Source organism: Manihot esculenta, chromosome 9 (genome assembly GCF_001659605.2).
Source record: "Manihot esculenta cultivar AM560-2 chromosome 9, M.esculenta_v8, whole genome shotgun sequence".
Lineage (NCBI taxonomy): Eukaryota > Viridiplantae > Streptophyta > Magnoliopsida > Malpighiales > Euphorbiaceae > Manihot > Manihot esculenta.
Genome location: NC_035169.2, coordinates 27,930,184 through 28,002,272, shown reverse-complemented (window position 1 = coordinate 28,002,272; position 72,089 = coordinate 27,930,184). Strand labels below are relative to the sequence as shown.

Below are 72,089 nucleotides of genomic sequence, written 5' to 3'. Positions count from 1 at the left end.
GATTCAATAGATTACAATTATATTTCAAGTATTTAAAGTATTTAACGGGCAAATATGAAACGGATATAAGTTCAATTAAGTCTTATACTTTTACTCGAGAACCAAATAAGTAAAATTTAAAATTTTAGGTCAATTGAGCCTCTGTACTATTATTCAAGGATCACATAAGCCATCATTTAATATAATATTATTTTTTAATAACAAAATATTTTTTTAATAATAATATTTTTTATACGATAAAACTTCATTTTTTTTAATTTTAAAACTTATTTATTATGTTTTAATATTTTTTAAATTTTATGGTAATTAAAAAAAGTAAGTTTAATATTTTTTAAATTATAAAAAAAATATTTTATTATTAAAACATAATATTATATTATATTGTTAGGACTTATTTGGCCCGCAACAAAAATACAAGGACTTAATTGGTCTTAAATTTTGAATTGCGCTTATTTGGTCTTGAGGAAAAGTATATGTAATACCCGGCTAGATTCAAGCATCGGAATTCCTACCGTGCGATGGATTCTCGAATGTCGGAGCTTTCTAGAAGGGTAAAACAAAGGTTTTCAAAATGTTTTTACATGTTTTGATGATTTTAAATGGAAAGAAATTGAGTTTTGAAGAGAAAAGACCAAGGAGGCTTTTGCCAGGTTCGGCCGCCGAAAGTGAAGTTCGGCCGCCGAACGTTGCATGGTTTTGCTGCCTCCGAACCCCATGTTCGGCTTCCGAAAGTGGGGAAGGTTTGCATGCAGCTTTGGCCGCCGAAGAAGAGGCGGTTGGCCACCTATAAAAGCCCCTTTGACCAGAAATGGAGGGTGTTTGAGCTCTATTTTGGGTCAAAGGTAGGTTTAGTTCTCCTTGGGATGTTTTCATGCTTTCTCTTCAAATCTTTCAAGGTTTTCATAAGCTTTATCCTTGTTTTGAAGAGTTTTGAGGTTTGAGCAAAGTTTTAGAGCTTGGAGACTTTTGGAGCTTGGATCCTCCATATCTTCAAGTTGGGGTCACACCAACTCTCGTTCTTCAAGAGGTAAGTGTAGATCCTCATCTTTTATGGTGTTTTAAGTAAGTTTTATGAAGGGTTATGGGGGTTTTGATGCATGAGTTGCATGGTTGTGCATGTGAGGGTTTATGGACCCTTTGAGCCTATGTATGCTTTATGTTGTTGTTTGTTGGGGTTTTAAGTTAGTTTTGGACCCCTTTGTGCATGTACTTGAGTATATGCTTGTTTTTGAGTTATTGGAGGCATGTTTTGGGTGTATGAGAGAGTTAGGAGGCTTGTATGCATGAGAGGCTGAGTTCTGGATGAACTCAGATTCGGCCGCCGAAGGTATGTTCGGCCGCCGAACCTCTTGAGGAGGTGGTTTCGGCTGCCTAAACCCACCCTCGAAAGTTTGGACTTTCGGCTTTGGAGGGAGGGTTTAGCCACCGAAAGTGCCACCGAAGGTTGAGACTTTCGTCTTTGGAAGAGACTTTCGGCCGCCGCAGGTGCCGCCGAAAGTAGCTGAGTTTCGGCTCTGGAGAGGACTTTCAGCCGCCGAACCTGCCACCGATAGTGCCCTGTCCAGCCTTCCTTTGCATGATTTTTAAGATTGTTCTAGGATGTTTTAGGGGGTTTTTGGAGAGTTGTTTAGAGTGTGTTTGGCACCTCATCCGAGTCCACCTGTGTAGGATCGGACCCGAGGGACCGAGGAGGCCATCAGTGTTAGCTGTTGCAGAGTCAGTCCAATGTAACGACCCCAAAATGGACCGTCACCGGCGCTAGGATTCAGGTCGGCTTAAGGCCACCAGAACTCGTAGCAAGCCTGCTATACTCTCTGTGTACCTGTAAAATCTCATACATGATCATATATTTTCTGTGAAAATAAAAACTTTCTTTCTCTGAACCATGGCTCAACCTGTGCATGCACAATCTATGTACTCTGTACTCTGTACCCCTAACTAGAGCTTGCCCTAGATGGGTTAACTCATACCTGTTAAGCCTGGTTTATCACATACTCTATAAAACAGTTACATAAACAGATCATGTATATAAAAGATTTACAATACGACTATATCAAGCACAATTCTAATTTTAAACAACTTTTACATCTCTTTATATTATTACATGTCCACACTATACTATTACGAAACTCTTTACTCTTTCTGTACTCTGCTGGACTTTCCCTGTACACTGGATCTGCAAAAATGGGATTAAGGGAGTGGGATGAGCTCTATAGCCTAGTGAGTAGAACAGTAAAATAGGTCATTAAAACATGATCTTATGAAATGCATCATATCACAGACAAGCCACATCAATCTAGGTGAACATGTCACCAAATAGTCCCAGTATACTATCCGTGCCAAGGCGTAGAATGGGCACCTGGTCTTCCTGCTATGTATATCTATATGTGTATATAACACCTGTACTTACCATGTAATACCCGGCTAGACTCCGGTATCGGAATTCCTACCGTCCGGTGGAATCTCGAATGTCGGAGACCTCTAGAAGGGTAGAATCATGTTTTATAAAAATGTTTTAACATGTTTTATGATTTTAGCATGAAAGAAAATGAGTTTTTGCATGAAAATAGCATTGGAGGAAAACCCAGGTTTGGCTGCCGAAAGTCAAGTTCGGCCGCCGAACATGTAACGACCCCAAAAAGGACCGTCACCGGCGCTAGGATTCAGGTCGGCTTAAGGCCGCCAGAACCCGTAGCAAGCCTGCTATACTCTCTGTGTACCTGTAAATCTCATACATGATCATACATTTTCTGTGAAAATAAAACTCTTTTCTGAACCAAGGCTTAACCTGTGCATGCACTATCTCTGTACTCTGTACTCATGTACTCTGTACTCTGTATCCCTGACTAGAGCTTGCTCTAGATGGGTTAACTCATACTTGTTAAGCCTGGTTTTCACATACAGGAAAACATATATACATATACAGATCATGTACAACACATACATCACTAGGTCAAGCAACAACTATTACATCTCGTTAATATTACATGTCCATTCTAAGCTATTACAGATCTCTTTACTTTTCTTGTACTCTGCTGGACTGTCCCTGTACACTGTACACTGAATACTGAACCTGCAAAACTGGGGTTAAGGGAGTGGGATGAGCTCTATAGCCCAGTGAGTAGAACAGTAAAACATCTCAGTAAAATATGATCTCATGGAATGCACCATATCACAGACAAGCCACATCAAGAGTAAACCTGTCACCACATAGTCCCAGTAACTCTGTGCCAGGGCGTAGAATCGAGCACCTGGTCTTCCTGTCATATATGTATATGTGTATATAACACCTGTGAACTTACCATTGCCAGGGCGTAGTCAAAGGCTCCTGGACTTTGCTATATACCTGCCAGGGCGTAGTCAAAGGCTCCTGGTCTTTGCTATACGTGCCAGGGCGTAGTCAAAGGCTCCTGGTCTTCCTGTCTGTGACTATTGGATCATTCAGCATTTACTCACATCATCAAATAACAATGCAATGCAACATATTCGTGAATACTAATGCACTCAACCTATGGCATAAACATGATGCATGAGATATGCTAAAAGCAGTTTGTGATTCAATTAAAAGTCATAAGTTTAGTTCCACTCACCTCTGGCTATCTGGACTGACTGACTCTGCAGGCTCACCTCTGGAGCAGTACTCACTGCTGCTCTCTCTGGTTCCTCTGGTCTGTACCTATACAGATGGACTCAAATGAGGGACCAAACTAACTTATCAATACCTCTATTAAACTTCCCAAGAATCCCCTGAAACTCACTTAACTAATCATGCAAAGCATGCAAAAGAAAAGCTGGACAGAACACTTTCGGCGGCAGGTTCGGCGGCCGAATGTCCTCTCCAGAGACGAAACTCAAGCACCTTCGGCGGCACCTTCGGCGGCCGAATCCCCCAAACAGAGCCGAACATGCAAAAACACTCGGGAGCAAGCTGTGGCAGCCTAAGCTACCATGCAAGAGGTTCGGCGGCCGAATGAACTTTCGGCTGCCGAACCTGAGTTCATCCAGAACTCAGTTTCAACGGCAAACCATCTCCTTCTTTCCTTCAACTTCTCAACCCATGCAAACTTCACCTCTTCAACATACATATACTCATGTATATGCTCACAGGGGTCCAAGACTAGCTAATAACCCCAAACAACAAAACAAACATAACATATACACATGTATACATGCATAACTCAACAAAACTATCATTAAGAACCTAAACATGCATCTCCTTCCACAAATCCCCCTAAAACCTTTAGAAAACATATTCAAGAACATCACTTACCTCTTGTAGTAAGAAGCTACACACTCTGAACAAGGGAAAACGGATCACCTCCTCTCCCACTCTCAAACTCTCTCAAACTCACTTTTTGCTTCAAACCCTTCAAAACTTGGTGAATGAGCAAACTCCTGCATGAGCTGCTCAAACTCAGCAAAGAAACCAAGGGAGACGTGGCCAAACTTCTGGCAACAAAGGGGACATAACACCTGTCCAAAATGCTGACTAAGGATGTCCAAAAGCTGGCTGGCCAACTCAATGTCGGCTGCCCAATCGCATGCAACACCATGCAACATTCGGGGGCCGAACTTCCCTTCGGAAGCCAAACACTTTCGGCGGCCGAACTTACTTTCGGCGGCCGAACTTGGCTCAACTGCCTTAGGTCATTTCAACTCAAAACTCACTTCCCTTAACCTTCAAACATTTAAACACATCATAACAGCTAGTAAAACATAAATCCTACCCTTTTTAGAATTCCGACACCCCGGATTCCACCAGACAACAGGAATTCCGGTGCCGGATTCTAGCCGGGTATTACATTCTCCCCTCCTTAAGAACATTCGTCCTCGGATGTTCCTAAAACACAAAACAAAACACAAGGAGGAAACTAACCTCAAAACAAATAGGGATACTGCTGGAGCATCGACTCTCGCGTCTCCCAGGTGCACTCTTCTAGATTATGGTGGTTCCATAAAACTTTCACCATCGGAATCTCCTTGTTCCTTAGCTGTCTGATCTGCGTGTCAAGAATCCGCACTGGCTGCTCTATATAGGTGAGATCTGTATGAATCTCCACTTCAGGCTCACTCAGAACCTGATTCGGATCTGACACAAACTGTCGGAGCATAGAAACATGAAATACCGGGTGAATTCTCTCCATAGAAGCAGGTAAATCCAGCTTATACGACACATTTCCGATCCTCTGCAACACCTCAAAGGGTCCAATGTACCGTGGAGCTAATTTACCTTTCTTCCCAAAACGAACCACTCCTTTCATTGGAGACACTTTCAGCAATACCCAATTACCCTCCTGGAACTCTAACTGTTTTCTGCGAACGTCTGCATAACTTTTCTGTCTACTCTGAGCTGTTCTGATTCTCTCTCTGATCATGGGCACCATTCTACTGGTAATGTCTACTAACTCTGGCCCTGCAAGAGCCTTCTCTCCTACCTCTTCCCAGCAAACAGGTGATCTGCACTTCCTCCCATATAATGCTTCATAAGGAGCCATCCCAATGCTAGCATGATGACTGTTATTGTAGGCAAACTCCACCAAAGGTAGATGCTGCCTCCAAGAACCGCCAAAGTCTAACACACATAGTCGAAGCATATCCTCTATGGTCTGGATGGTCCTTTCTGACTGTCCATCAGTCTGTGGGTGGAAAGCAGTACTAAATTCTAATCTCGTGCCCATCGCACTTTGCAGACTCCGCCAAAAGCGAGAAGTAAACTGAGGTCCTCTGTCTGACACTATAGACACTGGAACTCCATGTAATCTCACTATCTCATCCAGATAGACCTGTGCCAACTTATCCACAGAATAGTTACTCCGTACTGGAAGAAAATGAGCAGATTTCGTGAGTCTGTCCACAATCACCCATATCGAGTCTATCCTGTTGGACACTACTGGTAAACCCACTACAAAATCCATGGCTATGTTCTCCCATTTCCACTCTGGAATCGGTAATGGGTTAAGCATTCCTGCTGGTTTCTGATGCTCTAATTTCACCCTCTGACAAACCTCACAGGCTGTCACGAACTGCGCCACTTCTTTCTTCATGGCTGGCCACCAATAGACCCTTTTCAGATCCTGATACATCTTGGTGGTTCCTGGGTGAACACTATACCTCGCATTATGAGCTTCCCTCATAATGTCTTCCTTCACACTGCCCCTATCTGGTACACAAAGTCGACTCCCATAGCGAAGGATCCCTTTACTGTCAAATCTGAACTCTGCACTATTGCCTGACTGAACAGTCCTGGCAATTTTCATCAACTCAGGGTCCTCATGCTGTCTCTGAGCTATCTGCTCTAGAAACACAGGTGTCACTCTCATCTGTGCTATCAATGCACCTGTACCAGACAACTCTAACTGTAATCCCTCGTCAAAGAGCTTATAAAGCTCCATCACAACTGGTCTCCGCTCTGCTGCTATATGGGATAAACTGCCTAGTGATTTCCGGCTTAGGGCGTCTGCGACAACATTCGCCTTACCCGGATGATACTGGATTTTACAATCATAATCACTGAGCAATTCGACCCATCTTCTCTGCCGCAAATTCAGCTCTCTCTGACTTAAGATGTACTGTAAACTCTTGTGATCAGTGAAGATCTCGCATTTAACCCCGTAAAGGTAATGCCGCCACATCTTAAGTGCAAAGATAACTGCTGCCATCTCTAGGTCATGGGTAGGGTAATTCAACTCGTGCTTCTTCAACTGTCTAGAAGCATAAGCTATTACTCTATCACTCTGCATCAATACACAACCCAATCCCACTCGAGATGCATCACAGAACACTGTGAAGTCCTCATTACTCACAGGCAGAGCTAACACTGGTGCTGTGGTCAATCTCCTCTTGAGCTCCTCAAAGCTCTCTTCACACTGGTCTGACCAGATAAACTTCTGGTTCTTCTGAGTCAATTTGGTCATAGGAGCTGCTATCTTTGAGAAGTTCTGAACGAACCTCCTGTAGTAACCTGCCAGTCCCAGAAAGCTTTTAATCTCAGTCACTGTCGTGGGTCTGGGCCAGTTAGCTACAGCCTCTATCTTCTTGGGGTCTACCTCAATACCCTCTGCTGATACCACATGTCCCAAGAAGGCAATGCTCCGTAACCAAAACTCGCACTTCGAGAACTTGGCATATAAACCATGCTCTCTCAGTGTCTGCAAAACAATCCTCAGATGCTGGGCATGCTCCTCTGCATCTCTGGAATACACTAAGATATCATCGATAAACACAATGACAAAGTGATCCAGAAACTCACTGAATACCCTGTTCATGAGGTCCATAAATGCTGCAGGGGCGTTAGTCAACCCGAACGGCATCACTAAGAACTCATAATGCCCATATCTGGTCCGGAAAGCTGTCTTAGGCACATCTGCCTCTCTAACTCTCAACTGATGATACCCAGATCTCAGATCTATTTTCGAGAAACAACCTGCTCCAGCTAGCTGGTCAAATAGATCATCAATCCGTGGTAAAGGATACCTATTCTTGATAGTGACCTTGTTCAACTGTCTGTAGTCGATACAAAGTCTGAGGGATCCATCCTTCTTTCTGACAAAGAGCACTGGAGCACCCCAAGGTGAGGTACTAGGGCGGATGAAACCCTTATCTACCAAGTCCTGCAACTGTTCTTTCAACTCTGTTAACTCAGCTGGCGCCATCCTGTAGGGAGGAATAGAGATAGGTCTAGTACCTGGCAGTAATTCAATTTCAAACCCTATCTCCCTATCAGGTGGTAGTCCTGGCAAATCGTCTGGGAACACATCGAGAAACTCTCGGACTACTGGTACTGTGGCTGGTTCCCTCACCTGACTGTCTAGCTCTCTCACATGAGCTAGAAACCCCTGACAACCCCTCCTAAGCAAACGACGAGCCTGAAGGGCTGAAATCATACCTCTGGGTGTACCTCTCCTGTCTCCTCTGAAGACACACTCTGACCCATCCTGGTCTCTGAGACTCACTAGCTTCTCTCGACAGTCCAACGTAGCACTATATGTAGATAACCAATCCATCCCTAGAATGACATCAAAATCTGTCAAATCTAGAACCACAAGGTCAGCTGGAAGGCATCTACCCTCGATAAACACTGGACTGAAACGACAGACTGACACTGCCACTGATGGGTCACATCTAGGTCCACTGACCCAGAGAGGATACTCTAACTCAGAACTGATCAAACCCAACCTCTCTATGGCTCTCGAAGCAATAAAGGAATGAGAAGCACCGGGGTCCATCAAAGCATACACATCTGAACACCCAATGATGAGATTACCTGACACCACTGTGTTCGACGTGTTAGCCTCCTCCTGTGTCACTGTGAAAATCCGTGCTGGGGCTACCGGATTTCCACCTCGGGAACCTGCTGCTGAAGTAGAGGCTACCCCTCTCCCTCTACCTCTGCCACTACTCTGAGGCATGACTGGAGCTGCTGGCCGTACAACTGGCTGTACCACACTGCCTGAACTCATCTGCTGGGATGGTACAAAAGTCATCTGCGGACAATCCCGAGCAATATGCCCTTCCTGTCCACATCGAAAACAAGCTGTAGATCCCAACCGACAAACTCCTCCATGTGGTTTTCCGCATCGTCTGCAGACTGGAGCTGTGCCAGAGCTTGAGCCACTACCTATTCCCAGACCTGACTTGACTTTATTCCAGAACCCTTTCCTTGTTCCTCTCGCTCTATCCCATCTCTTACTGCCTGTAGAACCTGAACTGGGGGCCTTAGAACCCGAAGCTTGTGCCTTTGACTGTTTCTGAATATTGGCACTAGCTTCCATTTTCCTGGCTGCATCCACTATCGAGTGAAAACTCTCCTTCTCAGCTGGAAGGATCAAAGAAGAATACCTGGGATGAAGTCTCATGGTATATCTCCTTGCTTTCTTCTGATCAGTATCATAGGCTTGACCCACGTACTGAAGCAGATCCAGGAACTTATCTGTGAATTCATCAACACTCATCTCGTCTGTCTGTCTTAACTGTTCAAATTCAATTACTTTCATCTCCCTCGAACTGTCAGGAAAAGCCCACCCTGCAAACTCATTGGCGAACTCTCCCCATGACATGCTGTCCATTCTAGGCTCCACATAATTCTTAAACCATTCTCTGGCTTTCTTGCATTTTATTGTGAAACCTGCCATCTCAATGGCTCTCCTATCATCTGCTCCCAACTCACTGGTTATCATCCTAACTGCTCTGAGGTAATCAAATGGATCATCTCCCGTGTTGTATTTAGGAGCATCCAATTTCAAATACTCCGTCATTTGGACTTTACCTCCAGATGAGCTAGGTTCATGTCTGTCAACAACAGGGGCTACTGGTTCTGGTGGTGGTACTAGGTCATTTGGTTCATTTGGCTCTAGGTGTGCTGCACTTGGATGTATAGGGGAAGAGGGATACATAGGATATGGTGGATATGATGGGTAATAATGAGGATATGGCATATATGGCATATATGTAGGATATGGGTCAAATCGAGAGTACTCCGACATCCCCTCCATCGGATACTCTGGCTCCTGAAACAAGGATGGATAGCCAAAATCTGAGGCCTGAGCACCTCCCTGCGACTCTCCCATACCTTCCTCAAAACTGCCTATACCCATGCTATCATCTCTAGACTGATCAATCTCCATAGCTTCCCTCCTCTCCTCTGATCTACCTCCCCTAACTGTTCCTCTTCTGCTCTCGTCGACAGACCTTCTAGGGTCTATTGACGTACCTTCCCTGCTAGATCTCTGAGACCTTGCCCTTGGCAATGCAGGAGGACGAGCAGCTGGTCTCTCATTCTCTGGTGGGACTCCAGTCAATCGAGCTGATCGACGAGTTCCTCGCATCTTTACTCTGGAAACACAACATATAACATACCACTTAGCACATAAACATCACATATCAGCATACACATACAATACTCATGGCATATCATAGCAGATAGGACTCAAGACCCTATCCTAGTGGACATGATTTCCTATTGTGCTTGACCACTTCTAACCTGTCTGAGCCCAACACTGTCTCTATAGGTCCGATCATGTGAACCTAGGGCTCTGATACCAATCTGTAACGACCCCAAAAAGGACCGTCACCGGCGCTAGGATTCAGGTCGGCTTAAGGCCGCCAGAACCCGTAGCAAGCCTGCTATACTCTCTGTGTACCTGTAAATCTCATACATGATCATACATTTTCTGTGAAAATAAAACTCTTTTCTGAACCAAGGCTTAACCTGTGCATGCACTATCTCTGTACTCTGTACTCATGTACTCTGTACTCTGTATCCCTGACTAGAGCTTGCTCTAGATGGGTTAACTCATACCTGTTAAGCCTGGTTTTCACATACAGGAAAACATATATACATATACAGATCATGTACAACACATACATCACTAGGTCAAGCAACAACTATTACATCTCTTTAATATTACATGTCCACTCTAAGCTGTTACAGATCTCTTTACTCTTCCTGTACTCTGCTGGACTGTCCCTGTACACTGTACACTGAATACTGAACCTGCAAAACTGGGGTTAAGGGAGTGGGATGAGCTCTATAGCCCAGTGAGTAGAACAGTAAAACATCTCAGTAAAATATGATCTCATGGAATGCACCATATCACAGACAAGCCACATCAAGAGTAAACCTGTCACCACATAGTCCCAGTAACTCTGTGCCAGGGCGTAGAATCGAGCACCTGGTCTTCCTGTCATATATGTATATGTGTATATAACACCTGTGAACTTACCATTGCCAGGGCGTAGTCAAAGGCTCCTGGACTTTGCTATATACCTGCCAGGGCGTAGTCAAAGGCTCCTGGTCTTTGCTATACGTGCCAGGGCGTAGTCAAAGGCTCCTGGTCTTCCTGTCTGTGACTATTGGATCATTCAGCATTTACTCACATCATCAAATAACAATGCAATGCAACATATTCGTGTATACTAATGCAATCACCCTATGGCATAAACATGATGCATGAGATATGCTAAAAGCAGTTTGTGGTTCAATTAAAAGTCATAAGTTTAGTTCCACTCACCTCTGGCTAACTGGACTGACTGACTCTGCAGGTTCTGAATCTCTGGAGCAGTACTCACTGCTGCTCTCTCTGGTTCCTCTGGTCTGTACCTATACAGATGGACTCAAATGAGGGACCAAACTAACTTATCAATACCTCTATTAAACTCCCCAAGAATCCCCCTGAAACTCACTTAACTATCCATGCAAAGCATGCAAAAGAAAGCTGGACAGAACACTTTCGGCGGCAGGTTCGGCGGCCGAATGTCCTCTCCAGAGACGAAACTCAAGCACCTTCGGCGGCACCTTCGGCGGCCGAATCCCCCAAACAGAGCCGAACATGCAAAAACACTCGGGGGCAAGCTGTGGCAGCCTAAGCCACCATGCAAGAGGTTCGGCGGCCGAATGAACTTTCGGCTGCCGAACCTGAGTTCATCCCGAACTCAGTTTCAACGGCAAACCATCTCCTTCTTTCCTTCAACTTCTCAAACCATGCAAACTTCACCTCCTCAACATACATATACTCATGTATATGATCATAGGGGTCCAAAACTAGCTAATAACCCCAAACAACAAAACAAACATATCACATAAACATATAGCCATGCATAATTCTTTAAAACTACCATTAATACCCTAAGCATGCATCTCCTTCCTTTATCCCCATAAACTCAGAAACATATACACATGTTCAAGTGCATCACTTACCTCTTGTAGTAAGAAGCTAAACACTCTGAACAAGGGAAAACGGATCACCTCTTCTCACACTCTCAAACTCTCTCAAACTCACTTTTTGCTTCCAACCCTTCACAACTTGGTGAATGAGCAAACTCCTGCATGAGTTGCTCAAACTCAGCAAAGAAACCAAGGGAGACGTGGCCAACTTTCTGGCAACAAAGGGGACATAACACCTGTCCACAATGCTGACTAAAGATGTCCAAACGCTGGCTGGCCAACTCAATGTCGGCTGCCCAATCGCATGCAACACCATGCAACATTCGGGGGCCGAACTTCCCTTCGGAAGCCAAACACTTTCGGCGGCCGAACTTACTTTCGGCGGCCGAACTTGGCTCAACTGCCTTAGGTCATTGCAACTCAAAACTCATTTCCCTTAACCTTCAAACATTTAAACACATCATAACACCTAGTAAAACATAAATCCTACCCTTTTTAGAATTCCGACACCCCGGATTCCACCAGACAACAGGAATTCCGGTGCCGGATTCTAGCCGGGTATTACAGTCTTCCTTCAAACTGCAATCATCTGGTACACAAAGTCGACTCCCATAATGAAGGATCCCTTTACTATCAAATCTGAACTCTGCACTGTTGCCTGACTGAATAGTCCTGGCAATTTTCATTAACTCTGGGTCCTCATGTTGTTTATGAGCTATCTGCTCCAGAAACACGGGTGTCACTCTCATCTGTGCTATCAACGCATCTGTATCAGATAACTCTAACTGTAACCCTTCCTCGATGAGCTTATAAAGCTCCATCACAACTGGTCTCCGCTCTGCTGCTATATGGGATAAACTGCCAAGTGATTTTCGGCTTAGGGCGTCTGCCACAATATTCGCCTTACCCGGATGATACTGGATCTTACAATCATAGTCACTGAGCAATTCTACCCATCTTCTCTGTCTCAAATTCAGTTCTCTCTAACTAAGGATGTACTGTAAACTCTTGTGATCAGTAAAAATCTCGTATTTAACCCCGTAAAGGTAATGTCTCCACATCTTGAGTGCAAAGATAACTGCTGCCATCTCAAGGTCATGGGTGGGGTAATTCAACTCATGCTTTTTCAACTGCCTCAAAGCATAAGCAGTCACCCTGTCATTCTGCATCAGAACACAACCCAATCCCACTCGAGATGCATCACAGAACACTGTGAAATCCTCGTTACTAACAGGCAGAGCTAACACTGGTGCTGATGTCAATCTCCTCTTGAGCTCCTCAAAACTCTATTCACATCTGTCCGACCAAACAAACTTCTGGTTCTTCTGAGTCAATTTGGTCATAGGAGCAACTATCTTCGAGAAGTCCTGAACGAACCTCCTGTAGTAACCTGCCAGTCCCAAAAAGCTTTTAATCTCTATCACTGTAGTGGGTCTGGGCCAGTTAGTTACAGCCTCTATCTTCTTGGGGTCTACCTCAATCCCTTCTGCTGATACTACATGTCCCAAGAAGGAAATGCTCCTTAACCAAAACTCACACTTCGAGAACTTGGCATATAATCCATGCTCTCTCAGTGTCTGCAGAACTGTCCTCAGATGCTGGGCATGCTCCTCTGCATCTCTGGAATACACTAAGACATCGTCAATGAAAACAATAACAAAGTGATCCAGATACTCACTGAAAACTCTATTCATGAGATCCATAAATGCTGCAGGGGCGTTAGTCAACCCGAACGGCATCACTAAGAACTCATAATGCCCATATCTGGTCCTGAAAGCTGTCTTTGGCACATCGGCCTCTCTAACTCTCATCTGATGATACCCGAACCACAGATCTATTTTAGAAAAACAACCTGCTCCAGCTAGCTGTCAAATAGATCATCAATCCTAGGTAGAGGATACCTATTCTTGGTAGTGACCTTGTTCAACTGTCTGTAGTCGATACAAAGTCTGAGAGATCCATCCTTCTTTCTGACAAAAAGCACTGGAGCACCCAAAGGTGAGGTACTAGGGCGGATGAAACCCCTATCTACCAATTCCTGCAACTGTTCTTTCAACTCTTTTAATTCTGCTGGCGCCATCCTATAGGGAGGAATAGAGATAGGTCTGGTACCAGGCAGTAATTCAATTTCAAACTCTATCTCCCTATCAGGTGGTAGTCCTGGAAGTTCGTCTGGGAAAACATCTAGAAATTCTCGGATTACTGGTATCGAGGCTGGTTCCCTAACCTGACTGTCTAGCTCCCTCACATGAGCTAGAAACCCCTGACAACCCCTCCTAAGCAAACGATGAGCCTGAAGGGCTGAAATCAAACCTCTGGGTGTACCTCTCCTATCTCCTCTGAAGACACACTCTGACCCATCCTGGTCTCTGAGACTAACTACCTTGTTTCTACAGTCCAAAGTAGCACCATATGCAGATAGCCAATCCATCCTTAGAATGACATCAAAATCAGTCAAATCTAGAACCCAAGGTCAGCTGGAAGGCATCTACCCGCTATGAACACTGGACGGAAATGACAGACTGACACTGCCACTGATGGGTCGCACTTGGGTCCATTGACCTAGAGAGGATACTCTAACTCAGAAATGATCAAACCCAACCTCTCTATGGCTCTCGAAGCAATAAAGGAATGAGAAGCACCAGGGTCCATCAAAGCATACACATCAGAACACCCTATGATGAGATTACCTGATACCACTGTGTTCGACGTGTTAGCCTCCTCCTGAGTCACAGTGAAAATCCGTGCTGGGGCTACTGGATTTCCACCTCGGGAACCTGCTGTTGAAGTAGAGGCTGACCCTCTCCCTCTACCTCTGCCACTACTCTGAGGCATGACTGGAGCTGCTGGCTGTACTACACTGCCTGAACTCATCTGCTGGGATGGTGCCACAAAAGTCACCTGAGGACAATCCCGAGCAAAATGCCCTTCCTGTCCACACCTATAACAGGCTGAAGATCCCAACTGACAAGCTCCCTTGTGTGATCTCCCACATCTCCTACATACTGGACTAGCTGTGCCAGAGCTTGAGCCACTACCCATTCCCATACTAGACTTGACTTTACTCCAGAACTTGTTCTTTGTTCCTTTTGCCCTTTCCCATCTCTTGCTGCCTGCTGTTCCTGTACTGGGGCCCTTAGAACTCGAAACCTGTGCCTTTGACTGTTTCTGAATATTGGCACTTGCCTCCATCTTCCTGGCTGCATCCACTATAGAGTGGAAACTCTCCTTCTCTGCTGGAAGAATCAAGGAAGAATACCTGGGATGAAGTCTCATAGTATATCTCCTTGCCTTCTTCTGATCAGTATCATAGGCTTGACCCACATACTGAAGCAAATCCAAGAACTTATCTGTAAATTCATCAACACTCATCTCATCTGTCTGTCTTAACTGCTCAAATTCTATTACTTTCATCTCCCTAGAACTGTCAGGAAAAGCCCACCCTGCAAATTCATTGGCGAACTCCCCATGACATACTGTCCATCCTGGGCTCCACATAATTCTTGAACCACTCTCGAGCTTTCTTGCATTTGAGTGTGAACCCTGCCATCTCAATGGCTCTACTATCATCAGCTCCCAACTCATCAGTTATCATCTTCACTGTTCTGAGATACTCAAATGGATCACCTCCAGTATTGAATTTTGGAGCATCCAATTTCAAGTACTCTGTCATTTTCACCTTACTTCCCTCAAATGAACTGGGTTGAGGTATCTGGACAACAGGGACTACTGGTTCTGTTTGCGGTGGAGGTACTGATTCATTTGGCTCTGGGTAAGCTGTACTTGGATGGATAGGTGAGGGTGGATACATGGGATATGGTGGGTAATAATGAGGATAAGGCATGTATGGCATGTATGTAGGATATGGGATAAAACTAGAGTACTCCGACGTACCTTCCATCGGATACCCTGGGTCCTGGGCGCCTCCCTGAGACTCTCCCATACCTTCTTCAAATCTGCTCATATCCATACTTTCATCCATAGACTGATCTACCTCCATAGCTTCCCTCACTTCCTCTGATCTTCCTCCTCTAATTGTTCCTCTTCTGCTCTCGTCTAAAGACCTTCTAGGGTCTATTGACGTACCCTCCCTGCTTGATCTCTGAGACCTTGCCCTTGGCGAAACAGGAGGATGAGCATCTACTCTCTCTCTATCTGGTGGGACTCCAGTCAATCTAGCTGATCGACGAGTTCCTCGCATCTTAATTCTGAGAACAAAACACACAATATAGCACATCAGCATATAAACAACACATGCATAATTCATGGCATCAAATAGACAGGACTCAACATCCTATCCTAGTGGACATGATTTCCTATTGTGCTTGACCAACTATAACCTCTATTAGCCCGACTCTCTCTATAGGTCCGATCATATGAACCTAGGGCTCTGATACCAATCTATAACGACCCCAAAATGGACCGTCACTGGCGCTAGGATTCAGGTCGGCTTAAGGCCGCCAGAACCCGTAGCAAGCCTGCTATACTCTCTGTGTACCTGTAAAATCTCATACTTGATCATATATTTTTTGTGAAAATAAAAACTTTCTTTCTCTGAACCATGGCTCAACCTGTGCATGCACAATCTCTATACTCTGTACTCTGTACCCCTGACTAGAGCTTGCCCTAGATGGGTTAACTCATACCTGTTAAGCCTGGTTTATCACATACTCTGTAAAACAGTTACATAAACAGATCATGTATATAAAAGATTTACAATACGACTATATCAAGCACAATTCTAACTTTAAACAACTTTTACATCTCTTTATATTATTACATGTCCACACTATACTATTACGAAACTCTTTACTCTTTTTATACTCTGCTGGACTTTCCCTGTACACTGGACCTACAAAACTGGGATTAAGGGAGTGGGATGAGCTCTATAGCCCAGTGAGTAGAACAGTAAAATAGGTCATTAAAACATGATCTTATTAAATGCATCATATCACAGACAAGCCACATCAATCTAGGTGAACATGTCACCAAATAGTCCCAGTATACTATCCGTGCCAGGGCGTAGAATGGGCACCTGGTCTTCCTGCTATGTATATCTATATGTGTATATAACACCTGTACTTACCATTGTGCCAGGGCGTAGTCAAAGGCTCCTGGTCTTTACTATACCTGCCAGGGCGTAGTCAAAGGCTCCTGGTCTTTCTATGCCAGGGCGTAGTCAAAGGCTCCTGGTCTTTCTCAGGGACTAATGGATCATTCATCATTCACCCGCACCAACAATAAAATAATGCAATGCAACATATTCGTGAACTAGTGCAATCAACCTATAGCATAACCATGGTGCATAAAGTATGCTAAAAGCATTCAGTTTCTCAATTAAAAGATTTAAGTTTAGTTCCACTCACCTCTAGCTATCTCTGGACTGACTCTGCAAACTCTGAAGCAGTACTCACTGCTGAACTCTCTGGTTCCCCTGGTCTGTGCCTACACAGATGGACTCAAATGAGGGATGAAACTAGCTCAAAAACAAGTCTCTAAAACTCCCCAAGAATCCCCTAAAAGATCATAAAACAATCACGCAAAGCATGCACAGGAAGGCTAGACAGGGCACATTTGGCAGCAGGTTCGGCGCCAAATGTCCTCTCCAGAGCCGAAACTCATACACCTTCGGCGGCCGAATCTCAACTTTCGGCGGCCGAACCCTTTCGAGGGCAAGTTTCGGAGGCTGAAAGGCACTCCAGAGACGAAAGTCTCTAACCTTTGGCGGCACCTTCGGCGGCCGAAACTCCCCTTCAGAGCCCGAAAGTCCAAAGGCTCGGGGGCAAGCTTAGGCAGCCAAAGTCACCTCCTCAGCACATTCGGCGGCCGAAGTTGGGTTCATCAGCAAGGCAGAAACTTACTCTGCCTCACGCCAAAACGCTCCAAACTCTCCCAACTCAACCACCTCAATTCCTCAACATGCATACATCCAAGCATATGCTCAAAGGGGTCAAAAACTACCTAAACCCCAACACAAACATAACATATAACACACATACAAACTTCCATCAACAAAACTCCAAGAACTCACTCTTTACCCTATTCATGCAACTCTACCTATAAACCCCATAAAACCTTCAGAAAACATATAAACAGGTTCAGGATCTTCACTTACCTCTTGAAAACAAGAAGATGAACGATCCTAACGTGAAGATATGGAGCAACTCTCCTTCCAATCTCTCCAAACTTCAAAACTTGAGTTTAAAGCTCAAAACCTTCAAAATAATATCAAAACCATTAAAACCTTGCATGATTTGATGAAATCATGAAGTAAACCCAAGGAAGACACGGTCTCACCTCTGCTGGTGAAAGAAAAAGCAATCCTTACCCTTTCAACCGACTGAGGTCGCTTTATAGGTGGCTGGCCAGACCACCTTTGGCGGCCTAAAGTGAATCCGTAAGTCATGCAAGTTCGGGGGCCGAAAATGACCTTCGGCGGCCGAAACTAACTCATGTTCGGCGGCCGAACATTACCTTCGGCGGCCGAACCTGACTTTTCTGCCTTGGTCCTTTTCTCTCAAAAACTCATTTCAATTCAACTTAAAAACAATAAAACATAATATATTACTTTAGAAAAACATAAAACTCACCCTTTTAGAGGATTCCGACATCCTAAATTCCACCGGAAAGTAGAATTCCGATGCCAGACTCTAACCGGGTATTACATCCAGCGTCTGCCAGAGGTGAGTTGGACTAAACTTAATCTTTTTATATGAGAAATCAAATGCTTAACGCATGTTCATGCATCATGGTTATATGTAATAGGTTGATTGCACTAGTGTCACGACTATGATGCATTGCATTATTTATTGTTGGTGTGAATTGGACCCAGGCGACTTCAATAGCCCATAGATCTGTCATGGTAGTGAAAGACCTGTGTGAGCTCCTTCGGGGGCCGGGCGCCGACAGAGGGAGTTTTGAGGTCATGTCCAATCTGTGATGTGAAATGTTTGTGCTGTGGCACATTTTATGAGAGCATGTAATTAATGAACTGTTTTCATTGTTCCTACTCACTGGGTGATCAAGCATAAATTAGCCACATTTTTATTATCTTTATTATTGTTTATTTACACATTATTTAGCTTAATTTATGGTTTTTACCTTATTTTTACAGAAAAGAAAGAAATTGGAAAAATGGAGAAAAAAGTGCAGAAAATGACAGAAAAGTGATTGGGTCAGTGATTTGCCCAAATCACTGCCCAGATCAAGCTGAAGCAGAAACCTAGAGGCAACAGGCAGAAGTAATATGGGCAAGTGATTTGCCCAAATCACTCGCAGAAACTGGCCAAATCACTCGCAGAGACAGAGACAGAAACTGAACTGAATCCCAGAGAGCGATTGGGGTAGATTGGGCAAGTGATTTGCCCAAATCACTCGCAGAAACTGCCCAAATCACCTTGACAGCAGAAATTGACAGCAGAGGCGGAAAAACAGCAGGGAACCAAATTTCGAATTTTCAGAAGTCCAAATCCAACTCAATCACTACCAACACAATTCCAAGAGCCACGAAAGAGTTTCTCACCTAAGGAATTCCAGTTGCAATTAAATTCAACATCAAAAGAGGAATTACAAGCCAAATTAAAAAGGGATTTCAAAACCCTAGAAGGAGGGAATTCTTCAGCTATAAAAGAGCAACCTCCAAACCAGCAAGGAACATCATCTGATCAGCTACTCAGCATCTTCTCACCTCACCAGAAACTCTGCCGCCTCTTTCCTTTTTCTTTTGTTTTCATCTTTTTGTGTATTTAGTCTACCATGAGTGGCTAAATCCATTCTTTTCTAGTTGGAGTTGGAAAATTCAGATTTGTGATGAATTGGGAGATTTAAATCTCCATTGTTAAACTTCTATTTATTTCCAATATTTATGCAATTTGATCTTTCCATAATTGTTACTTTGCTTTTAGAATCAATAAGGGCCCATTGCTTTTAAATTGCTTGAGTAATAAATTGTTTGAATGATTTAAGTCTGTAATTGCTTATATTATTTGAACACAAATATAATCAGGTTGCATGATCTAGCCTTGACCACGCGGTTGGCAAGGATTGAATTAGGTTTCTCTAAGTCTTAATGCAGTTGATAGTTGTTCGATGCCAAAGGCCCCAAGGACGTTCCTTGGCAACTTGTTAACTAGTGTTTGATTAGCGAACATTTCCTAATCAAACTAGAACTAAGGAGGAATTTGGATTGTGAGAAGCGTCTTCCACATCCTAAACTGATTTATTGGAATAAATAGGAGTGTTAAAGAATCAATGATCAATTCTAAACAATCTGAAATAGATCCATACTTCAACTAGAAGCTTTTCACTTATTGATTTACTCATCTTTAAATTATTGCTTTCTTTTGCTATTTAGTATTAATCCATCAAACTCAAAACCCCCTCTTTTAATTACTTGTTATTTACTTGACCTAGTCATTATTAGGAAAATCATTGGTGTCAATTCCCTGTGGTTCGACCCTATTGCCACTATCTACAAGTTTATTGTTGATTGTTTAATAGGTTTATTTTTGACGGCTTCGACAACCGCTTATCAAAAATTGGCGCCGTTGCCGGGGAGTTGATTTAAACTAACGTATTTTCCTTTTATGACCAGGGCTGATCGTAAAGAAGCTCTTCTTTACGATCCAGAAATTTAACGCACTGCCAAGACCTTACAAGCATGGCTACGGTAAGTATGTCCTTTCTCTCTTCTCAAATTTCTGAACTAACCTCTATTGTGAGAAATTATGGTCAAGCTCGACAAGTTCAACAACTTCAACAAGCACATGCATTTGAAGGATTCTATGCACAGCCAAGACATAATCCCTACCTTGACACATACAATACAGGTTGGGGAGACAATCTGAGCTATGGCTATGCTAGGACAGACCACTACCATGACTACCAAAGGGATCCGCAATATAATCCATGTTGGGGGGACAATCCAAATTATGGCTATGCAAGGGCTGACTACTACCAAAACTATCAAGCCCAAGCAACACCTCAAAACTCCAATATGGAACTTGAAGAGATGGTGAGGGGGCTGGAAATTTCTGGGAAAATTCTTCAACAACAAGTGGATCAAGCGGTCAACTCAATGAACGTGCACATATTAAGAAGAGAGGAAGAGCTTCAAGATCTATGGGACGATGACGAAGAAACAGACCAAGCTGCTGAATCTGCTGCACAAATCACCACTACACTTGAAGCTGAACCAGATACCGGATTCCAGGTTACTGCAAAATTTTCTACACCAGCAGATTTTTCTACACCTACAGATTTTGCTGCGGCACCTGCTGTAGAAATTTCTGCACCAGCAAATTCACCCACTGCCACGCCTGCCACTGCTGAAATTGCACCGGCAATTGCTGAACCTGTTGTCCAAAAATCAGCAAGTGCTGAATCTGCCGCCATTGCATCCCTTGTTGCTGTCCAAACACCAACAACCTCAAAAATTGACACAACTGAACCAGAAGTTGTTGCACTTACTGAACCAGCAACATACACCACTGAATCAGCCACTATTGCATCCCCTGCTGTTGTCCAAAATCTTGAGCAACAAATGGGACAAATGGCTTCATCCTTGAGTAATCTTGAGTCACAAGGAAAGCTACCCTCCCAAACTGAGATAAATCCAAGGCAGAATGCTAGTGCCATCACATTGAGGAGTGGAAAAGAGTTGAAAGACAGTAGAGCTGAAAAATTGAAGAAACAGCCCATGGAGGAGAATCTGCCAGAAAGTGATCAGGGCAGTCGATTTGCCCAAATCACTGACCCGATCGCTAGGCAGACTAAGCTATCCAGAAGTGATCTGCCCAAATCACCAGAGAAGGCAGAAAGTGATCTGCCCAAATCAACAGACCAGGCAGAATCCAGTCAAAAGCAGAAACAGCAACCAGCAGAGAAATTCAAGGTACCTCCCCCCTTCCCAAAGAGATTTGCAAGGTCCCAAAAAGAAAAAGAGGAAAAAGAAATACTTCAGACACTTCGCAAGGTAGAAATCAACATACCCCTACTTGATGCTGTCAAACAAATACCAAGGTATGCTAAATTTCTCAAAGAACTATGCACTAACCGAAGAAAACTTGCCGAACGTGAAAAGGTAAGTGTGGGGGAGTGTGTCTCAGCTGTAATTCAAAGGAAGCTTCCAGTCAAATGCAAGGATAGAGGAATGTTCGCGGTTTCATGCAAAATAGGCAATGTGGGAATAAAGAAAGCCATGTGTGACCTTGAAGCTTCAATAAATGTCATGCCTCTTTCTATTTTTAACTTGTTGAATGCAGGTACACTCAAGGGCACCAGCATTATAATCCAGCTGGCTGACCGATCTGTTGTCTACCCCAAGGGAGTACTTGAAGATGTGTTGGTACAAGTGGACCAACTAGTCTTCCCAGCTGATTTTTATGTCATTGACATGGAGGAAGATAAGAGCAACACCACCTCTGACATCCTACTTGGAAGACCATTCTTGAGCACAGCAAGAACAAAAATTGATGTGCATGATGGCACATTAACCATGGAGTTTGAAGGGGAAGTTATCAAATTTAATGTTTATGATGCCATGAAATTCCCCAATGATGTTTCTCCTATTTATGGCCTTAATGTTATTGATGATTTAAGTCAAGAAATTTTTGATTTTGATCAAGAAAACTTACTTTATGAAGGTCTTTGCAGGAGAGAAGAAGTGGACAGCAACACCAAGACAGACCAGATGGAGTACTGTTCACAGCTGGTTACAGGTGATTTGCCCAGTGATTTGCCCAAATCACCCAGACAATCTGCCCAAATCAGTGAGCAGACAGACTTAACAGAAAGTGATTTGACCAGTGATTTGCCCAAATCACTGGCCAAATCAGACAGCAAACAACAGAAATCAGATCAGACAGCAGTTACACCAGAACTGAAACCCTTGCCTAGCCACCTAAAATATGCCTACTTGGGAGCTGGAAATACACTTCCAGTAATTATTTCTAACTAGCTCAGCCAAGAAGAAGAGGAAAAGCTCCTTGATGTGTTAAGGAAGCACAAAAAAGTAATTGGGTGGACCTTGGAGGACATAAAAGGCACTTCAAGACCATTCGGTGGAGGCTCATCTCACTAGAATCAGAGACAGGATGCAGCACATGGAGCACCTGCTGGACCTGTTAGTAGACCATTTTCTGCCCCAGCACCGTGACAGACAGTGATTTGACCAGTGATTTGCCCAAATCACTGGCCAAATCACCCACAGGCCAGGAAGTCTTTTTCCCTTTTTCTCTTAATTTTTTTTTTATATATGCTTACACATTGAGGACAATGTTTGTCATAGGTGTGCGGGTATTGTTAGGTTATTTTTGCATTAATTCCATCATCTATTTGTTTCTTTTTGTTTCTTTTTGTTTCTTTTTGCATTATTCTTACCCCTTTTTTGCACACACCAGAATTTTTTTCACACTTCTTGCACACACACACAGAATTTTGTCTTAGCTAATTTGTAATACCCGGCTAGAGTCCGGCATCGGAATTCCTGTCGTCCAGTGGAATCCAGGATGTCGGGATCCTCTAGAAGGGTAAGATTGATGATTTTCTAAAGTAATAAAGTATGTTTTCATGTTTTAAAGTGAAAATGCAATGAGTTTTTGAAAGAAAAGAACCAAGGCAGAAAAGCCAGGTTCGGCCGCCGAAGGTCAGGTTCGGCCGCCGAACATGCATGGCTTTCGGTTTCACGTATGGCCGCTGAAGGTGGTCTGGCCAGCCACCTATAAAACGGCCCTCAGTCGGTTGAAAGGATAAGCTCGCCGTTTCTTTCACTTGCTGAGGTGAGACTCTGTCCCTTTTGAGTGTTCTTTCATGTTTTCATTCAATCTTGCAAAGATTTGATTGAGTTTTATGTTATTTTGAAGGTTTTGAGCTAAAAACACAAAGTTGTGAATTTTGGAGAGTTTGAAGGAGAGTTGCTTCAAAACTCCACGTTAGGAACATTCATCTACTTGTTTTCAAGAGGTAAGTGAAGATCCTGAGCTTGTTTTCATGTTTTATGGAAGATTTTTAGGGTTTATGGGAAGTTTTGCATGAATAGGTTAAATAGTGAAGTTTTAGAGATTTTGTGAGCTAAGCTTGTTATGTGTTATATGTGTTGTGTGTTTGGGGTTTTAAGGTAGTTTGTGACCCCTTTGAGCATATACTTGGGTGTATGCATGTTGAGGAATTGAGGAGGTTGAGTTTGGATTGGTTTTGGAGCTTTTGGCGAGAGGTAGAGCAAGTTTCTGCATTGCTGATGAACTCAGGTTCGGCCGCTGAAGGTACATTCAGCCGCCGAACCCATGAGGAGGTGGCTTCGGCTGCCCAAGCTTGCCCCCGAGCTTTTGGACTTTCGGCTTTGGAGGAGAGTTCGGCCGCCGAAGGTGCCACCGAAGGTTAGAGACTTTCGTCTCTGGAGTGCCTTTTGGCCCCCGAAAGGGTTCGGCTGCCAAAAGTTGAGGTTCGACCACCAAAGGTGCATGAGTTTCGGCTCTGGAGAGGACTTTCGGCCGCCGAACCTGCCGCCGAAAGTGTCCTGCCCAGCTTTTCTTTTGCATGCTGATAGAGCATATTTTACTCCATATTTTCATGATCTTATTGATGTTTATTTGCACCTATTCTACCTAATTTTGTGGTTTTAATCATGTTTTGCAAATATTAGGTGTGAAGAAACAAATTGGAGAAAACGCTCTTAAAAGTGCCAAAAACAGTCACTTTCGGAAGCACTTTCGGAAGCACTTTCGGAAGCCGAAACTCCACCACTTTCGGAAGCACCTTCGGAGGCACTTTCGGAAGCCGAAAGTCACCCACTTTCGGAGGCACTTTAGGGGGCCGAAAGTCAAGACCAGATCCGAAAGTCCCACTTCCGGAAGTAACTTTAGGGGGCCGAAATCTCTCTCCACACTTCTCTTTCCTCATTCAAGAAGCCATATCTCAAGTTGCCATATTTGAGGAGCCAAACAAGGAAAGTATTTTGAGATCCAAATCTTCAAGATTCACATTCAAATATTGGATTTCAAATTCCCACTCATTAAGGAAGCCAAATCTCAAGATCACATGTTTCCCACTTCATGCCATGCACATTCAAGATTCCATAAGAGGCTCCACCTTCCTTATTAGTGCATGGGCAGCCTCTTGACTATTTTGGCAACATCTTGAAGATCTTGGACAGCAATTAAAAGACCAAGAAGCCCCCTCTTGCATGTCCCACGTTTTTGCCTTCACCCATGCACAAAGAAGGCACATAACTCACCAAGGGCACTTTGGGAAGTCTCCAAAAGACTCATGGACACTAAAAAGGAAATAGGCAGCCTCTCAACACCTATTTAAAGGCCTCAAGAACACAAGAAGAGACACAATTCAACTCTCCAAATTCGGCCAAGCAAGGGCAGCCACACTCCAAGGGGCTTCTCCCCTCAATTTCGGTTCTTCTTTCTTCTTTTCTTTAATTTTCTGTTTTGGTTCAGCCATGAGTGGCTGAAACCTTTATTCTAGTTGAAGTTTGGTTGAAACTAAGGTTGTTTAAAGGGTTGTGAGATCTGAACATAAAGTGTTTGCTTTTGATTTATTAAATATTCATGCAATTGTGCTTAATTCTAAAGATTGCTTTGTTGTTTTGATCAAATTGGCTACTTGATTCTTAATTGCAAAGTTAATTAATTGTTGGATTGAATATCTGTTAGTCCGTAATTGCTGGAAATATTCTGTCCATAGAACACTTGGTGTAAAAATCCAAGAAATTGCATGATCTAACATCATCTCATGCGTTTGAGTAGTTAGGGTTTGAATCTTTCTTGTTCTTCATGCAATTGGCAATTGTTTTGATGCCTATGGCCCAAGGACGTTCCTTGGCAATTTGTTGATTAGTAATTGGTTAGAGGACGTTCCCTAATCAGTTTGTTCATAAGGAAAGACATGGTGGTGAGAAGCGTCTTCCACCCCCATAACCAACCTATTGAATCAATCAAGATAACCATGTTTCAATGATCAACCCAAACAACCAAAGTGGATCCATATCTTCAACTAGACCTTTCTCTTATTGATTTCCTCTTTTATTTTAATTACTTGCTGTTTTAATTACTTTCATTAGTTGTTAATCAAATCAATCTCAAAAGCCCCCTTTTTACTTTCACTTTACTTTTGTTCTATTTACAAATCACTTGCTTTCACTTGTGCTTTCAATTGGTTTGATTGGTCTTGATTAAGATAAATAAATAGGTAATCAATTCTCTGTGGATACGATCCTTCACCACTGTCTGCAGTTGTTAATTGTAGGTAACCAAAGAAGGTTATTTTTGACCGGCTTCGACAACCGCTCCTGTCAAAAATTGGCGCCGTTGCCGGGGAATTGATTTTACTTGTTTGTTTTTCTTTCATGACCAGATATGAAAGTAGGGACAGTATGCCCTTTGATCCATAAATTGAACGCACTCTCAGAAGGCTTGGAAATCAAGTTTCTGCGCCTGAAGAACATTCTGCCCAACCTTCGGCCGCCGAACCATCTCAACATTCGGCCCCGAAAGTCTTGAACTCCAGCTTCCGAACTTTGCATCAATGACCAAACATCTCTAAATCATGGGCGAGGTAAGTACATCTACCATTGATTCTCGAATTTCAGAGCTAACATCTCTTGTGGAAAATCTTGTCATAAGCCGAGCTCAACAGGCTCCACGATTTCAGCTATCTCAGCCATGTAGAATCTGTGCACATGTGGGACACCTAACTTCCCAATGTCCTACACTTTATGAGGATGACCAACTAGTTCATGCATATGGAGGATTCTATGAACAGCCAAGACATGACCCCTACCATGACACATACAATCCATATTGGGGAGACCAACCGAACTATGACTATGTTAAGGCTAACAACTACCAGGATCATCGAGAATATCAAGCCCAACCAGCACCTGCAGTGGACAATAACACTATGAATGAGGTAGTGAAGACCTTGCAAATTATGCAACAACAAATGGGTCACATGGCCATCTCATTGAATGCACTCATGTTAAGAAGAGAGCAAGAACTTCAAGATATGGAGGATGATGAGGAAAGTTGGCTAGAGCAAGAACAAGCTGCTGAAGAGACACAACTAGAAAACTGTTTGTCCAAACAAACTGATCAAACAAAACCTGTTGATAATCTAGATATCATTGATTGTTTGAGTGAAAATATTCTTTATCAAGATGATATACTAAATGATGATCTTTGTAAGGGAGAGACTCAGAATGAGCCAGAATTGAAAGAAACTGACTGTTGCATCCAATAGGTGAACTGCAGCCAAGCACAGACTGAAGAGAACTTTGTCGCACCACTTCAGGAAGGACTTGCGCAAACTGAAACCATCTCCAGCACACCTCTTCAGTCTCCAACGCAGATCAGTCTTCCACTTCAGGTAGATCTTGCACAGAAGCAGCAATCTGAAACTCCTTTCAGCCTTCCAACGCAAACAGCCAATGCTCACAAGGAACAAATGGTGTTCCAAGCACCTAAACCAAAGGAGCATGCGGATCAATGCCTTCCCAAACCTCCAGATAAGGTAGAGTTTGTTTTGCCAGATCTTAGTACTAAATTGCAGCTACACATGGAGAAACATGAATTGGAGTTTAAGGTGCTTCCCAATCATCTCAAAAATGCAAATATAAAAGATAGAGGCACACCTCATCTAAAAGAGGAGAAGCTCATCATGTTACTTCATGAGTACATGGAGAAAGTAGGATGGTTCATGACCAAATCGAAAGGAGTGCTACACTTTTTGCTCAATGCAATTGGGACTCTTTTCCCTTCTCCAATTACTTGAGCCTTGATCAAGAGGATCGCGCCATGCACACCACACCCAGGGGAGTACTCAGTTTCCTTTGTTCTTTTATGTTTCTTATACATTGAGGACAATGCATGATTTAAGTGTGGGGGTGCATATATCTGAATTTTTACTTTTAAGTTTATTTTTGCTTTAATTTTTAGTTTGCTTGCATTAGGCAAAATTTTTTTTTTCATTTTTTTAGTTTATGCTTTCAATAAAACACACACAACCACAACCTTCTTCTTCTTTTTGTTTTGCTCTACTCAAACTGATGAACTATGTTAGATGAGTTTTTCTTTCCATGACCCCATTGATGTGAAAACTCTTTAAACTTATGTTGAATCACTTGCAGTGAGTTGTATTCATGCTTGAGAATTGCCCTTTGAATTGAATCTTTGAGTTTGCCATGGTGAAAAATATATTGATGACCCTCAATTGATTGAGAAAAATTAAAGTTGTGTGAATGAACTTAACATGACTTGCTTTAGCAATTGGTGTTGATTTGCCCAAACCATTGAGAGAAAGAAAATTCAGCAAAGGCAAAGACCTCTAAAGCACAAATTGAAAATTGTTTCAATGGTCAAAAGACTATGAACAAGGCAAGTAGCCACTTGGATAGGTGACCAACTGAAAAATCTAAAAGTGTTACATCAAAAATAGGTTGGTGACCTTTCCAAGCAAACTCAAAAGTGCAAAAGCCTGAATAAAGTACTTCAAGGTAAGGGCAAGTCAATCCAAAAGCTAGAAAAAGTCTTAACAAATTAATGTGCATGTCTCTCTTGAGGAAAATCAATCCTAGCCATGGTTAGCAAAGGGAAACAAGGAAAAGAGGTAAGTAATCTTCATGCATATATTCTTCACTGCAATGCTTCAAAATAGGTGTCTTGAGTATGAGCTAAGTGGAAATAAGGATCTAGAGGAAGAAAGCTTATTTGACTATGTTTATTTGCTTGAGCACAAGAAAAAGCTTAAGTGTGGGGGTATTTGATAGAGCATATTTTAGTCCATATTTTCATGATCTTATTGATGTTTATTTGCACCTATTCTACCTAATTTTGTGGTTTTAATCATGTTTTGCAAATATTAGGTGTGAAGAAACAAATTGGAGAAAACGCTCTTAAAAGTGCCAAAAACAGTCACTTTCGGAAGCACTTTCAGAAGCCGAAACTCCACCACTTTCGGAAGCACCTTCGGAGGCACTTTCGGAAGCCGAAAGTCACCCACTTTCGGAGGCACTTTAGGGGGCCGAAAGTCAAGACCAGATCCGAAAGTCCCACTTCCGGAAGTAACTTTAGGGGGCCGAAATCTCTCTCCACACTTCTCTTTCCTCATTCAAGAAGCCATATCTCAAGTTGCCATATTTGAGGAGCCAAACAAGGAAAGTATTTTGAGATCCAAATCTTCAAGATTCACATTCAAATATTGGATTTCAAGATCCCACTCATTAAGGAAGCCAAATCTCAAGATCACATGTTTCCCACTTCATGCCATGCACATTCAAGATTCCATAAGAGGCTCCACCTTCCTTATTAGTGCATGGGCAGCCTCTTGACTATTTTGGCAACATCTTGAAGATCTTGGACAGCAATTAAAAGACCAAGAAGCCCCCTCTTGCATGTCCCACGTTTTTGCCTTCACCCATGCACAAAGAAGGCACATAACTCACCAAGGGCACTTTGGGAAGTCTCCAAAAGACTCATGGACACTAAAAAGGAAATAGGCAGCCTCTCAACACCTATTTAAAGGCCTCAAGAACACAAGAAGAGACACAATTCAACTCTCTAAATTCGGCCAAGCAAGGGCAGCCACACTCCAAGGGGCTTCTCCCCTCAATTTCGGTTCTTCTTTCTTCTTTTCTTTAATTTTCTGTTTTGGTTCAGCCATGAGTGACTGAAACCTTTATTCTAGTTGAAGTTTGGTTGAAACTAAGGTTGTTTAAAGGGTTGTGAGATCTGAACATAAAGTGTTTGCTTTTGATTTATTCAATATTCATGCAATTGTGCTTAATTCTAAAGATTGCTTTGTTGTTTTGATCAAATTGGCTACTTGATTCTTAATTGCAAAGTTAATTAATTGTTGGATTGAATATTTGTTAGTCCGTAATTGCTGGAAATATTCTGTCCATAGAACACTTGGTGTAAAAATCCAAGAAATTGCATGATCTAACATCATCTCATGCGTTTGAGTAGTTAGGGTTTGGATCTTTCTTGTTCTTCATGCAACTGGCAATTGTTTTGATGCCTATGGCCCAAGGACGTTCCTTGGCAATTTGTTGATTAGTAATTGGTTAAAGGACGTTCACTAATCAGTTTGTTCATAAGGAAAGACATGGTGGTGAGAAGCGTCTTCCACCCCCATAACCAACCTATTGAATCAATCAAGATAACCATGTTTCAATGATCAACCCAAACAACCAAAGTGGATCCATATCTTCAACTAGACCTTTCTCTTATTGATTTCCTCTTTTATTTTAATTACTTGCTGTTTTAATTACTTTCATTAGTTGTTAATCAAATCAATCTCAAAAGCCCCCTTTTTACTTTCACTTTACTTTTGTTCTATTTACAAATCACTTGCTTTCACTTGTGCTTTCAATTGGTTTGATTGGTCTTGATTAAGATAAATAAATAGGTAATCAATTCTCTGTGGATACGATCCTTCACCACTGTCTGCAGTTGTTAATTGTAGGTAACCAAAGAAGGTTATTTTTGACCGGCTTTGACAACCGCTCCTGTCACATGCTTTGCATGAGTTTTAGAGTGAGTTTAAGGGGATCCTTGGGGAGTTTAATAGAGTTATTCTTAAGTTAGTTTGGTCCCTCATTTAAGTCTTTCTGTGCTTACACAGACCAGAGGAACCAGAGAGAGCAGCAGTGAGTACTGCTCCAGAGTTTTCAGAGCCTGCAGAGTCAGTCAGTCCAGATAGCCAGAGGTGAGTGGAACTAAACTTAATTCTTTTAATTGAGCAATGGAATGTTTTTAGCATATCTCATGCATCATGATTATGCAATAGGTTGATTGCATTAGAATCCACGAATATGTTGCATTGCATAGTTAATTGTTGATGTGGGTGAATGCTGAATGATCCAATAGTCTCTGAGTTAAGACCAGGAGCCTTTGACTACGCCCTGACAGGTATAGTTAAGACCAGGAGCCTTTGATTACGCCCTGGCAGGTATAGTAAAGTCCTGGAGCCTTTGACTACGCCCTGGCAATGGTTAGTACAGGTGTTATATACACGTATACATATATGACAGGAAGACCAGGTGCTCGATTCTACGCCCTGGCACGACAGAGTTACTGAGACTATGTGGTGACAGGTTTACCCTTGATGTGGATTGTCTGTGTTATGATGCATTCCATAAAATTACATTTAAAATGATATGTTTTATTGTTCTACTCACTGGGCTATAGAGCTCATCCCACTCCCTTAACCCCAGTCTTGCAGGTTCAGTGTACAGTGTACAGAGGGGGATCCAGAAGAGTTCTAAAAGAGTAAAGAGACATGTAATAGCTTTGAATGGACATGTAATATTAAAGAGATGTACTAGTTGTGTATTCAGATACAGTTGTGCTTGACTTAGTGGTTTGTGTTGTAAATCTTTTGTTATGTACATGATCTAGTATATATATGTTTTACAGAGTATGTGAAACACCAGGCTTAACAGGTATGAGATAACCCATCTAGAGCAAGCTCTAGTCAGGGGTACAGAGTACAGAGTACAGAGTACAGAGATAGTGCATGCACAGGTTAAGCCTTGGTTCAGAAAAGAGCTTTTATTTTCACAGAAAATGTATGATCATGTATGAGATTTACAGGTACACAGAGAGTATAGCAGGCTTGCTACGGGTTCTGGCGGCCTTAAGCCGACCTGAATCCTAGTGCCGGTGACGGTCCATTTTGGGGATATGTAGTATCAGCAGATGGGATTGAGGTAGACCCCAAGAAGATCGAGGCTGTAGCTAACTGGCCCAGACCCACTACAGTGACTGAGATTAAAAGCTTTCTGGGACTGGCATGTTACTACAGGAGGTTCATTCAGGACTTCTCAAAGATAGCTGCTCCTATGACTAAACTGACTCAGAAGAACCAGAAGTTTGTCTGGTCAGACCAGTGCGAAGAGAGCTTTGAGGAGCTCGAGAGGAGATTGACATCAGCACCAGTGCTAGCTCTACCTGTTAGTAACGAGGATTTCATAGTGTTCTGTGATGCGTCTCGAGTGGGATTGGGTTGTGTTTTGATGCAGAGTGATAGGGTGATTGCTTATGCTTCTAGACAGTTAAAGAAGCACGAGTTGAATTACCCCACCCATGACCTAGAGATGGCAGCAGTTATCTTTGCACTCAATATGTGGCGGCATTACCTCTATGGGGTTAAATGCGAGATCTTTACCGATCACAAGAGTCTACAGTACATCTTGAGCCAGAGAGAGCTGAATTTGAGGCAGAGAAGATGGGTAGAATTGCTCAGTGATTATGATTGTAAGATCCAGTATCATCCGGGTAAGGCGAATGTTGTGGCAGACGCCCTAAGCCGAAAGTCACTAGGCAGTTTATCCCATACAGCAGCAGAGTGGAGACCAGTAGTGATGGAGCTTTACAAGCTCATCGAGGAGGGGTTACAGCTAGAGTTATCTGGTACGGGTACGTTAATAGCACAGATGAGAGTGACACCAGTGTTTCTGGAGCAGATAGCTCAGAGACAGCATGAGGACCCTGAGTTGATTAAAATTGCCAGGACTGTTCAGTCAGGCAACAGTGCAGAGTTCAGATTTGACAGCCAAGGGATCCTTCGCTATGGGAGTCGACTTTGTGTACCAGATGTTAGTAGTCTGAAAGAAGACATTATGAGGGAAGCTCATAATGCGAGATATAGTGTTCACCCGGGAGCCACCAAGATGTATCAGGACCTGAAGAGGGTATATTGGTGGCCAGCCATGAAGAAAGAAGTGGCGTAGTTCATGACAGCTTGTGAGGTTTGTCAGAGGGTGAAACTAGAACATCAGAAGCCGGCTGGAATGCTTAACCCACTGCCGATTCCAGAATGGAAATGGGAAAATATAGCTATGGATTTTGTAGTGGGCTTACCGGCAGCGTCCAACAGGATAGACTCTATATGGGTGATTGTGGACAGACTCACGAAATCTGCTCATTTCATTCCAGTTAGGAGTAACTATTATGTGGATAAGTTGGCACAGGTATATCTGGATGAGATAGTGAGATTACATGGAGTCCCAGTGTCTATAGTTTCAGACAGAGGACCTTAGTTTACCTCCAGATTTTGGCGAAGTCTGCAGAGTGCAATGGGCACGAGATTAGAATTTAGTACTGCTTTCCACCCACAGACTGATGGGCAGTCAGAAAGGACCATCTAGACCATAGAGGATATGCTCCGAATGTGTGTGTTAGACTTTGGCGGTTCTTGGAGGCAACATCTACCTCTGGTGGAGTTTGCCTACAATAACAGTCATCATGCTAGCATTGGGATGGCTCCTTATGAAGCATTCTATGGGAGGAAGTGCAGATCACCTGTTTGCTGGGAAGAGGTAGGAGAGAAGGCTCTTGCAGGGCCAGAGTTAATAGAGATTACCAGTAGAACAGTGCCTGTGATCAGAGAAAGAATCAGAACAGCGCAGAGTAGACAGAAGAGTTATGCAGACATTCGTAGGAAACTGTTAGAGTTTCAGGAGGGAGATTGGGTATTGCTGAAAGTGTCTCCAATGAAAGGAGTGGTTCGTTTTGGAAAGAAGGGTAAGTTAGCTCCACGGTACATTGGACCCTTTGAGATTTTGCAGAGGATCGGAACTGTATCGTATAAGCTGGATTTACCTACGTCTATGGAGAGGATTCACCCGGTATTTCATGTTTCTATGCTACGAAAATTTGTGTCAGATTCGGGTCAGGTTATTAGTGAGCCTGATGTGGAGATTCTAGGGGATCTCACTTATATAGAGCAGCCAGTACGGATTCTGGACACACAGATCAGACAGCTAAGAAACAAGGAGATTCCGATGGTGAAAGTTTTATGGAACCACCATAATCTGGAAGAGTGCACCTGGGAGACGTGGGAGTCTATGCTCCAGCAGTATCCATATCTGTTTTAAGGTTAGTTTGCTCCTTTTTATGTGTTTATTGTTTGTTTTAGGAACATTCGAGGACGAATGTTCTTAAGGGGGGAGAATGTAATACCCGGCTAGAGTCCGGCATCGGAATTCCTGTCGTCCGGTGGAATCCAGGATGTCGGGATCCTCTAGAAGGGTAAGATTTATGATTTTCTAAAGTAATAAAGTATGTTTTCATGTTTTAAAGTGAAAATGCAATGAGTTTTTGAAAGAAAAGAACCAAGGCAGAAAAGCCAGGTTCGGCCGCTGAACATGCATGGCTTTCGGTTTCACGTATGGCCGCCGAAGGTGGTCTAGACAGCCACCTATAAAACGGCCCTCAGTCGGTTGAAAGGATAAGCTCACCATTTCTTTCACTTGCTGAGGTGAGACTCTGTCCCTTTTGAGTGTTCTTTCATGTTTTCATTCAATCTTGCAAAGATTTGATTGAGTTTTATGTTATTTTGAAGGTTTTGAGCTAAAAACACAAAGTTGTGAATTTTGGAGAGTTTGAAGGAGAGTTGCTTCAAAACTCCAAGTTAGGATCATTCATCTACTTGTTTTCAAGAGGTAAGTGAAGATCCTGAGCTTGTTTTCATGTTTTATGGAAGATTTTTGGGGTTTATGGGAAGTTTTGCATGAATAGGTTAAATAGTGAAGTTTTAGAGATTTTGTGAGCTAAGCTTGTTATGTGTTATATGTGTTGTGTGCTTGGAGTTTTAAGGTAGTTTGTGACCCCTTTGAGCATATTCTTGGGTGTATGCATGTTGAGGAATTGAGGAGGTTGAGTTTGGATTGGTTTTGGAGCTTTTGGCGAGAGGTAGAGCAAGTTTCTGCCTTGCTGATGAACTCAGGTTTGGCTGCCGAAGGTACATTCAGCCGCCGAACCCATGAGGAGGTGGCTTCGACTGCCCAAGCTTGCCCCCGAGCTTTTGGACTTTCGGCTCTGGAGGGGAGTTCGGCCGCCGAAAGTGCTGCCGAAGGTTAGAGACTTTCGTCTCTGGAGTGCCTTTTGGCCCCCGAAACTAGCCCCCGAAAGGGTTCGGCTGCCGAAAGTTGAGGTTCGGCCGCCGAAGGTGCATGCGTTTCGGCTCTGGAGAGGACTTTCGGCCGCCGAACTTGCCGCCGAAAGTGTCCTGTCCAGCTTTTCTTTTGCATGCTTTGCATGAGTTTTAGAGTGAGTTTAAGGGGATCCTTGGGGAGTTTAATATAGTTATTCTTAAGTTAGTTTGGTCCCTCATTTGAGTCTTTCTGTGCTTACACAGACCAGAGGAACCAGAGAGAGCAGCAGTGAGTACTGCTCCAGAGTTTTCAGAGCCTGCAAAGTTAGTCAGTCCAGATAGCCAAAGGTGAGTGGAACTAAACTTAATTCTTTTAATTGAGCAATGGAATGTTTTCAGCATATCTCATGCATCATGATTATGCAATAGGTTGATTGCATTAGAATCCACAAATATGTTGCATTGCATAGTTAATTGTTGATGTGGGTGAATGCTGAATGATCCAATAGTCTCTGAGTTAAGACCAGGAGCCTTTGACTACGCCCTGGTAGGTATAGTTAAGACCAGGAGCCTTTGACTACGCCCTGGTAGGTATAGTAAAGTCCAGGAGCCTTTGACTACACCCTGGCAATGGTAAGTACAGGTGTTATATACACGTATACATATATGACAGGAAGACCAGGTGCTCGATTCTACGCCCTGGCACGGCAGAGTTACTGAGACTATGTGGTGACAGGTTTATCCTTGATGTGGATTGTCTGTGTTATGATGCATTCCATAAAATTACATTTTACTGTTCTACTCACTGGGCTATAGAGCTCATCCCACTCCCTTAACCCCAGTCTTGCAGGTTCAGTGTACAGTGTACAGTGTACAGAGGGGGATCCAGAAGAGTTCTAAAAGAGTTAAGAGACATGTAATAGCTTAGAGTGGACATGTAATATTAAAGAGATGTACTAGTTGTGTATTCAGATACAGTTGTGCTTGACTTAGTGGTTTGTGTTGTAAATATTTTGTTATGTACATGATCTAGTATATATATGTTTTACAGAGTATGTGAAACACCAGGCTTAACAGGTATGAGATAACCCATCTAGAGCAAGCTCTAGTCAAGGGTACAGAGTACAGAGTACAGGGTATAGAGTACAGAGTACAGAGATAGTGCATGCACAGGTTAAGCCTTGGTTCAGAAAAGAGCTTTTATTTTCACAGAAAATGTATGATCATGTATGAGATTTACAGGTACACAGAGAGTATAGCAGGCTTGCTACGGGTTTTGGCCGCCTTAAGCCGACCTGAATCCTAGCGCCGGTGACGGTCCATTTTGGCGTCGTTACATAATTGCTCTACTCAACATAGATAACAAGGTTAAAAGAGCTTCCTTATCTCATGACCCCATTGATTTGTCACCCTTTTAAGCCTAAATTGAATCATTCACAGTATGTTACCTGCACTTAGGGAGTTTTCGTCTTGAATTGAATCCTTAAATTTGCTAAGGTCAAGGGAAATAAAAATACAAATACATGCAAACGCAAAGTTAGTGTAACTCCCTATGAGCTGATTTGCCCAAACTATCATGAAAAACCAGCACAAAGCACAAATCATAAACCTGTTCCAATGGTCTAAGACTATGAACTGAGCCTAAAAGCCACTTGGAGAAATGACTGACTGAGTAACCGGGGGTGTATCACCCATGTACACAATCGCGTAAAAAGGTTAGTGACTTTTTCAGGCAAAAATAAGTTTCGATGGTCTAGACTATGAACAGAGCTAGTAGCCACTTGAACAAGTGACTAACTGAGTAACCAGGGGTGTATCACCCATGTACACAATCGCGTAAAAAGGTTAGTGACTTTTTCAGGCAAGGATAAGAATAAGTGCTGCTGAAAATAAAAATAAAAATAAAATAAAAAGGAGAAAGAGAGAAGGTGGCAAGTCACTCCTAGGGGTTGCATTAAACCTAACATAAAAGAATAAGCATGATTGAGTCAAAAACCTTTCTCTTGACCATGGTAGGTGAAAGGAAACAAGGAAAGGAGAGGATGACCTTGGTGCATGTACTCTATACTGTGATACTTCAATTTAGGAGTCTAGGGGGGCTGATTAAGTGGTACTTAGGCTCAAAAGAAAAAGGAGCTTGATTGACTAAGTTATTTATTGCTTGAGGACAAGCAAAAAGCTAGGTGTGGGGGTATTTGATCAAGCATAAATTAGCCACATTTTTATTATCTTTATTATTGTTTATTTACACATTATTTAGCTTAATTTATGGTTTTTACCTTATTTTTACAGAAAATGAAGAAATTGAAAAAAAAGTGCAGAAAATGACAGAAAAGTGATTGGGTCAGTGATTTGCCCAAATCACTGCCCAGATCAAGCTGAAGCAGAAACCTGGAGGCAACAGGCATAAGTGATATGGGCAAGTGATTTGCCCAAATCACTCGCAGAAACTGGCCAAATCACTCACAGAGACAGAGACAGAAACTGGACTGAATCCCAGAGAGCGATTGGGGTAGATTGGGCAAGTGATTTGCCCAAATCACTCGCAGAAACTGCCCAAATCACCTTGACAGCAGAAATTGACAGCAGAGGCGGGAAAACAGCAGGGAACCAAATTTCGAATTTTCAGAAGTCCAAATCCAACTCAATCACTACCAACACAATTCCAATAGCCACGAAAGAGTTTCTCACCTAAGGAATTCCAGTTGCAATTAAATTCAACATCAAAAGAGGAATTACAAGCCAAATTAAAAAGGGATTTCAAAACCCTAGAAGGAGGGAATTCTTCAGCTATAAAAGAGCAACCTCCAAACCAGCAAGGAACATCTTCTGATCAGCTACTCAGCATCTTCTCACCTCACCAGAAACTCTGCCGCCTCTTTCCTTTTTCTTTTCTTTTCATCTGTAACGACCCGGAAATTTGGACCGTTACCGGCGCTAGGATCCAGGTCGGCTTAAGGCCGCCGGGACCCGTAGCAAGCCTAACACACGTCCTGTACATCTGGTATAATCCCAAACATGATCAAAGATTTCCATAAAACATTTAAAACTTTACCTTTAACCAGCTTGACCTGTGTATGCACTATGACTGAGCTCATAGAACCCCTAGGGTCAGCATACTCTATATCAAACTCGGCCCAAAACATACATCAACATAAAAATAAAACTCATGTACAAAGGGATTATCCAACTCGGGCCAAGCACAATACTATAACTCTGAACAAATTACATAATATCATTTTGTAAAACAACTCTTTTACATCATTACATAAACTTACATTACATCATGTCCACTACTATTCTATTACATATCATAACCATAGCCATATCCTGTTGACTTCCTGGACTACCACTGACCCTGCAAAACTGGGGTTAGGGGAGAGGGGTGAGCTATAAAGCCCAGTGAGCAGAAACCATAAAGAAAACAGTTCATTTTAACATATGCTATCATGGAATGCATCACATCACAAACATATCACATCAAGGATGAATCCATCACCAATAGCCCTCTACATATTAATCTCGTACCATAACAAGTCAACAATACTCTATGCCAGGGGCGATACGGCCACACCTGGACTTCATATGCTCTATGCCAAGGGCGATACGGCCACACCTAGACTTCTCATGCTCTATGCCAGGGGCGATACGGCCACACCTGGACTTCACATCTCATACCATATCGTACATGCAATATCATATCATGTCATAACATACTGAGGGCTAGAGGATCATCCAGTATCCATCCACATCATCATCATCGTATTATGCAATGCATCATATTCGTGAATTCTAATGTAAACAACCTATTGCATAACATGGTATTCATGATGCATGAACATGCTTGAACATGCTGAAAACATTTGATTTAAAACATAAGGGTTAGTTCCACTCACCTCTGGCTAGCTCTGTACCGATTCTGAAACGGCTGACACTGCTAAACACCTTGGTTCCTCGGGTCCGATCCTACACAGGTGGACTCCAGTGAGGTACCAAACATACTCTAACCAATTCATAAACAACTCCCCAAAAACCCCCTAAAACATCATGAAATAATCATAGAAGAACATGCATGAAATGGCTGAACAGGGCACTTTCGGCGGCAGGTTCGGCGGCCGAAAGTCCCTCCAGAGCCGAAAGTCAGGCACTTTCGGCGGCACCTTCGGCGGTCAAAAGTCCCAGACAGATCCAAAAGTCTTCTTTCAGAGGCAAGCTTCGGCAGCCGAATGCTGCCTTCACAAGGGGGTTCGGCGGCCGAAAGTTCCTTCGGCGGCCGAACCTGGTTTCTCCCGAATGGGCAGAAACTTGGTTCACATGAACCTCTTGCCTCCCAAAACCTCCAATCATGCATATATCTCAACCAAAACACACATACAAGTTCCTAGGGGCCTCAAAACATCAAATACCCCAACTACAACACTTCAAATACACACAATCAACACACATTGTTCAAAACATCAAAATAACCCAAAAACTCAACATAAAACCTAACATGCATTTCTACCCAAAGAACTCATAAAAACTTACTTAAAACATACAAGGAGCTTAAGATCGGCTCTTACCTCTTGAATATCGAGAGAGAGACGACCTAAACTCGAAGTTGGGAGGGATTTGGCTCTTGAACCTCCAAGCTCCAAAACTTTGCTCAAAAGCTTAAATCTTCAAAACCAAGTTAAAACAAATGAAAATCTTGAAAGATTTAGAGGAAGAACATCAAAAATGGGTGAGGGGCGGCGGAGAGCTCACCTTGGCCGAAAATGGGGAAAACTCGCCCGTTTTCGGCTAAGAGACCCTTTTATAGTGGCTGGCCAGACCAAGTTCGGGGGCCGAATGTGCCTCCGCATGCATGCCATGTTCGGCGGCCGAACTTGACTTTCGGCGGCCGAACCTGGACTTCCCTCACTCATGCTTTCGGGGGCCTAACGTGCCTCCAAAACGCATGCATGTTCGGCGGCCGAACTTGACTTTCGGCGGCCGAACCTGGGTTTTCCTCCAAAGACTTTTCATGCAAAACTCATTTAATTTCATACTTAAAACCATTAAAACATTTTTATAAAACATGGTCCTACCCTTCTAGAGGTCTCCGACATCCGAGATTCCACCGGACGGTAGGAAATTCCGGTATCGGAGTCTAGCCGGGTATTACATCATCTTTTTGTGTATTTAGTCTACCATGAGTGGCTAAATCCATTCTTTTCTAGTTGAAGTTGGAAAATTCAGATTTGTGATGAATTGGGAGATTTAAATCTCCATTGTTAAACTTCTATTTATTTCCAATATTTATGCAATTTGATCTTTCCATAATTGTTACTTTGGCTTTAGAATCAATAAGGGCCCATTGCTTTTAAATTGCTTGAGTAATAAATTGTTTGAATGATTTAAGTCCGTAATTGCTTATATTATTTGAACACAAATATAATCAGGTTGCATGATCTAGCCTTGACCACGCGGTTGGCAAGGATTGAATTAGGTTTCTCTAAGTCTTAATGCAGTTGACAGTTGTTCGATGTCAAAGGCCCCAAGGACGTTCCTTGGCAACTTGTTAACTAGTGTTTGATTAGCGAACATTTCCTAATCAAACTAGAACTAAGGAGGAATTTGGATTGTGAGAAGTGTCTTCCACATCCTAAACTAATTTATTGGAATAAATAGGAGTGTTAAAGAATCAATGATCAATTCTAAACAATCTGAAATAGATCCATACTTCAACTAGAAGCTTTTCTCTTATTGATTTACTCATCTTTAAATTATTGCTTTCTTTTGCTATTTAGTATTAATCCATCAAACTCAAAACCCCCTCTTTTAATTACTTGTTATTTACTTGACCTAGTCATTATTAGGAAAATCATTGGTGTCAATTCCCTGTGGTTCGACCCTATTGCCACTATCTACAAGTTTATTGTTGATTGTTTAATAGGTTTATTTTTTACGGCTTCGACAACCGCCTATCACTGGGCTCTAGTAGCTCACCCCCTCCCTACTCCCAGTTTTGCAGGGCCAGAGTTAGCTATGGGAAGTTAGAGTCAGTAGAGCTATGAGTACGAGTTGGTTATGGTTGTGTGTATGTAATAGAGTAGTGGACATGATGTAAAAGGAATGTTATGTAAAGTAATGAAATGTATAGATATGTAATGTCAGGTAGTGGATAGAGTTGTGCTTGGCCTAGTGTATGGATAGTCCCTTTGTACATGTATCCTGTTTTACGTTTCTTGATGAGAAATGTGTTGAACCAAGCTTAACGTATGGTATGTTTTATGGGACTCCAGTGGAAGTGTTTTGGGAAGACAGGGTTTGAATCCCTTGACCCAGAAACGAAGACCCGTCTGAGGGGAAGGACGCTGGGCGTGAACCCAAAGCGGGCAGTATTCACTGCTGTAGGCCCTGAGGGCTGTATCAGATTGGTATATCTGAGTGTTAGTAGTGTATGCTTAGGTTAAGCCTGGTAGTCGAAAGAAAAGTTTACAGTTTTTATGTTCATGTATGATCATGTATGGGATTTATCAGGTACACAGAGTTCATGTTAGGCTTGCTACGGGTCCCGGCAGCCTTAAGCCGACCTGGATCCTAGCGCCGGTAGTGGTCCGGATTTCCGAGTCGTTACAGTAGATGGACTTAATTGAACTTATTTCTAATATGAAATAATGTAGTAGTGTAAGTATAATTTTCTGTAAAATAACGTATTCAACATAAGTCAACTATAAAATAAAAAACAATTTACAGCCACTAATTATTTTCTCTCTCTCTCAAAATTCACTCAACTTAACCATTCACAATTTAGCCTAAGTGCTTGCTACCCTCTTTCCGTTGATTATTCTCCTTTTGTAATTGACTATTAGTTAAAAATAAGTTTAAATTAAACTCTTTAAATAATTTCTTCGTCATAAAAATTCTACTTAAAACTTAAAAAAAAAAAATTTAAATAGTAATAAATTTTCTATTTTATTTTGAACTACTAATTTTATTTAAATTAACATCAATACCATATATGATAATGGGTTATATTATTAGCTTCAAACAACGGATAAAATTAACCATAATTTCGCTATGTAAAATAGAATATCGCATAATAAAATATATTAGCAAATTTTTTTTTTTAAAAAAAAACATTTGATTTCTTTTTTTATCAGTTAAAAAATTGTAACAATAAGATATGATTACAAAAATAATAAATAATTTTTTTCTCAATAATTGTCGGATGTTAATAGTAGCAGAGCGCTTAATGTTCCTCTATATATAATTAACTACAAAAAAAATATGTAACAGTAGATGTGACTTTCTATTTACATCCCTCTGGAATCTTCCCTACAATTGTTGGCTTAACATCAATGCTTTCAGATTTTGCTGGGCCTTCAGGACCACTATATGTCAAGTCAATGTTCGCAAGTTCCACTTTTTCACATGGGACTCCACTGCTGCATATAAGTTGAACGGTAAGAGCAGTTGCAGAAGTTCTGTAATACCCGGCTAGTTCAGGCATCAGAATTCCTACCGTTCGGTGGAGTTTCGGATGTCGGAGTGTTCTAGAAGGGTATAACATGGGTAAAACAATGTGTTAACAAAGGTTTTAAAGTGTATTTTACGTGTTTTCATGGTTTTGAAAGGAAAAGGACTTGAGTTTAGAAGAGAAAAGGCCAAGGAGAGTTTTGCCAGGTTCGGCCGCCGAAGTGAAGTTCGGCCGCCGAAAGTGCTTGAGGTTCGGCTTCCAAAAGAAAAGTTCGGCCGCCGAACGTTGCATGGTTTCGCATGCAGGTTAGCCTGCCGAAGGTGAGGCAGTTGGCCACCTATAAAATGCTCATTGACCGGAAATTTGGGGAGTTCTCTCTCTCTTTTCTGGCCTAGGTGAGTTCATGCTCTCCTTTGGTGATTTTGTTGATGTTTCTTCAAATCTATCAAGGTTTTCATGAGTTTTGGCTTTGTTTTGAAGAGTTTTGGATTTTAAGCAAGGTTTTGGAGCTTGGAGCTTTTAAAGCTTGGATCTCCATATTTTGAAGTTAGGATCACATCAACTCTAGTTCTTTAAGAGGTAAGTGTTGATCCTCATGTTTTATGATGTTTTAAGTAAGTTTTGTAAAGTTTTTATGGGTAGAAAAGCATGATTAGGTTAAGGGTGGTTTTTGGTGTTTATATGTGCAAGTGTGCTATTTGATGTTGTGTGTTGTAGTTTAAGGTTGTTTTAGGCTCTTTTATGCATGTTTATGGGTTTATGCATGGTTTTAAGAGGGTGTATGCATGTTAAGAGGGCTAGGAAGGCTTGGGGAGGCTTGTAAGTGCATGAATCTGGGTTCTGGAAGAACTCAGGTTCGGCCGCCGAAAGGAGTTTCGGCCGCCGAACCCCTTGAGGAGGTGGTTTCGGCTGTCGAAGGCTGCTTCCGGAAGCTGGACTTTCGGATCTGTCATGCACATTCGGCCGCCGAAGGTGCCGCCGAACCTACCCAAGTTTCGTCTCTGGAGGAGACTTTCGGCCGCCGAAAGTGCCGCCGAAGGTGCTCTGTTTTGCCTTCCTTTGCATGTTTTTCCATGCATGTCTATGATGTTTTAGGGGGTTTTTGGGGAGATGTTTTAGAGCTATGCTAGAGTTGTTTGGCACCTCATGTGCGTCCACCTGTGTAGGATCGGATCAGAGGCGAGGAGTTTAACTCCAGTGTTAGAGTGCACCCAGAGTTAGCCGAGCAGAGGCTTCAGGTGAGTGGAACTGACTATGCATGTTTTTAAAGTAACGTTTTAAGATAATGAATGTATGAGCATGAGACATGCATCATGAATGCCATATGGAACTAGGTTTTATTGCATTAGAGATCACGAATATGTTGCATTGCATTTCATATTTATTGTTGATGGGATGGACCAAGGCGCTCCCAGTAGCCGCGAATCTGCTATGCCTAGATAAGACCTGTGAGAGCTCCATAGAAGGGAGTCGGGCACTAGAGCATGTAAGTGACCTTGTGAGCTCCTCAGGGGGCCGGACACCGGCAGAGGGAATCCTGGGATCATGTCCAATCCGAATTGTGTATTGTTTGTGCTGTGACGCATTCCATGAAAGCATGCTATGTATGAATGAATTGTTTTTATGGTTCCTACTCACTGGGCTTTATAGCTCACCCCCCTCCCACATCACTCAGTTTTGCAGGACCAGAGTTCAGTTAGAGCGAGCTATGGGATAAGCAGAGTCTAAGCATGGATTGCTATGTTTGATGTAATAGTATAGTGTGGGTTATGTTAATATGACATGTATATGTATGAGAGAATCTTGAGGAGTATGTTATGTAAGTTGATGTAAGATTAAAGAGATGTTATGTTTGTTATGTTTGTTATGCTTGTATAGTATAGTTGTGGACATGACATATGGACATGATATAAGGTTAATGTTTAATGTAATGATAAAAAGGATTTGATGACATATGGAAATAATGTAATGAGTTTGAGGATATATGATGTTATAGATTATATGTTGAGGTTATGAATGATATGAGTATATGGAAAGAGATAGAGTAAAGTTAAGATATGTATGTGCTAATGTAACGACCCGGAAACCGGTACCCCTCTGTAACGGCCCGAACCATCACTGGCACTAGGATCCAGATCGGCTTAAGGCCGCCGGGACCCGTAGCAAGCCGACTATACTCTCTGTGTACCTGATAAATCCCATACATGATACAAAGATACTCAACAATCCTGTAAAACTCTGTAGGCTTAACTACTGCTACTCAGATATATCACTCTGAAATGGCCCTCAGGGCCTATACCAGGGACTACTATCGGCTGTGGATCAAGGGATTGAAACCCTTTTTCTCTGTAACACAATCCACTGGTATCACATCAAAGCCATACATTAAGCCTAACTCACACATTTCTCATCAAGAAATGTAAAACAGGATTCATGTACAAGGGATTAATCATACATCACACTATAACAATGATACTAGGAAAAGCACAAGTCTATCCAGTATACGACAGTACATATCTATACACATTACATTACCACTAATCTTTGAGTTACATCATGTCCACTACTTTATTACAACCATACATTCATGCATATCTTCCCTCTGTACTCTTGCTGACTTTAACTTCCCATAGCTATCTCAGAACCTGCAAAACTGGGGTTAAGGGAGTGGGATGAGCTACTACAGCCCAGTGAGGAGGAACAATAAAAACAGTTCATTCATTACATGCTCTCATGAAATGCATCACATCACAAACATATCATCTCAAGGATGAATTTGTCACCAATAGCCCTCAACTACATGTTATAATCCAACTGTGCCAGGGAGACGATGTCATCACCTGGTCTACTCTTATCTCTGCTCTGATATCATAACATGACCAACTGTGCCAGGGAGACGATGTCATCACCTGGTCTTCTCTTAACTCTGCTCTGTGCTCTGACTATAGTACCAGGAGCGACCTGGCCTATCCAGGGGCGACCTGGTATGGCTATCTCATGCCATAACTCTGTATATGCTCTCTACAATGGGCTAAGGATCATCCAACATTCATCCACAGGAACAACAACTTATGCAATGCAGCATATTCATGAATTCTAATGCAACACAACCTAAGATATAACATGGCAGTATATGATGCATGGATCATGCTAGAATCGTGTCATTTCTCAACTAAAATAGGAAGTTTAGTTCCACTCACCTCTAGCCAATGCTGGCTAACTCTGGGCCAACTCTAACTCTGGAGCCTCCTCGGTTCCTCGGTCCAATCCTACACAGATGGACGTAAATGAGGTACCAAACATACTCTAACATAACTATGAACATCTCTCCAAAAACCCTCTAAAACAGCACAAAACATGCATGCAAAACAAGCAAAGGAAGGCTGGACAGGGCACCTTCGGCAGCACCTTCGGCGGCCGAATGTCTCCTCCAGAGACGAAAGTCAGGCATGTTCGGCGGCCTAACTTGGACTTTCGGGGGCCGAACCTGAGTTTAGCCAGAACTCAGTTTCGTGCACAAGGACGCCTGCCAGTCCCTCCATCACCTGTTCAGACCTCAACACATGCATTTAACCCTTCTAAAACATGCATAAACACTTCAACAAGCCTAAGGGAACTTCAAATAACTTTAAACTCCAACAACAAGCTCACAAGACACACATCAAACATAAAGGATTCATAAACCCTATGATGCACATCTCATGCAAACTCATGCCTAGCTCCCTTTTCCCTTTACAAAACTCATAAAAACATCATAAGAACCATGGATCAACACTTACCTCTTGAAGAACAAAGGCTGAGATGATCCAAACTCAAAGATATGGAGAAACCAAGCTTCAAAAGCTTCAAACTCCAAATCCTTGTTTCAAGCTCACAACTCTTCAAACCAAGGGTAAAACTCATTAAAACCGTGAACGATTTGAAGAAAAACCATGAAAATACTTTAAGGAGATCAAGACCTCACCTAGGTCAGAAGGAGAGAAGAAACCTCCTCCTTTTTCTGCCACTCGGTGCCCTTATAGATGAGCAACCGCCTCAGGTTCGGCTGCCGAATCGCATGCAAAACTATGCAACCTTCGGCGGCCGAACTTAACCTTCGGGGGCCGAAACTAGGGAACTTTAGGCGGCCGAACTTAACCTTAGGGGGCCGAACATAGCAAAATGCCTCCTTGGCCATATCTCTTCAAAACTCAATCCTTTTCTACGCTAAACCTTTAAAACACTTGAAAAGATTTTAGAAAACTTTCTCTTACCCTTCCAGAGACCTCTGACATCCTCGAACTCCCCCGGACGGTAGGAATTCCGATGTCTGAATCTAGCCGGGTATTACAGCTAAGGTATAGAGTTGTGCTTTGCCTAAGGTTGGCTAGTCGCTTTGTCTTACATGATCAAAAGCTTTTATGATAAATGTTTTCATCTTTGTATGAAATGTTTTTGTTATATGTTTTATGTTAACCAAGCTTATATGTTCATGAACCCCAAAAGGGTGGGTTGTGGGAAGAGAGGGTTGCATTCCCTTGACTCACAGAAGGAGACCGTGAGGGGTAGACGCTGGGCGTTACTCCAAGAAAGGTTAGCTAAGCTTGGTAATTCGGAGGGAAAACATGTTTTTCAGTTACAGTTTCTATGAACAGCTGATCATGTATGGGATTAGACCACTGGAGAGAGGGTATGTTTAGGCTTGCTACGGGTCTAGGCGGCCTTAAGCCGATCTGGATCCTAGCGTCGAACAGTTTGGAGCCGTTACAGGAGGGTACCGGTTTCCGGGCTGTTACAGTTGGTATCAGAGTAGTTGGTTCTTATGATCGGACCTATAGGGTATGGAGAGCCCTAGGTTGTGATCGGACCTACTAATGCTACAGAGTGAGTGGGGCAAGCACAATAAGAATGAGATTAAGAATAAGATAAGGAATAAGAAAGATCAAGAGTAAGATCATGTCCACTAGGATAGGATGAGGAGTCTTATCTGGCATAATGATGTGTAATGCCATGTCTGATGCATGTGCATTGTTGATGTATTTTGGATGTTGACTGATCCCTTAGTTCTCAATATGCTATGTTATGAGATGAGATGAGCTGAGAGACCAGGTATGGCCTTTCGCACAGTTGGTCATGGCATGTTATGCTAGGTTGAGGACTTTTGGTGACAGGTTTATCCATGATACATATGTTATGCATGAGGTTCACGTGTTTGTCACATGGACCATATGATATGATGTTATGCTATATGTTGTGAGTTCATGCGTTTTTCATGGACCACATGATATGATGTGATGTTTATGTGTGCCTGTGTGCCTGTTGTGTTTCAGGAAGCTGAGATGCAAGGTGCTAGTAGCTCTATAGAGTCAGACCCATCTGAGTGGGAAGGTACAGATACCTTGTCCCCTGTTCTGCCAAGAGTGCAGCTAGGCAGAGTTGAGTCTTTTGAGGTAAGCAGAGAGAGGATGGATCTGAGAAGGTCTGAGGATGTAAGAGATATGGAGAGATGTCCGGAGGAGGGATGTAGGTGTGCAAGTGAACATGGATGAAGAAAGTATGGGAAAGTCAGAAGATGACGCTCAGACTAAGAATTTTAGGATTTCAAGTTCAGGGGAAGTTGATCCCTCCATTCTGAGTACAGCTGCCAAGAGAGGTAAGAAGAAGGATAGAGGTCTTAGAAGGTCATAGAAGGGCAAGTTTTGGCAGAAGTTGAAGACTGGTCTAGATGCTGTTGGTGGCCCGAGTTCTGGCTTAGATCTTACAAGATGTATGAGGTGTGGAAAGTCACACAAAGGAGTTTGTCTGGCTGGGACTACAGCTTGTTTTAGGTGTGGACAGGAAGGGCATTTTGCACGTGAGTGTCCTACTGCGCCCAGGGTAGTACGATCCCAGCAGTTGGCTGCAAGGAATGTGGCTCAGGCTAGTCACCAAGGAAGGAGAGGAGCAGACACATCGGACACAGTGATGCCAGGTACGCTCACTTGTTCATGTTCTGTTGTTTTGAGAGCTGTAGTGTTTCTTTTTCTTTGGTTGCTCTAGGAGTCTTCGAGAGGTTGAGTTGATAGCTTCTGGGCTTAGAGTGTTCTCTTTGAGTTAATAGACCCGGGTAGGATTCATCTGAGCAGAGGTTCAGTCCAGTGTCATTGAGGGTAGATGCTTTCCACCCGATTCTGAGGTCCTAGACTTGCGTGTCTGGATGTCATTCGGGGAATGGATTAGTTTTCTCCTTGTGGTGCTGGTGCTACCTGCGTCTGCAGCGTAAGGTAGTTAGGATCGGAGTTTAGGATGGATCTAAGGTAGGCTTCAGAGAGGACATAGTAGGTTGCCTTGAAGCTAGATGTCAGCCCGTTAGGCTCGTAGGGTGCATAGGTGAGGATGTGTGCAGTCGTGGCTCGGGTTGCAGGTCGGGGAACCAGCCTTTGTGCCCGATGCTACTAGAGAGAGGTGTTTAGAAGTGTCGCAGGTTAGTGTCAGGTTTACCATCGGTCAGGGAGGTAGAGTTTGGTTTAGAAGTGGTATGTGATACCAGAACCATATCTATTTTTCCTCACAAGATGGCACCTGCGGAGTTGTGAGAGTTATAGGATAAGGGGTAAGAATGGAAGAGTTGGGAGAGCTTTAGGAGGAGTGTAGTAGTAGTAGAGTGTTTGGTAGACAAGGGTTTTATCCGACCTAGTACCTTACCCTGGAATGTTCCAGTATGGTTATGGGAAACGAAGGATGGAGCCTTGAGACTTGGTAAACGACTGTAAACAGTTGTGCAAAGTGACTACCAGGAGTAGGTAACCTTTATCTTGGATTGAAGATCTATTGGATCAGCTAGCAAAAGCCAGTTGTTTCCTAAGATAGATCTGAGATTCGGGTTTAGGTTGCCGAGGCTAGAGTAGAGGTTAGGACAGTATAGAGGAAGAAGAGAGTAAAAGAGGGTAGAAAGAGCAAGAGTGGAAGAGGAAGCAGGAAAAGTAATGTAAATGACCCAGAACAGAATGAAAGAAGAAAAGTGAAGGAAGAAGAAGCAGAAGCAGGAGTGTCAGTAGAGTTGTTGACAGTGAGCTACAGAAGCCTGTTGAGAGTTAGAGAAGAAGTCAGGATAGATAAGATGAAGAGAGAAGGGCAAGGATCAGAGTAGCGCAGCAGAAGCCTGCGAAGTTCAGGAGTTAGTTTAAGGTTTATGTGTTTGTATGTTTTTGTTGAACATTCTGGGACGAATGTTCTATAAGGGGGGAAGAATGTAATACCCGGCTAGTTCAGGCATCGGAATTCCTACCGTTCGGTGGAGTTTCGGATGTCGGAGTGTTCTAGAAGGGTATAACATGGGTAAAACAATGTGTTAACAAAGGTTTTAAAGTGTATTTTACGTGTTTTCATGGTTTTGAAAGGAAAAGGACTTGAGTTTTGAAGAGAAAAGGCCAAGGAGAGTTTTGCCAGGTTCGGCCGCCGAAGTGAAGTTCGGCCGCCGAAAGTGCTTGAGGTTCGGCTTCCGAAAGAAAAGTTCGGCCGCCGAACGTTGCATGGTTTCGCATGCAGGTTAGGCTGCCGAAGGTGAGGCGGTTGGCCACCTATAAAATGCTCATTGACCGGAAATTTGGGGAGTTCTCTCTCTCTTTTCTGGCCTAGATGAGTTCATGCTCTCCTTTGGTGATTTTGTTGATGTTTCTTCAAATCTTTCAAGGTTTTCATGAGTTTTGGCTTTGTTTTGAAGAGTTTTGGATTTTAAGAAAGGTTTTGGAGCTTGGAGCTTTTAAAGCTTGGATCTCCATATTTTGAAGTTAGGATCACATCAACTCTAGTTCTTCAAGAGGTAAGTGTTGATCCTCATGTTTTATGATGTTTTAAGTAAGTTTTGTAAAGGTTTTATGGGTAGAAAAGCATGATTAGGTTAAGGGTGGTTTTTGGTGTTTATATGTGCAAGTGTGCTATTTGATGTTGTGTGTTGTAGTTTAAGGTTGTTTTAGGCTCTTTTATGCATGTTTATGGGTTTATGCATGGTTTTAAGAGGGTGTATGCATGTTAAGAGGGCTAGGAAGGCTTGGGGAGGCTTGTAGGTGCATGAATCTGGGTTCTGGAAGAACTCAGGTTCGGCCGCCGAAAGGAGTTTCGGTCGCCGAACCCCTTGAGGAGGTGGTTTCGGCTGCCGAAGGCTGCTTCCGAAAGCTGGACTTTCGGATCTGTCATGCACATTCGGCCGCCGAAGGTGCCGCCGAACCTACCCGAGTTTCGTCTCTGGAGGAGACTTTCGGCCGCCGAAAGTGCCGCCGAAGGTGCTCTGTTTTGCCTTCCTTTGCATGTTTTTCCATGCATGTCTATGATGTTTTAGGGGGTTTTTGGGGAGATGTTTTAGAGCTATGCTAGAGTTGTTTGGCACCTCATGTGCATCCACCTATGTAGGATCGGATCAGAGGCGAGGAGTTTAACTCCAGTGTTAGAGTGGACCCAGAGTTAGCCGAGCAGAGGCTTCAGGTGAGTGGAACTGACTATGCATGTTTTTAAAGTAACGTTTTAAGATAATGAATGTATGAGCATGAGACATGCATCATGAATGCCATATGGAACTAGGTTTTATTGCATTAGAGATCACGAATATGTTGCATTGCATTTCATATTTATTGTTGATGGGATGGACCAAGGCGCTCCCAGTAGCCCGCGAATCTGCTATGCCTAGATAAGACCTGTGAGAGCTCCATAGAAGGGAGTCGGGCACTAGAGCATGTAAGTGACCTTGTGAGCTCCTCAGGGGGCCGGACACCGGCAGAGGGAATCCTGGGATCATGTCCAATCCGAATTGTGTATTGTTTGTGTTGTGACGCATTCCATGAAAGCATGCTATGTATGAATGAATTGTTTTTATGGTTCCTACACACTGGGCTTTATAGCTCACCCCCCTCCCACATCACTCAGTTTTGCAGGACCAGAGTTCAGTTAGAGCGAGCTATGGGATAAGCAGAGTCTAAGCATGGATTGCTATGTTTGATGTAATAGTATAGTGTGGGTTATGTTAATATGACATGTATATGTATGAGAGAATCTTGAGGAGTATGTTATGTAAGTTGATGTAAGATTAAAGAGATGTTATGTTTGTTATGTTTGTTATGCTTGTATAGTATAGTTGTGGACATGACATATGGACATGATATAAGGTTAATGTTTAATGTAATGATAAAAAGGATTTGATGACATATGGAAATAATGTAATGAGTTTGAGGATATATGATGTTATAGATTATATGTTGAGGTTATGAATGATATGAGTATATGGAAAGAGATAGAGTAAAGTTAAGATATGTATGTGCTAAGGTATAGAGTTGTGCTTTGCCTAAGGTTGGCTAGTCCCTTTGTCTTACATGATCAAAAGCTTTTATGATAAATGTTTTCATCTTTGTATGAAATGTTTTTGTTATATGTTTTATGTTAACCAAGCTTATATGTTCATGAACCCCAAAAGGGTGGGTTGTGGGAAGAGAGGGTTGCATTCCCTTGACTCACAGAAGGAGACCGTGAGGGGTAGACGCTGGGCGTTACTCTAAGAAAGGTTAGCTAAGATTGGTAATTCGGAGGGAAAACATGTTTTTCAGTTACAGTTTCTATGAACAGCTGATCATGTATGGGATTAGACCACTGGAGAGAGGGTATGTTTAGGCTTGCTACGGGTCTAGGCAGCCTTAAGCCGATCTGGATCCTAGCGCCGAACAGTTTGGAGCCGTTACAGGAGGGTACCGGTTTCCGGGCTGTTACAAGTTCCCTTTATATTTTTGAAGCTAACATCACTAATCTTCACTTTAGATGGTTCCTGGGAAAAAAAAAAAAAAGAGAAGAAATAATTATTTATATAAACAATAAGTAATTATCATATAATAATATATTGTTTTGGAACAGTTATCACCTTTTTATTGCATTTATTCCATGGACAATACATTTGATCTACAATAATAGGATTGGAGACATTTTCCATAGTAATATCTTGGAAATGAATATTAGTTGCAGTATTAGGAAACATTGCAGGCCAAGTTTTAATTCTAACACCATTAGTTGTACCGGTGAGGGTGCAATCGGAAACAGTAATTCCGGAAACAGGATCTTCATTCTCATACTTCCCCAAGCTCCCTATGCTGATGCCATGACCAGTTCCACATGCCACTTTTGTGATTTTTAGATTTTCGGTTCCATCACCAATAGAGATACAATCATCACCCGTGCCTATTTTGGCATTAGATATAGTCACTCCCTTTGATCGCCCAATATGAATTCCATCCGTATTAAGGCTACCTTCAGGTGTACTGACTTTGAAGCCTTCAAATGTGAAGTCGTCACATCCCAATACATTGACGTGAAAGTACTTGCTATTAAGAGACGTTATGTCACGAACTAAGCCTTTGATAATGAAGTTAAACCTTATATTCTGATGAAAAATGTAAAGCAATAAAAGCATTTCAGAAATGTTTTGGTACGTAATTACAATTTATGGTAAATTTAAATTAGTAACATTTTGTAATATCGTGAAAACTAAAAAAAAAGTACCATAGGATGTTTCTTGCAATTTTTTGAATCTTTGTCACAAGATACTCCCTTCCATGCAACTTGTCCTTGACCATCTAAAGTTCCTTTTCCAGATAGTGTGAATTGATCAATATGGTTAAAATTAAACCAACCATCCCCCCTGCAAGCTCTGGTGGGGCTTGCACGGTTCCCTGAACTTCTACCTCTATTGCCCCTTTGCAAGGACCTGTAACATTCACTATACCTGCCAAGAATTTCCCTGCTGGAATCAATATTTTGCTAGATCCTGCTGCTGCGCAAGCCTCTTTCCAAGCATCCGCTATAGCCTAAAAGATAAAGGAAAGAGAAAGGTAAGAATTTTAAGTTTAGCTAATATCCTAATATTCATGGGTGAATTATATGTTTATACCTGACTTGCATCTGCTTTTCCATTAGGTGCTGCACCAAATTTTGTTATATCAAAAACAGCTGGCTGTGCTTGAACAAGAGAGAAATTTATGAACAATAGAGATACAATTGAGAAAATTATTTTAGTATCCATTATTATTTTTTTGCTTCCTCCCTTCTTTTATTTTTAATAAAGATTTTAGAATGATGGATTGATTTATCTTTCTACATGCTGCTTTATAAGGCTAAAATTTACCAAATTTAACTAAATACTAATAATATTTTATATATTTGGTATTAAGCAATTTTTGTAGAACCTCTGTATTTGGAAACGTTGAATGTTCTAAGCTAAAATTAGATTCCCAAAATGTACCATAGGTTATATCATCCAAATCTCATGTTGTGGTTATGATGACATGTAGATAATTTCTCATGTAATTCTTAAAGCTAAAGATTATTTGTTGGAGAAAGACTTATGATTTTTTTTCACTTTTGATGTTTTAGTAAGATAATAAAGGACTGAAGAATAAAAAGAGAAAAATTATGTCTAGACTCTGAATTCTGAAATTAAGGGAGTCATGGGCGTAATGAAAGACACAAGGAAATAAGGAACAAAGTCTTGCTTAAACTCTAAGTCTCAGATGCACTATGTTATGGGCATAACATATCTAACAAAAGAAATCAGAGTCTAATTCCATATTTGACACGCAATTTGATGATCCTTATCCGCAAAAACATATCAAACTCAATTGTTTTAGGAAAAATAAAGCACAAAATGTAAGTGAAATCATGGATGTACCTAAATACACTTTTCCATCTAATTTTGGCTACTTGTATTTAGGCTAAACTAGGATTTTTAGTACTATACAAAGATGCTATTTTGATATACAACATCATCTTTTACTCTTGATTAATTTTGGGAGCCTGAAAACATTTTTCTTATTGCATTTCAACCATAAACATATGTAGCTAAATGTTGAAGGATAATTGAAGTTTTAGTTCATTTAGTTGTGAGATCTAATTGGTTTTATTATTTTTCTTAATGTTTCTTGGTATTTATATTGTTTTTGTACCTATTATTTATTATTGTTCTATTGATTGTAGCATTAAGGTGTCATTGCTCAATCAATAGGATAATATATTATTATTCAAGTTGATTAAATTCATAATTATTTTAGTTTAATATGAAATTAGTGGTGAATTAGTTTAAGTAAAGCCTTCCTAAGGAACAAAATAATCAGACTAAAATGAATCGAGCTTTTTTGTTATTAGTTAGAATCAGGTTCTTCTAATTCCTCATGTAGTAATTGGATTAAATTATAATAGCGTCTCCTTCTACTTTTCAAAAGCTAAAGCTAGTTAACGAACATCTCTTAGCTAGTTTAAAAATTAAGATTGAGTGACTAAAGTTTCTTCGACATCTAAAACTATTTTATCTATAAATAATTAGAAATTATTTTTGCATCTATGATCAACCAATAAGACTAAAACTGAGATTAAACTTTCAGTGAATTAATCTCATATTGATTTTCTCGCTTAAATCTAATTACTTTACTTCTTTTACTTGGTTTAGGTTAATTCTCATTGAAGTAATCTTTAATTCCTTGCTTTTTAAAACTCCCATTTTATTTTTATTTTTATTTTGTCTTGCAAGTGAATTAACTTCCTTCCAATCTCTATAGGACAAACCCTGCTCACCACTATCGCAATTTAGTTTGATTTAGAAAAGTAGAAATTTATTTTTGGTGGCCTCGACACCTACTAAATCTTAGCGCCATTGCTAAGATATAGTTTTAATTATTTTAGTAATTCTTTTGAATGGCACATTCTAATCCTTTGGATAGACTCAACTTCAAACAAGGAATCAAGAAAACCGTGAGGAGGTTGAGAAAAGAGATCAAATCGAGATACAAAAATGTTTCATCCTCCAAGTCTAACAAAGAGGTATTGGTTGCTATCGAGGGAACAAATCATGGGCACAGAAGAAACAATATCTGACCCAAACCGTAACGACCCGAAAATAAGACCGCTACCGGCGCTAGGATCCAGATCGGCTTAAGGCCGCCGGGACCCGTAGCAAGCCTGACATATAACCTGTAAACCTGTATAATCCCATACATGATCATCAACATACATAAAAATTAAAACTTTTCTTTCCTTTCATACACCAAACTCAACTTGTGCATGCACTGTACATATACACTAACATAACATTGATCCCTCTGTGGGATCTCATCAATACCTCAAGGGTGGCATAACCTGTGTTGAGTTGATTTACATAAACATCATAAAACCTCTAAGATCATGTATTAAAAGGGATAACAACATTCTATGGTCAAGCACACCTCTAACATCCATAAACCTCATCTCATTACATATCTATACTGTTTCAGGCATTACATTACAATCTGATCATGTCCATTGCTAGCTATTACAAAAACAAGACTTCCTTACTCTATCCGGACTCCTGCTCTATCCTGTACCTGCAAGCCTGGGGGTAAAGGGAGAGGGGTGAGCTAAAAGCCCAGTGAGTAGAACTATAAAACATATTAACACTATGCTCCAATGAAATGCATCATAACACAGACAATTCACATAAGGGTTGGGTGAACTTGTCACCAATTAGTCCCAGCTAACTCTGTGCCAGGCCGTAGCATGGGGTCCTGGTCTTTCTATCATAACATACATTACTTACCATTGCCCCAGGGCCTCCTCTGGGCTCCTGGTCTTCAAGTCCCATAACCGTGCCAGGCCGTAGAATGGGGTCCTGGTCTTTCCTTACTCTGTGCCAGGCCGTAGAATGGGGTCCTGGTCTTCCTGTCAGGGACTAATTGGGTCATCCAATATTCACCCACACCAACAACAAATGATGCAATGCGGCATATTCGTGAAAACTAATGCAATCATCCTATTGCATAATCATGATGCATGAAACATGATAAAAGCATTTAATTTCTCAATTTAAAAGATTAAGTTTAGTTCCACTCACCTCTGGCGGACTCTGACAACACCGAAGCAGCTGAACTCACTGCTGGGGTCCTCGGTTCCTCGGGTCCGAACCTACACATGTGGACTCAAATGAGGGACCAAACATACTAGAACATATCTCTAAACTACTCCCCAAAAACCCCCTAAAACATCATGAAACAACCATAGAAAAACATGCAAAGGAGGCCTAGACAGGGCACTTTCGGCGGCCGAAAGTCCCTCCAGAGCCGAAAGTCAGGCAGGTTCGGCGGCACCTTCGGCGGCCGAAATTCCCAGACAGAGACGAAACTCATGCATGTTCGGCGGCACTTTCGGCGGCCGAAACTGCTAGACAGAGACGAAAGTCTCCTTTCGGGGGAAGGCTTCGGCAGCCGAAAGGCTTGCCTCCCCAGCTATGTTCGGCGGCCGAAAATCCTTCGGCTGCCGAACCTGGTTTCTGCCAAAGGGCAGAAACTTGGCTCCCTTTGCACATTTCGCCTCCAAACCTTCCAAACATGCATCAAACCTATTCTACAACACACAACCACAAGCACACAAGTTCCTAGGGGCCTCAAATCATCATAAACCCCATCTACGATACATCAAGCATCCACATTGTTCATGAACACATAGTGAACCCATAAACTCCAAAAACATAACCATAGCCTATCATGCATTTCTAACCCATAGATCTACTTCAAACTTACTTAAAACATGCAATGAGCTTAAGATCGACTCTTACCTCTTGAAGATCGAGAGAGAGACGACCTAAAACTCGGAGGTGGGAGAGATTGGGTTCTTGAACCTCCAAGCTCCAAAACTTTGCTCAAAAGCTCAAATCTTCAAAACAAAGTTAAAACAAATGAAAATCTTGAAAGATCTAGAGGAAGAACATCAAATATTGGTGAGGGACGGCGGAGAACGCACCTTGGCTGAAAATGGGGAGAAAAGCTCGCCCATTTCGGCTAAGGGACCCTTTTATAGTGGCTGGCCAGGCCACGTTCGGGGGCCGAACGTGCCTCCGCATGCATGCCATATTCGGCGGCCGAACCTGGACTTCCCTCACTTATGCCTTCGGGGGCCTAAGGCACACCCGAAATGCATGCATGTTCGGCAGCCGAACTTGAGGTTCGGCGGCCGAACCTGAGGTTCGGCGGCCGAACCTGAGTTTTCCTCCAATGCTATTTTCATGCAAAAACTCATTTTCTTTCATGCTTAAAACATAAAACACATTAAAACATTATATAAAAACATGGTTCTACCCTTCTAGAGGTCTCCGACATCCGAGATTCCACCGGACGGTAGGAATTCCGATACCGGAGTCTAGCCGGGTATTACATTCTCCCCCCTTAAGAACATTCGTCCCCGAATGTTCCTCAACTAGCACATGCAAGGCACACAACATAAAACACATAAGAAACTAACCTTAAAAGAGATGAGGATATTGCCGGAGTATAGACTCCCGTGTCTCCTAAGTGCACTCTTCCATATTGTGGTGGTTCCAATGGACTTTCACCATCGGGATTTCCTTGTTCCTTAGCTTTCTGATCTGGGTGTCTAGGATCCGTACCGGCTGCTCAACATAGGTGAGATCCTCTTGGATCTCCACATCAGGCTCATTAAGAACCTTGCCCGGATCTGACACAAACTTCCTCAACATGGAAACATGGAAAACCGGATGGATTCTTTTCATTGAAGCAGGTAAATCCAGCTTGTACGATACATTCCCAACCTTTTGCAAGACCTCAAAGGGTCCGATGTACCACGGAGCCAGCTTACCTTTCTTCCCGAACCGAACCACTCTTTTCATTGGAGACACCTTGAGCAATACCAGATCTCCTTCCTGAAACTCTACTAGCCTTCTGCGGATGTCTGCATAACTCTTCTATCTGTTTGCAGCAGTCTTGATTCTTTCTCTGATTAAGGGTACCACCCTGCTGGTGATCTCTACTATCTCAGGCCCTGCTAGGGCCTTTTCTCCAACTTCTTCCCAGCAAACAGGTGATCTGCACTTCCTTCCATATAAAGCTTCATATGGAGCCATCCCGATGCTAGCATGATGGTTGTTATTGTAGGCAAACTCCACCAAAGGTAGATGCTGCCTCCAATAACCGCCAAAGTCCAGCACACACATTCTTAGCATATCTTCTATGGTCTGGATGGTCCTCTCTGACTGTCCATCTGTCTGTGGATGGAAGGCAGTACTGAAATCCAACCTGGTACCTATGGCATCCTGCAGACTCCGCCAAAACCTGGAGGTGAACTGGGGTCCTCTATCTGACACTATAGAAATAGGAACCCCATGCAGTCTGACAATCTCATCAACATACACCTGCGCCAACTTGTCCACAGAATAGCCACTCCTGACAGGGATGAAGTGAGCAGATTTGGTGAGTCTGTCTATAATCACCCATATGGAGTCCAATCTGTTGGACGTCGCCGGTAACCCCACTACGAAGTCCATAGCTATATTCTCCCATTTCCACTCTGGAATAGGTAGTGGGTTAAGCATTCCAGCCGGCTTCTGATGTTCCAGCTTTACCCTCTGACACACTTCGCAGGCTGACACAAACTGTGCCACTTCTCTCTTCATAGCTAGCCACCAATAGACCTTCTTGAGATCTTGATACATCTTGGTGGCTCCGGGGTGAACGCTGTATCGTGCATTATGAGCCTCTCTCATAATGTCTCCCTTTAGCCCTATGTCATCTGGTACACACAAACGACTCCCATAGCGGAGGATCCCCTTGTTGTCATATCTGAACTCACTGTCTTTGCTTGACTGAACAGTCCTGGCAATCTTCACTAACTCTGGGTCCTCATGCTGTTTCTGAGCCACCTGCTCCAGAAACATGGGTGTCACTCTCATCTGAGCAACTAAAGCACCTGTACCAGACAACTCCAACTGTAGACCTTCATCAATAAGCTTGTAAAGCTCTTTCACCACTGGTCTCCTCTCAGCCGTGATGTGGGATAGACTGCCTAGTGACTTCCGGCTTAGGGCGTCTGCCACAACATTCGCCTTACTCGGATGGTACTGAATCTTGCAATCATAATCACTCAGCAGTTCTACCCATCTTCTCTGTCTCAAGTTCAAATCTCTTTGACTCAAGATGTACTGTAGGCTTTTATGATCTGTGAAGATCTCACATTTAACCCCATAGAGGTAGTGCCTCCACATCTTGAGTGCAAAGATAACGACTGCCATTTCCAGGTCATGTGTGGGGTAATTCAACTCATGCTTCTTTAGCTGCCTAGAAGCATAAGCAATCACCCTTTCATTCTGCATAAGCACACAACCCAGTCCCACACGGGACGCATCGCAAAAGACTGTGAAGTCCTCATTGCTAGCTGGCAGAGCTAGCACTGGTGCTGAAGTCAACCTCTTCTTAAGCTCTTCAAAACTCTCTTCGCACTGGTCGGTCCACACAAACTTCTGATTCTTCCTGGTTAGTCTGGTCAGAGGAGCTGCTATTTTTGAGAAGTCCTGAACGAACCTCCTGTAGTAACCTGCCAAACCCAAGAATCTTCTAATCTCTGTCACTGAAGTGGGTCTAGGCCAGTTAGCCACAGCTTCTATCTTCTTGGGGTCCACCTCTATCCCATTTTCTGTCACAACATGCCCAAAGAATGAAATGCTCCTCAGCCAGAACTCACACTTGGAGAAATTGGCATACAAGCCATGCTCCCTCAAGGTCTGCAGAACCAACCTCATATGATGGGCATGCTCCTCTGCATTCCTGGAATACACTAAGATATCATCTATGAAGACAATAACGAAGTGATCCAGGTACTGGCTAAACACTCTGTTCATGAGATCCATGAATGCTGCAGGGGTGTTAGTTAACCCGAACGGCATCACAAGGAACTCAAAATGCCCATATCTGGTCCTGAAAGCTGTCTTTGGCACGTCCTCCTCTCTGATCCTCAACTGATGATACCCGGACCTCAGATCTATTTTAGAGAAACAACCCGCTCCTGCTAGCTGGTCGAATAGATCATCGATCCTTGGCAATGGGTATTTGTTCTTGGTAGTGACTTTGTTCAACTACCTGTAGTCGATACAAAGTCTAAGGGATCCATCCTTCTTTCTCACAAACAAAACTGGAGCATCCCAGGGTGAGGTACTCGGTCGGATGAAGCCCTTGTCTACCAGCTCCTGTAACTGCTCCTTCAACTCTTTCAATTCTGCTGGCACCATCCTGTAAGGAGGGATAGAGATCGGTCGGGTTCCAGGCATCAGTTCTATCTCGAACTCTATCTCCCTAGCAGGTGGTAAACCTGGCAGCTCGTCTGGGAACACATCTAAGAACTCTCTAACCACTGGCACCGAGGCGGGCTCTCTAACCTGACTACTAAGCTCTCTCACATGAGCCAAATACCCCTGACATCCCCTCCTGAGCAACCTACGAGCCTGAAGAGCTGATATCAGACCTCTAGGTGTACCCCTCCTGTCTCCTCTGAAGACAACCTTAGACCCATCCTGACCTCTGAACCTGACTACCTTGTCCCTGCAGTCCAAGGTAGCCCCTAGAATAATGTCAAAGTCGGTCAAATCTAGAACCACTAGGTCGGCAGACAAGCATCTTCCCTCAACAAACACAGGACTACACTGGCAGACTGACTCTGCCATAGATGGATCACACTTGGGTCCACTGACCCAGAGAGGACACTCTAACTCAGAAGTCATCAGACCCAACCTCTCTACGGCTCTCGGAGCAATAAAAGAATGAGATGCACCAGGGTCCATCAAGGCATACACATATGAACAACCAATGACTAAGTTACCTGCCACCACGGTGTTAGATGCATCTGCCTCCTGCTGTGTCATTGTGAAGATCCGTGCTGGAGCTGATGGACCTTCACCTCTGAAACCCGCTGAAGAAGAGGCTGCCCCTCTCCCTCTGCCTCTGCCACTGGCTTGAGTCATGGCTGGAGCTGCTGGCTGCGCTACACTGCCTGAGGCTGTCTGCTGGGACTGAGCCATCGAAACTGCTCTTAGACATTCTCGAGCCGTATGCCCCTCCTGACCACATCTGAAACAAGCATTCGTCCCAAACCGACATACTCCCTTGTGTGGCCTACCACACCTTGCACAAACTGCATTATCCGTACCAGAGCTTGAGCCACTTCCAAATCCCAGACTAGACTTAACCTTGTTCCAGAACTTGTTCTTCTTACCCTTGGCTTTACTCCATCTCTTACTGCCTGAAGCTGCTGCACTCAGGGTAGAGGGATCTAACCTTCCCCCACCCGGAGTTTTAGAACCAGAAGACTGTGCCACTGTCTGCTTAACTGTCCCCTGAATGATGGCAATGGCCTCCATTTTCCTGGCCATATCTACTATGGCATGGAAGCTCTCCCTATCCACGGACTGAATCAAGGAGGAATACCTGGAATGAAGTTTCATGACATACCTCCTTAACTTCTTTGAATCTGTATCCAGACTCTGTCCAGCAAAAGGCAACAGCTCCAAAAATCTGTCGGTGTACTCCTCTACACTCATTTCATCTGTCTGCCTCAACTGCTCAAACTCTATCATCTTCAATTCTCTTGAACTGTCAGGGAAAGCCCATCCTGCAAACTCGTTTGCGAACTCCTCCCATGATAAGCTTTCCACCCTCGGGCTCACATAATTCTTAAACCACTCTCGGGCTTTCTTGCATTTTAATGTGAACCCAGCCATCTGGATGGCTCTACTGTCATCCGCCCCTAACTCCTCTGTAATAGTCTTGACCCTCTCAAGATACACAAACGGGTCATCACCTGACTCAAACTGGGGAGCACCCAGCTTCATATATTCAGTCATCTTGACCTTGCTCCTACCAGATGAGCTAGGCCTAGGTAGTTGAGTTTCTGGAACTGGGGTTTCTACTGATGGTGGAGAAGGTACAACATTTTCTGTGGTAGGGTTTGCTGGATTTGGATAGTAGGGTGGTGGTGGATACATCAGGTACTGTGAGTATGGTGGATAGTAAGGTGGGTAGGGCATGTGTGTGGGATAAGGGGTAAAGCTAGGGTAATCCGATGTACCTCCCATCGAATACCCGGGATGTTGTGAGAAGTGTGGGTAGTGGGGTGGTTGAACAAATCCCGAGGCCTGAGTGCCTCCTTGGGACTCTCCCATACCTTCTTCTGACATGCTAACTCCCAAACTACCATCCCTTCTTTGCTCTACATCCATATCATCCCCCATGTCCTCTGATATTCCTCCCTGAACTGTTCCCCTCACTGATCTGCTTCTACCCAGATCCAAACACCTTCTAGGGTCTCTTACTGCTCTTTCTCTGTTGGACCTGCTAGACATTGCCCTAGGCAATGTTGGAGGACGGGCGCTCATGCCCTCATCCTCAGGTGGCACTCCAGTCAATCTTGCAGATCGACGAGTTCCTCTCATCCTGTTTGCTGAAAAACAGCACACATCAAGCAAACATTAGCATCATATGGTTCATGTGGGCACACACGAACCCGCATCACATACATATCATATCATTAATGCACATGCATATCATCATGGCATTTCACATCATCATACAAGATAGGAATCCACATCCTATCCTAGTGGACATGATCTTTCCTATTGTGCTTGACCTTCTATAACATCTATGAGCCCGACACTCTAGGTCCGACCATATGAACCTAGGGCTCTGATACCATTCTGTAACGACCCGAAAATCGGACCGCTACCGGTGCTACGATCTAGATCGGCTTAAGGCCGCCGGGACCCGTAGCAAGCCTGACATATAACCTGTAAACCTGTATAATCCCATACATGATCATCAACATACATAAAAATTAAAACTTTTCTTTCCTTTCATACACCAAACTCAACCTGTGCATGCACTGTACATATACATTAACATAACATTGATCCCTCTGTGGGATCTCATCAATACCTCAAGGGTGGCATAACCTGTGTTGAGTTGGTTTACATAAACATCATAAAACCTCTAAGATCATGTATTAAAAGGGATAACAACATTCTATGGTCAAGCACACCTCTAACATCCATAAACCTCATTTCATTACATATCTATATTGTTTCAGGCATTACATTACAATCTGATCATGTCCATTGCTAGCTATTACAAAAACAAGACTTCCTTACTCTATCCGGACTCCTGCTCTACCCTGTATCTGCAAGCCTAGGGGTAAAGGGAGAGGGGTGAGCTAAAAGCCCAGTGAGTAGAACTATAAAACATATTAACACTATGCTCCAATGAAATGCATCATAACACAGACAATTCACATAAGGGTTGGGTGAACTTGTCACCAATTAGTCCCAGCTAACTCTGTGCCAGGCCGTAGCATGGGGTCTTGGTCTTCCTGTCATAACATACATTACTTACCATTGCCCCAGGGCCTCCTCTGGGCTCCCGGTCTTCAAGTCCCATAACCGTGCCAGGCCGTAGAATGGGGTCCTGGTCTTCCTGTCAGGGACTAATTGGGTCATCCAATATTCACCCACATCAACAACAAATGATGCAATGCGGCATATTCGTGAAAACTAATGCAATCATCCTATTGCATAATCATGATGCATGAAACATGATAAAAGCATTTAATTTCTCAATTTAAAATATTAAGTTTAGTTCCACTCACCTCTGGCGGACTCTGACAACACCGAAGCAGCTGAACTCACTGCTGGGGTACTCGGTTCCTCGGGTCCGAACCTACACAGGTGGACTCAAATAAGGGACCAAACATACTAGAACATATCTCTTAACTACTCCCCAAAAACCCCCTAAAACATCATGAAACAACCATAGAAAAACATGCAAAGGAGGCCTGGACAGGGCACTTTCGACGGCCGAAAGTCCCTCTAGAGCCAAAAGTCAGGCAGGTTCGGCGGCACCTTCGGCGGCCAAAACTCCCAGACAGAGACGAAACTCATGCATGTTCGGCGGCACTTTCGGCGGCCGAAACTGCCAGACATAGACGAAAGTCTCCTTTCGGGGGCAGGCTTCGGCAGCTGAAAGGCTTGCCTCCCCAGCCATGTTCGGCGGCCGAAAATCCTTCGGCTGCCGAACCTGGTTTCTGCCAAAGGGCAGAAACTTGGCTCCCTTTGCACATTTCGCCTCCAAACCTTCCAAACATGCATCAAACCTATTCTACAACACACAACCACAAGCATACAAGTTCCTAGGGGCCTCAAATCATCATAAACCCCATCTACAATACATCAAGCATCCACATTGTTCATGAACACATATTGAACCCATAAACTCCAAAAACATAACCATAGCCTATCATGCATTTCTAACCCATAGATCTACTTAAAACTTACTTAAAACATGCAATGAGCTTAAGATCGGCTCTTACCTCTTGAAGATCGAGAGAGAGACGACCTAAAACTCGGAGGTGGGAGAGATTGGGTTCTTGAACCTCCAAGCTCCAAAACTTTGCTCAAAAGCTCAAATCTTCAAAACAAAGTTAAAACAAATGAAAATCTTGAAAGATCTAGAGGAAGAACATCAAAGATTGGTGAGGGACGGCGGAGAACGCACCTTGGCCGAAAATGGGGAGAAAAGCTCGCCCATTTCGGCTAAGGGACCCTTTTATAGTGGCTGGCCAGGCCACGTTCGGGGGCCGAACGTGCCTCCGCATGCATGCCATATTCGGCGGCCGAACTTGAGGTTCGGCGGCCGAACCTGGACTTCCCTCACTTATGCCTTCGGGGGCCTAAGGCACACCCGAAATGCATGCATGTTCGGAGACCGAACTTGAGGTTCGGCGGCCGAACCTGAGTTTTCCTCCAATGCTATTTTCATGCAAAAACTCATTTTCTTTCATGCTTAAAACATAAAACACATTAAAACATTATATAAAAACATGGTTCTACCCTTCTAGAGGTCTCCGACATCCGAGATTCCACCGGACGGTAGGAATTCCGATACCGGAGTCTAGCTGGGTATTACACAAACAATTCTTTTAATGAATTTGAAATTGAGAAAAATATGGCTAATAAGCAAGCAATCAATGATGTCAACAACGTTGTTGATTCCCAACCACTTTGTATCAACTATTAAGAACTAAGTGCAACACATAAGCTAAAGTCATGATTGATTTATCTACTCCTTATCTTTTGAGGACGTGAAACGGAAGATCCTCATGGGTGCTTGAGTTCCGTATTGCATGCTCCAATATGAGACATAATGAGTTTTCGAAGAACATATTAAGCTGAGGTCCTTTCATTTCTCATTAGTTGATGATGCAAAAGATAGTTACATTACCCACCTTTAGGCTCAGTCACCACATGAGGAGAGAGGGCGAAATTATTTTTGGACCAACTTTTCTTGCTTTTAGAGTATCTGCAATTAAATATTAAATTTAAAGAAGCAAGAAAAGGAATACATAAACTAGAACATGAAAAATGTTGAGCCTGTAGCTATCATCTGCATTTTAATTCGACTCTAAGTATAATGTCCTTTTTAATTCTTTTGAGCCTGTAGCTGATTTGACTTTATTTTTTCTATTTAAATGAAATTTATCTTTTAGAATTTATTATTTATTATGTTCTTTTTTAATTTTAAATTAATTGTTACATGAATAAGTTATATTTTATTTACTATATATGTTGTATAATTAATTAATACTTTTTCTATTTCAACAAAAAATAACTTAATATATACCCATATTATTTATTTTATATAGGAAAATTAGTATGAGAAGTCAAATTTTGTAAGTCTTTCTGATTTTATCCAAATATTTAATTCTTAAAACTAAAGGCCAAATACCAAACATTTATTTATTGATTTTATCTAAATTTAAAAATTAAAGCTGGGAAAGTGTTTATATTTGCATGGTATAACACGTGTCATTCTTTATTATGTTTTCGTGGTCTGACATGCCATATAGAATAACTATTTTTTCTCTAAATAACCTTGTTGGTATGAAAATCCAAACATTCTATGCCATTTTATAATTTAATCTAAAATCTTATTTTGTGGCACGGCATACCAAATTTTCAAACGTTTTAGCAATTTTTAATCAAAGGGTATTGTTATAATTTTTCATATTAAAAATCTCGATTGTCAAATTTTTGTTTTCTAATACATTTTTTTAAACAAATTATAGGAAAAAAAAGTAAAAATAGAATATATATTAGTGTTTTTCTATTGGACATTATGGAACATTAAAATCTTGTCTCTTAGCAAAGGGTGAGCTTACATGCTTTGTTTCTTATTTGATGAGTATACTATGGCGTAGGGAATTCAGGCTTCAACATAAAAGGAGATATAAGTGTTTTGAATGTGATTTAAGAAATTATAAAAATATAATTTGTATTATAATAAAATTTTCAAAACATTTGATAATTTGGCATGTTGTATTGAGAATTAAAGTTTTGGGAACAACTAGAAATTATATTTAACCATTAAACCAAATATACCCTTATTCTCCTGCAAAACTGCTACATATAGTATTAGTCCTTCAATTCTATTCTTAATACAATTTAACTCGATTAATCCCATTAATATAGTATTATTTAATTTTGTAGAAAAAATATATATTTTTAGTCTATTTTTCCACTTCAATACAGAGAATATTTCTTTTCTATATATCATAAAAGACATATGAACAAACATTGTCTCTTTATATCTCAATATACACTTATATCTCTATACTAATTGAGATTAACTTGTTGAATACCTTCACTAAAATTGCAATCTATTCAACACTTAAACTTATAAAAATGATAATAATTAAACACAAATTAGTCATATTATTGATGGTTTATATAAAAAAAAAAACGTAAAAATTGATCATACATTTTGTTGGTTGTGCACTAATTCTTGCTAACAGTGTTATAAATTTTTATAAGTTGATAAAGTTAGAAGTGTAACAGCCCAGAAATTGCCACCCTTCTGTAACGGCCCGAACCGCCACTGGCACTAGGATCCAGATCGGCTTAAGGCCACCGGGACCCGTAGTAAGCCACAAAACATCCTGTACATCTAGTCTAATCCCATACATGATCAACTGTTTCTTTAAAACTGTAAACTTTTCCACATCCCAGGCTTACCCTGAACATGGTCTAAAACTGAAAACCGTTCTTTACTTTCCAATCTTAACTCGTGCATGCACATGCTCATATCTTATCCCCACTCTGGAGTCCACAAAGGCTGCTCCAATGGAGAAACAACTCATTCGTTAAGCTTGGTTATCATGGAAATCATCATGAAAACATTTCATACAAAAGGAAAACGTTTATCTTAAAAATTTCATGATCATGTACAACCAAAAAAAAGACTAACCAACACTAGGCAAAGCACAGCTCTATACCTTATCTCGTATACTTTTCTTAACTCTACTCTATCTCTGTACAACATGCTCTTTCCATTTATAACCTTTATATACCTCATGTTCATACATCATGTCCATACATCATGTCCATACATCATGTCCATATATCATGTCCACTACTATACTATACAAACATACATACATAACATAACATATCATCGCTTAATCTTTACATCATCTTGCATAAACATATACATCAAGCTTCTCTCATACATAAACATGCCACTCTATCAAAACTTAGCTATGCTATTACAGCCCAACATGGCAACCCGTGCTTAAACTCTGCTTTTCCCATATCTCACTCTGCTGAACTCTGGCCCTGCAAAACTGGGGTTAAGGGAATGGGGTGAGCTACTAGAGTCCAGTGAGTAGAAACCATAAAACAGTTCATTCATTACATGCTTTCATGGAATGTGTCACAGCACAAACATCTCACATCTCGAATTAGAAATGATCCCAGAACTCCCTCTGTCTGTGCCCGGCCCCTAAGGAGCATCCCAGTCACTACATGTACTAGAGCCCGGCCCCTACTACGGAGTTCCCAAAGGTCTTATCTAGACATAACAGATTATTGGCTACTGAGATCGCCTTGGTCCATCCCATCAACAATAATAATGCAATGCAATGCAGCATATTCGTGATCTCTAATGCAATACAACCTAGTATCACATGGCATCCATGATGCGTGTCTCATGCTCATACTATCATTATCTTTAAACATTAATTTTAAAACATGCATAGTTAGTTCTACTCACCTAAAGCCAAGCAGTGGCTAACTCTGGGCCAACTCTAACACTGGAGCTAAACACCTCGCCTCAAGTCTGATCCTACACAAAAGGACTCACATGAGGTGCCAAACAACTCTAACATAACTCTAAAACATCTCCCCAAAGACCCCCTAAAACATCATAAACATGTATGGAAAAATATGCAAAGGAAGGCAAAACAGGGCACCTTTTGTAATACCCGGCTAGTTCAGGCATCGGAATTTCTACCGTCCGGTGGAATCTCGGATGTCGGAGTTTTCCTGAAGGGTAGAGTGAAGGTTTTCTAAAATGTTTTTAAGTGTTTTAAGGTCTTGATTAAGAAAAGAGTTGAGTTTTTAAGAGAAACGATCAAAGGAGTTTCTGCCAACTTCGGCCCCCGAAAGTGAGGTTCGGCCGTCGAACATGAGAAGGCTTCGGGAGTGCTTTTGGCTTCCGAAAGTCGAGTTGGCATGAACCAAGGTTCGGCCACCGAAAGTGAGATTCGGCCGCCGAAGATAGGGGACTTTCGGCCACCGAAGGTTAACTTCGGCCGCCGAAAGTGATTTGGTGTCGCATGCAGCTTTGGCCACCGAAGGTGAAGTGGCTGGTCACCTACTTAAGGTCCTCATTCAGCAAATGGATAGCTATTCTGTTCCTTTTACACGACAGATGTAACGACCCCAAAATGGACCGTCACCGGCGCTAGGACTCAGGTCGGCTTAAGGCCGCCGGAACCCGTAGCAAGCCTGCTATACTCTCCGTGTACCTGTAAATCTCATACATGATCATACATTTTCTGTGAAAATAAAACTCTTTTCTAAACCAAGGCTTAACCTGTGCATGCACTATCACTGTACTCAGTACTCTGTACTCTGTACTCTGTACCCCTGACTAGAGCTTGCTCTAGGTGGGTTGTCTCATACCTGTTAAGCCTGGTTTTTCACATACTTTGTAAAACACATACATATATAGATCATGTACATAAACCAAAGATTTACAACACAAACATTACTAAGTCAAGCACAATTCTAACTGACAACACAACTGGTACATCTCTTTAATATTATATGTCCACACTAAACTATTACAAGTCTCATTTTCTCTTTCTGAACTCTTCTGGACTTTCCCTATGTACACTGTACACTGAAATCCTGCAAGACTGGGATTAAGGGAGTGGGATGAGCTCTATAGCCCAGTGAGTAGAATGATAAAATCAGTCATAAGATATGATCTCATGGAATGCGTCATATCACAGACAAACCACATCAAGAGTAAACCTGTCACCACATAGCCTCAGTAACTTCCGTGCCAGGGCGTAGAATCGAGCACCTGGTCTTCCTGTCATATATGTATATGTGTATAACACCTCTGTACTTACCATTGCCAGGGCGTAGTCAAAGGCTCCTGGTCTTAACTCAGAGACTATTTGATCATTCAGCATTTACTCACATCAACAAATAACTATGCAATGCAACATATTCGTGAATACTAATGCAATCAACCTACTTGCATAATCATGATGCATGAGATATGCTAAAAGCAGTTAATGTCTTAATTAAAACGAGTAATCAGTTTAGTTCCACTCACCTCTGGCTCTGGACTGACTTTGCAGGTTCAGTAAAACTCTGGAGCAGTACTCACTGCTGCTCTCTCTGGTTCCTCTGGTCTGTATAAACATATAAAGACTCAAGTCAGGGACCAAACTACCTTAAAAATAACTCTATTAAAATTCCCAAGAATCCCCGTAAACTCACTCTAAAACTCATGCAAAATCATGCAAAAGAAAAGCTGAACAGGACACTTTCGGCGGCAGGTTCGGCGGCCGAATGTCCTCTCCAGAGACGAAACTCAAGCACCTTCGGCGGCCGAAACTCAATATTCGGCAGCCGAACCCTTTCGGGAGTAAGCTTCGGGGGCCAAAACACACTCCAGAGACGAAAGTCTCTAACCTTCGGCGGCACCTTCGGCGGCCGAATCCCCCAAACAGAGCCGAACATGCAAAAACACTCGGGAGCAAGCTGTGGCAGCCAAGGCCACCATGCAGGAGGTTCGGCGGCCGAATGAACCTTCGGCTGCCGAACCTGAGTTCATCCAGAACTCAGCTCCAACGGCAAACCATCTCCCCCTTCCCTTCAACCACTCATAACATGCACACTTCAACTCCTCAACATACATATACTCAAGTATATGATCACAGGGGTCCAAAACTATCTAATAACCCCAAACAACAACACAAACATAACACATAAACATGTATACATGCATAAATCATCAAAACTACCATTTATCACCTAAACATGCATCTCTCTTCATAACTCCCATAAAACCTTCAGAAAACATAAAAACAGGTTCAAGATCTTCACTTACCTCCTGTAAACAAGAAGATGAACGATCTGAACAAAGGAAAATGGTCCAACTTCTCTTACAACTCCCAAAACCACAAAAACTTAGTTTTAACTTCAAAACCTTCAAAACCTTTGAAAACACACACTAATCTTCTGTATGAGCAGCTAATACCACTTGCAGATGAGTCATGAGAGACGTGGCCTGCTCTATGGCAAGAATCTGAGGCCAACATCTGTCAAAATACATGACTCAGCTGGCTGGCCAACTCAGCTTCGGCTGCTCAATCACATGCAAGACCACTCAACATTCGGGGGCCGAACTTGAACTTCGGAAGCCGAACATTGAGCACTTTCGGCGGCCGAACTTACCTTCGGCGGCCGAACTTGGCTAAAGTCTCCATGAGCTATTTTCTCTTCAAAACTCAAAACTATATAACTTTAAAACCTTAAAACACATCATAACACTTAGAAAACATAAATCCTACCCTTTTATAGAATCCTAACACTCCGGATTCCACCAGACAACAGGAATTCCGGTGCCGGATTCCAGCCGGGTATTACATTCTCCCCCCCTTAAGAACATTCGTCCTCGGATGTTCCTAAAACAAACAAAAACACAACAAAAGGAGGAAACTAACCTCAAAATAGATATGGATACTGCTGGAGTATAGACTCCCGCGTCTCCCAAGTGCATTCCTCTAAGTTATGGTGGTTCCATAAGACTTTCACCATCGGAATTTCCTTGTTTCTTAGCTGTCTGATCTGCGTGTCCAAAATCCGTACTGGCTACTCTGTATAAGTGAGATCCTCTAGAATCTCCACATCAGGTTCATTAACAACCTGACCCGGATCTGACACAAATTTCCGTAGCATAGAAACATGAAACACCGGGTGAATCCTCTCCATAGAAGCAGGTAAATCCAGCTTATATGATACATTTCCGATCCGCTGTAAGACCTCAAAGGGTCCAATGTACCGTGGAGCCAATTTACCCTTCTTTCCAAAACGAACCACTCCTTTCATTGGAGACACTTTCAGCAATACCCAATCTCCCTCCTGAAACTCTAACAGTTTCCTGCGCATGTCTGCATAACTCTTCTGTCTACTCTGTGCTGTTCTGATCCTCTCTCTGATCACAGGCACTGTTTTACTGGTAATCTCTATCAAGTCTGGTCCTGCAAGAGTTTTCTCTCCTACCTCTTCCCAACAAACAGGTGATCTGCACTTCCTCCCATATAATGCTTCATAAGGAGCCATCCCAATGCTAGCATGATGACTGTTATTGTAGGCAAACTCCACCAAAGGTAGATGCTGCCTCCATGAACCGCCAAAGTCTAGCACACACATTCTGAGCATATCCTCAATGGTCTGGATGGTCCTCTCTGACTGTCCATCAGTCTGTGGGTGGAAAGCAGTACTAAACTCTAATCTTGTGCCCATCGCACTCTGTAGACTTCGCCAAAATCTGGAGGTGAACTGAGGTCCTCTGTCTGAAACTATAGACACTGGGACTCCATGCAATCTCACTATCTCATCTAGATAAACCTGTGCTAACTTATCCACAGAATAGTTACTCCTAACTGGAATGAAATGAGCAGATTTTGTGAGTCTGTCCACAATCACCTATATAGAGTCTATCCTGTTGGACACTGTTGGTAAGCCCACTACAAAATCCATAGCTATGTTTTCCCATTTCCATTCTGGAATCGGCAGTGGGTTAAGCATTCCAGCCGGCTTTTGATGTTCTAATTTCACCCGCTGACAAACCTCACAGGCTGTTACAAACCGTGCCACGTCCTTCTTCATGGCTGGCCACCAATACACCCTCTTCAGATCTCGATACATCTTGGTGGCTCCTGGGTGAACACTATACCTGGCAT

At 42.4% G+C, this 72,089-nt stretch overlaps 1 pseudogene; it reads right to left on the bottom strand.

Moving 5' to 3' along the window:
- Window positions 1-15,864: 15,864 nt before the first annotated feature.
- LOC110623283 lies at window positions 15,865-53,001 on the bottom strand (annotated as a pseudogene).
- Between the last annotated feature and the right edge of the window lie 19,088 nt (window positions 53,002-72,089).